Consider the following 63,628-nt stretch of genomic DNA (forward strand, 5'->3'; position numbering starts at 1 on the left):
CAAGACCCTAGTTCAGCAAATTATGGAGATGGACCCAAGTTCAGATCTGGATTTGGATTCTGGAGGAAAAACATTCTGGGCCTGTTCAGTGGTTGCCCGTGATCATGTGTGATTCTTATTTGGATGGTACATATTAGTGCTGTTTTTCTAAAAAAATAAATACATAAATGTTCATTATGGCTAATTTAGTGCTGGTGAAAGGTGCTGGACTAACAACCTTGGAAATGGAAGCTTACAGAGCAGGGCAACAGAAGAGCGATTTTGCCTCCTGCTATCCCCCGGCCAAGGTGCACGCAGACTATTACTTACATCGATGCCCAGTTTCAACCCATTAAGCTGAGATGAAAAGGGTCAGAAGTGGGCATTCCAAAATACGTGTTCTTACACCAGAGTGCTTCACATTGACAGGCTGCTTGAGTTATCTTTGGAGTGGAGGAGAGACACAGATGGGTGAAGGCTTTTCATGAGTGCTGAGGGTACATCTTCACTGATAGCGGCAAATTCGCCGCCGTCAGATCAAACTGTCTGGATCGATTGAGCGGTCGGTGTTGACCCGTTCAATCGATCTGAAAGTCGACGCGTTAAAACCACCCCCTCAAGTGGCGTAGCACTGAATCAAAGAGGAGTTACAAAGTCGACAGGAGTTACACAAACTACTCTGTGTAGCTTGCGTAACTCCTGTCGACTGCCGCCGAATTTGAAGGTAGGTGTCACAGCCAAAAATAACAGCTGTCACAGCTTAGAAAACCCCCACCTTCACTGAACTTCCAGGATGCCTTTTCTATCTCTGCTCAGCAGGCAACCACTTAGCCATGATGGTCAGCATTAAGCTTAACAGTTAACACCCTGTTACGCTGAACCGAGCGAGGAAAGTTCACCACGCTCATGGGGACAATTTGTTCACAGCACAGGAAGAGAGCTAAAGAGGACTGCATACACCACAGACATTACTTACTCCTATGACTATAAATAAACCAAGTGGCTCACTGCTGGGGAAACTGCCCTCCACCCAGCTGGTGGAGGGCTCCAGAATCTCCAGTGCAGGGAAAGGAAATTCCAGTCTGATATCAGAGAGGACCAGGCTCAGCATTGGCTGAGTGTGACTGTGCAGCAAGTGCATGTGCAGCAAGCAATCTGAGAACTGAGGCTGAGAGCTGGGCAGAGACACTCCCTGCTGCTGGCAGAAGGACACAGGACAGCAGCGGGCAGGCAGAAGAACAGCATGGAGGGGTTTCAAAGTGTCTCCTACTATTACACCCCTCTACTGGACTGGGCTGCCCCTAGGGGCTAGATTAAGGACTGTGGTTTTGATCTTCGTTGTTATTGTAACAATATAACTGTGTCCAGGGTACCTAGTTTCATGCCACCCTAGAAAGGAATCCTCTGCTACTTCCTCAGAGCATGTGTGTGTTTATGGGAACCCACCAAGGGCTGGCACTAGTATAGCCTAGTGCTTGGAGTGTCTACAGCACCTGCCTTTGCACTTGTAATATACAGAGAACTCTAGCAGATATCTCGAGGGACTGGCATACTGCATCTCTCACAGGGACACCCTGCAGTGGGATTGGTTTTATCCTTACTATTATCTTGCCCCCCATCCATTAGCCTTTTTACATTTGTTCACCTGTTGCAACTTGTCCTATTCCTATACTGGGAGTTCTTGGAAGCAGGAACTGTTTTTGTTTTACTTATTGTACAGCACCGAGCACACTGGGGCCCTGATCCTCAATTAGCACATGTAGGCCCTGTCACAATAATAAAAAATAATCGGCACAGCCAGAAGTCCTAATGTCATATTTTCCCCCTATGAAAGCTTCGATTCTTTGAAGGATGCAGCAAAATGTGTGGGAAGACCTTAAATCCACTGTTTCTGTGAATGTCCACATTTCACATCTTTCTGCAGGTATAGCCTTACCTCTCACAAAATACGCAGGGTCAGGCTTTGCCAGACCTTGAATGGCAGACCTCCCACTCTGCTTCAGGAAGTTGTGCTGGGGATTTAGTAGGTGGCACTCTTACCTCTGAACCAGCACTGACCCGATGCCTCAGGATGGTGGGGTATCTAACACTTACAGAAGAAAGAAAATTAGACGTGAATTTACCATGCAATTTGGTAGCCAAAAAAATGCCCTTGTGCTTTTGGACTGCAAACACAAAGGAATCATGTCACAGAGAAGCACAAAGTTCTAGTGTGACTGCATCTGAAATACTGCATGCCATTCCGTGCACCTCAGGACCAGAGAAGTCTGGATGAGCTGGAGGGAGCTCGAAAAAGAGCAGCAAAAATGATCCCTAGCATCATTTCTCTTTCTAGGATCTCAGGACCCCTAAATACCAGGGAATCTTGACTACAAGTGACCAAGGCCACTGTTTTATGTCTCCTCCAAAAAGATGGTTTCTCCAGAAAGAGACAGCTCCCTAAATACTAGTACTTCAGCTAGGCATCTTTTAAAAATAAATCTAAATTAAATGGAGAAATAAATCCCATAGACCATTGAAATTAGACATGGAATAAGCCAGTGGTTCCCAACCTGTGGCTCAGGGGCCAAAAGTGGCCCCCGGGGGCTTTCAAAGTGGCTGGCTGCAGAAAGAAGCCACTGCCTAAGGACCCAGGTGAAGTGTGTTGTTGCAGGGTTAAAGCCCGGTGCAGGCTCCTTGCTGCAGTCAAGAGGATGGGAAATTAGTGCTCCCTTCCCCCTGGCTGTAGTAGGGAGCACAGTAAAGCACTCTGCCTGGGTCCCTAGGTGCTGGGGTCCCTTCTGGAGCCAGAGGGAGCACTGATCTCCCATCCTGCTGGCTGCAGAAGGGAGACACTGCCTAGGGACTCAGCTGGAGTGCACAGGGCTACAGGATGCATGCTGTTTCCCTGCTGCCAGCAGGATGGGAGAGCCTCCTTATGAACTCCTTCTGTCTGGCTGCAGGAGGGGAGGGGGACTGCTGGTGGAGACGGGTGGCCCTTTAGGGTAGTAAAAATTATATCTGTGGCCCTTGAGCCAAAAAGGTTGGGAACCACTGAAATAAGCCATTGGTGGGCTATGGCTTGATCATGTATCTCCTGTAGTCAGTAGTAAAGCTCCCATTTACTTCATTGCGGCTGGATCAAGAACCTAATTTGTCTCCCTCACATTGCAGGATTGTTCCCTGGAGACATTTTCTAGTGGTTTGTTCAGTCTATTATCATTATTACTGTTATGAATTGGTGTTGCAGCATGCCCCAAAGATCCCAGTCAGCACTGGGACTCTATTGTGCCAGGCATTGTATAAACACACAGGTCAATACAGTCCCCATCCCAAAGGGTACGTGTACACTGCAATAAAAGACCCGCAGCACAACCACAGCTGGCCCGGCTCAGCTGACTCAGGTTCGGCGGGGCTCAGGCTGTGGAGTTATAAAATCGAAGTGTAGCCATTCAGGCTCAGGCTAGAGCCGGGCTCTGAAACTCTGGGACGGGGGAGATTGTCAGAGCCCTGGCTTCAGCCTGAGCCCGAACGTCTGCACTGTGATTTTTATTCCTATAGCCCAAGCAGCCCTTAGAGCCTGAATCAACTGAGCCAGGCTCTGAGACTTGGTGCTGTGGACTTTTTATCGCAGTGTAAACATACCCAAGAGAGCTTCCAATAAATGGGTTTCCGTCCCAAGCAATGGGGCTTCTACAATTTCCCTTGGCAAAACTATTGCACAGATTAATACACCCTACAGTCAGGAAATACCATGGGGGAAATACCCTCTCTCACTTCAAGATGATCAATTTGACGTATCAGACGTATAAGTATTATGAATCACACTACCATGCGCCTTTGCTTCAGTAGCATAAGATCTTAGTCTTGTTCTCAGTGGACAGCCATCAACCCATTAGAACTGAGCAGTTTCTTCTTGGCGGTCTTGGCAGAGTGGTGCCAGAATTGCATGGGACCCAGCAAGCAAATGCCCCTCTAATGACTAGAGGTAGTCCCTGCATTTATGGTTTCAGACACGCAGGATGGGGGAGGTATGGACATTTGAGGTTCACTTTGCTTTTATCTTAAGTCAATTCTGATGCTGGGAAGTGGCAGGTACAACCAGAGAGGGCTGAATCACCTGACCTAATGTAGCAACCTTCAGCACCCTATCGGTAGTACACTGTCCTAACTAAATGCATCTCTGAAATGAGCCCTAAATGTTTACAGAAACACAGGGATGGCTTGAACCACAGAATTCTAACTATCTGAATTTCTAATACTCCAAACTATCTGACAGTTCAGGTCTCGGGAAGGCGGTTTGGCCCATTATAGAGAGAAGAGACATTTCTGAGATTCACTTCTAGATCTAGGCTCAGCTTGCAAGTGCCACTTAGACATAGGGGCTTGGGTCAGGCTCATTTCACAGCTCTCACGTTATTTAAACCAGACTTATTTCATTTGTGTCCATTTCAGATAAGGGAATAATAGCTTCTCTGTCCCTGAGCAGACTAATGGGGCTGGAGCTCTGTGGTATCAAGGGCGGCTACAGATGACATTCGCTTCCCAAAAGATGCTTTGCCAGCTGCTTACTGTGCTGCAGAACGGGCCACCTCAGTGGAATGTCACCTTCACTAACAGCAGTGATGGATGAGGCTTCTATTCCGCCAGCTTCCAACCTGCCAGCTGGCTGGGGACTCATACTGAGCTAAACTGCTCACTGCTTTTCCGTAGCAATCCCTCTTCACACCTCTCTCACACTATTGTTCCACCACAACAGAGCTTGGCTCTCTGTAAATCCGATAAGAACAATCAGACTCAAATTCATATCTGCAATGAGCTGGCACTCTAATGGTAATTTGCCCAGATTCTGACTATGGGTGGGGGCAGGTTACAGAGTCAGAGATGAGGGCTTGATCCTTCGCTCCCTAACTACGGTTGGCTAGGAAGCCAGAATACTCAGTCCCTAGGGTGTAGAGGCGAGAGAGAACATTTTGGATACGTCTTCACTGACAGCGACAAATTCACCGCCGTCAGATCGATCTATCTGGTTTGATTGAGCAGTCATTGAAGACCCGCTCAGTCGATCCGGAAGTCGACACATTAAAACCACCCCCTCAAGTGGAGCAGCGCAGTGAAGACACCGCGTAGAAGAGGAGTTACAAAGTCGACGGGAGTTACGCAAGCTACTCTCCCGCCGAATTTGGAGGTAAGTGGAGACCAGGCCTATGCGTCACTCTGCAGTGACCCTTCTGGTTGATGCAAGAATTGCACAGATGAACTCTGAAGGCAGTCATTGTCATCAATCCTACACCACAGGCCTGCCATAATGTGGAATAATCAAATCCGGGGATAGTGGAAGAGTGTGAACTGTTATCTAAGTGCACTGAAAGGGACTCAGAAAAAAACTTCCCCAAGGGAACAAATAAAATAAAATGCTGTTATACACTTTGAGGGGAAATAGAGACTAATGTGATTGATTGTCATTTGTGAAGCACCCCAAGAGTCTTCTGGATGGGGAAGGAGGGACTTTTATTAATCATTAATAATTTTTCATGGAATCCCACTTTGCCTTTTTAAAAGAACAGATGTGAATTGTTACACTGCATGGGAATCAAGACTGCTGTGTGCTGTTCCCTCGTTAAAAGCATGCTATTGTCCAGCCAATCCTAAAGTGACCATCACTGGATGCTATTGGACCTTGCCAATTGGACCTTGCCAATTTTTGCCCAGTGTCAAAACATCGCTTTCCCAAGAAAGCCAACTGAGAAACTAGCACAGAGTTGCCTCCAAATACTTCCATCCACAGCCAGAATTCCACATCCTTCTCAACCAGATGTCAGGCAATTAAAAGTGTGTGCCAATGTATGGTACTGTGCATGAGTAAGTGAGTAGATCTGCGCTAATAATAATTTGCAATTAATATTACAACAGATCACTCTGCCTTGTTTAACTGCCAGTGTCGAATACGGATTACGTTAGGAGGTTGCACAGTACTGACAATTACTAAATAGGAATGATGTGCGAGTTATATAATCACAACATAGGGAAGCCAGGGTTGTTATAAGAAATGGGCTGCCACTGGTGAGCTTGTGGTTTGGGTTTGATTTTTGCAGCCTGCAATTTCTAGTTCTATTTTTACTATCTTTGGGGGCTCTGTTTCACTCCATTGAGCGGTTCATCAGCATTATTCCGAGCTGTCCCTGTGATACCATCTGGGGCGAGCCCTGTGGAGAACGGTTCTCTACCTCACGTAGGGCTGCAGCACGCGTAGGTCAGCAAATGACAAAAAAGACAGAATGGAAAGCGAGAAGAGGATTTCTGCCTTTCAGACTGAAAAAAAAAAATAAATAAAAAATAAAGAGCTGGATTAAGCATCTGGAAAATTACTGCAACCTCACAGCTTTTGCTGCTTGCTACCCAGGATGAGTCATCAGTCGGTTGCCTAGGCAATGGCTATTTTCCTCCTGCTGATCAATTTTAGTCTGTACAAAGGTTCCATGAAACTGAGAGCTGTGAAGACAATGCATCCAAGGGCTTCTCTGCACTGCAATGTAAGCACAGAGTTAGTAGAACTCGAGTAAGCACACCCTGGATTTGTTAACCCAGGGCTTGGGCATCTACATGAATTTGTAACCCCAGGTTAGGAATTGTTGAACCCTGGGTCCCAGCCTGGGGCTTCAGCATATCCACTGCATTATGCACGCCCAAGTCCAACCACCCATATCACAAACTTCCTAGCATCCTCCCAAAATGCGGCCATGCTAGCCCTTTGATCTTGCTGCAGTGTGGAAAAACTCGACTATCCACCAAACTTAACTGTCCAGAGGACAAAGAAAGTCAGCCCATGTCATTGTGGGATATTTTTGGTGGACTCTCAGAGTATGAGTCCACTGGGGCTGTGTCTACACTGCAAAGCAATAAGGGCTTGAATCCTGGGTCCTGGCTTGACTCAGGCTCAGCCCCTCCACCCCCTGGGTTGGCACAATTTGAGTGCAGATGGAAGGGGAGTTAGGCATGAGCCTGACATATCCTTGAAAAGTCACAGAAACTGCTATCAAACAACGCTTGCATTCCAAGTGTGCCAAGCCATGACTCTTTAAAAAACAAACACACGCTGCTTCTGGGGATTATACTCATTTTTAACCAGGTTGTACACCCACCCTGGGGCTTGCGCCACTGGAGGTGTAATGGAGATGCTTTGTAACACTAATCCATGACACCGTGGCTAGAAATGGAATTTAATGTCTCATCCTAGAAACTAGATGAAGTTTGTCAGTATTAATGCTGGATGCTTAGTGGTCCAGTGCATAAACCACTGGTGGACTAGAAGTCAGGAACAGCAATGTAAAAAGTCTGTGTAGGTTTTTGGCCATGGGAAGATTGTAAAACTGTAACTTGCTATGACTATCGCCCAGCTGTCGTCCTCAGGATATGTCAGCACAAAGGGTTGAAATTCTCTTCTCCTCCTGTGTTACCCTGAGGTAATCTGTTGCATATAATGTGAAGCAGAGGGAGCCGGAAAACAGCAAATTGAAGTTTTCTGAGAAGCTTGCCAACTCACTCTTATATGAAGTATTAGTGCAACAAAGTTACTCAGAACCAGTGAACTCATCATCCCAAAGCGTTTGGGGCTGGTCAAGTCCACTGTACAGTTTGATAAGGAAACCTGGATCAGCAGAGTACGAGAGCACAGAGTACATTATATGAAGCCAGGAAAGCAGCTCCCTCTCTGGGCCTTGATCAGGTTGCTTTGTGCCACGGATGGTGCGAAGCAGCCCTAAAGCTAAAGGACCTTGCCCCCCTCCCCCCGAGGAGTCACTCAGCACAGGGCAGGGGTTCTAAACCTGGGGATTGTGACCACCTGCCCTTCCCCCATGGCTACATGGGAGGGGGACCCAGGTAGATGCAGACAGGGAGAGTCCTGAGGTGGTCCTGGTGGATAAAAGAGGATTGTGGTGTGTGAAAGGTTGAGAACCTCATAGGGTGATCGTCAGGTGCTACCGGAGCTGCACTCCATGCTGATCCCTGGCATCATGGTTGTGGCCAGGTGAAAGAGGAGATGGCTGGGGAACACTTGCAGAACACAAAGCAAGATTTAATCTACATGGTGCATAAGACTCTGGGATGAAGATGTAAAACTCCATTGACTAAAATTAGAGATGGATTGTCAGGTTTTAGGGCCTTACACAGAGCTATTCTGCTGACTCAGCCAGACAGCCAGGATAACTGGGCCTCATTAGATCCGTCTCAGGAAAACAACATTTGAACAGCTTGTCTACATGGGGAAATTTACCAGCAAAAATATACTTGTATAATATAGTGCTACAGTCATACCTGTACAGTTCACAGTGCAGACACTCTTATTCTGGAATACGAGTGCCTTTTTCCAATATAGGTTATGTCACTTTGAAAGTGGTACAAGACGTACTGGGGAAAGGCACTTTTATTCCAGAGTAATACAAAGGGAGTTATACTGTTACAAATATAGTGCTATAATTATATCAGTATAGTTCTGCTGGTAAATTTCCCCATGTAGACAAGTCCTGAGAGAGAAAGGACATAAGTATCTGCTTAAAGGTAAGCATGTGGTTAAGCACTTTGTTGAATAGGCAGGGATTGCTGTTTACAAGAGGCTGGGAATGGCCGACGGGGTGGATCACTTGATGATTACCTGTTCTGTTCATTCCCTCTGAAGAACTTGGCATGGGCTACTGTCGGAAGACAGGATACTGGGCTAAATGGACCATTGGTCTGACCCAATATGGCAATTCTTTTTTTCTTATGATTTAAGTATATGCTAAATGCTTTGTTAAATCAGTACCATAATACATTAAAGTTTGTCATCCTATGTCCAGCTGAATTAATGGAAAAACTTCCATTGACTCTAATGGAATTTAGATCTGGCCCAAAGGCAGAGGTCCTGAAATTGGAGTTTGTGGCTTAGAGACCTGCTCCTATCCCTATCATGAACCATCTATCATGATACCAGCAGGTAGTTATAGCCTGGTCTGGAAATCTTTTAGTTTCGTGAGGCTTTTCCAACTAACTTAACACAAAACATCTACCCAAGCTCCTCTTTGCACCTTGAACACTTATTCATGTATTCCTTTCTTGAGTGTCTATTTGGTGCAAATATAACCATGATCAAATTTACAGATGCCACCAAAACTGAAGGAACATAAAACACACAGAGTGAAAGGACCCAAAGGCAAAGTGACCCTGGAGAGATCAGAGCAATAGGTGGTTTCTTATAACAAAAGATTATTTACTAATAATATAAAGTTCTTGTGTCCTGAGAGTAAATAAACAGCACAGGTACAACAAAATAGATGGAATGTACCACAGTTGCACACAGACCAATAAAGGGAAATTGTTTTCATCTTCTCTACAGTAACTTAATACAACTGCTACCACAGGGAAGATGTAGAATCAGAAGGTTCAGAGGAAAAATGTCCACAACAGGCTGTTTATCTTAAGTAGTGGTCTGCAGTCCAAGGAAGACTGAAAACCATTCCTTTAAGTCAGTCATGATACCCTAAAACACACCTGTGCAACTCCCTTGAGAGGAATCATGTGGGTGTACCCGAGAACTGGGACCCCAGAATCAAAGACACAGTATGATTAGAGAATATGCAAAAGGCAGGTTTGTGGTCTGAGTGCACGGCCCTGGGAGACAGAAAGTCCTGACTTCTAATCTCCTATTTCTTTGATTTTGGAAAAAAGCACCGCCACTTTTGGCTTCAATTTCCTTATCTGTGCACTGAGGTATTACTGATTTGACTATCTCACAGGGTGCTCCAACAATTAAAGGTTGCTTGTAATGCAACAGGAAAGAGAAACACAGGGTGAAACCCTGGCCCCGTTGATGTCAGTTGGAGTTTTGCCACTGACATCAATGGGGCCAGGATTTCACCCATGGTCTAAGTGCTCTGAGCGTAGGAATGGAAACCAGGGATTCCTGAGTTTCAGCTCTGACACTACCCACTTCTGTGGCCCTGGGCAAGTTACTTAACATTTCAGTACATCAGTAAGGTAAAAGTGGCAATGGCAACTCTTGCCTACTTATCTTACTGGGATCTTGTGAGGGTTAATTGGTTAAAAGGCTTATAAGGAACTCTGAAGATGGCAGATGTTGAGTATTGTTATCTTTGGCATTTTGAATGAAGACAGGACCTAAGAGGTTGTGATAAAGGAGATTCAGATTGTAGATGAAACATTGATATTCAGAAATCCTTTATAATGGGCATATTTAAGTGTTATGCATAGACCCCAGAAAAAATTTTCAGACAAAACTTTTCTTTGCTGAAAAATGCAGATTCAGGTCGACCGAAACATTTTGCAAGTGTGTGTTGAATTCACCAGATTGTTTTGGTTAAAAAAATAATTAAAGAAATAATCTAAAATGTTTTGTTTTAATATTTCAAGAAATTAAATGTTTAGATTTTTCAGTACAAAATGCCTTTTTATTTTGTTTTTATACAATTTTATACCATTTTCTTTTAAAAACAGATTTTTAAAAACTCTAAAATGAAATGAAACATTTTGTTTGACCCCAAACGATTTTTTTTTTTAGATTTTTTTTGTTCAGCAAACTGAAAAATTGGTGCTTTGCACAGATTCAGCTATGTGCTTACATTGCCTGTTTTTGAATATCTAGTATAGATAATCAGTGATTGGGCCAATTTTTAAGTGGAAGTTAATTGGAGCTATGGGTGCTCTGCACCTTTGAAAGTCAAGCCCGGAATTTTGTGACAGAGCCATCTTCTCCATCCTCTGCCCCACCTCAAACAGCCTAGACACTTACACATTTGTAAGCATCACTGTGTTATTTACTGAGCCCCCTCCACCAGGACGGCCACATGCAGCACCAGATGAATGGAAGTTACTTCCCCCTTAGCCCACTCCCCAGGGAAGGAGATGGAAAGATCTCATCTTGAGATCCTGTCACTCCTGCCAGCCTTTTCCCTTGCACTTCCTTTCTGTTGTTTAACTGTTCCCAGTTGATGGATTGATTGCTCTCATTAACTCATCAACCCCTTGCCTAATTAGACTATTGAGCATCCATCTCCCAATTAAGTCAACTTCTGGGGCGAGAGGGGCAAGAAAGCTAGTACCTTAGTGACCAGAATGCTGGGTTAGCTCTAGACTCCTAAGCACTCTGTCATGTTTCCAGAGTGTGGGGAATTTTAAATAAAGAGCAGGGTGCTGTATCTTCCACCACTTAAAACAGAGATAAGAAAAATGTATCTTCCTGTGGATGATAATGCCTCTAATTATGGGAAATAGCAGAGTTTAGGTTAAGTTGAAGACATGTATAATATTGAATACTCAAGGAAATGGCTGCATGCCCAGAGTACTGCATGAGTTACAACCAGAAAACATCAGATTTCTTCAAGAGAAAAGCTGCTGATGCCAAATGCACAATGAAGAATCAAGAATCCTGTCTAAATACAGAGCTGGGTCTGATTTCATACAGCGTCTGCCATGCTCAGAGCTTTTCAAAGCCTTTTACTAAGTTACTAAGCAAAAACTGACTATTTAAGGCTTGTTAAAAGAATGCTGCAGTCACATTGCAAAGTAAATATTTAAAGAGCCACGATCTAGAAGTTTAGGAGCAATACTTAGATTTTGCAAAAGCAAAATTGTTGTAGGAAGGGATATAAAACCAACATTCCTTGAGCCTTAAAAAGCCAGTTGTATCACTGGAAGAGAGTTTCTTTTATACAGGAACCCAATAATATTCTGCTGAATTTGCTCTGAGGAGAGGAAATCCCCTGAATGAGAGATGGACCTTTACATTTCCGGAACTGGTATACAAATAAAGCAGAAACATATTCTTAAATTTGAAACAAAACTCCAAGAGAAGCAAGTTTTTTCAATTCACACCTTCCCCTGCTTTTTTGGGAACCCAGCACAAGAGCATTGGGCTAGTGCATGAGAATCAGAGAATGAAACTGATGATAAACAGAGAGTGAAACTAACCAGACTAGATTCACTGGCCACACTGAGTGAAGAGCAAAAAAATAAAACAGCATAAATGGTGAAAAAAATATTTGAATAATAGAAATTGTTATTAGTGATTCATGGAAGAATGGTTTTCTGAGTTTTTTTTAAGTAACTGGATTTTTATCTTGAAAGAGCCCCTCTAAAGTACAGACAGGAATTATTTTAAAAAATAATGTCAAGGCTCAGGAACCATTTCAGAAGGCTCCAGTCACCCTCAAGCCACATAGTGAACTCAATACTCAGTCTATCTACTTGGGAAGGATGAAGAGCTAAATTGACACTAACAGGCTGTGAACCAATAGTTCAAGGAAGCAATGGTATTCCAAAGCTGATGCGCAGGTGACTAACCCATCCCCATTAACTAAGGGTGCAACTGTCCCTAGCCCTTATGTGGATGTACAGAATGGGGGAGAGGTGGAAGCAAACTTTCCTTGTATGTCCCGCTTCAATCAAGGGCCTGGCAAAAATCACAGTCATTCTGTCTGGGAGAGCATGGAGATTGCCCCCTCCTAGCACGGCAGGGATGTCAACCATCCCAAAAGAACCAGGGATCAGCAAGAAGGAGCACGGTCATGGCCCTGCCTCCTCTCCATGCCAGAAAGGCAAGCTGGCCAGCCAAGGAAAGGAGGGCACAGTACACCACCCTAAGGGATGGCACCGCTTTCCCTATATGGAGCTCCAGGAGGAATTGTGCCTCCTGAAGCACAGTCCTGCTATGAGGTCCCCCTGGGGCAGCGCAGTACCACACTGCCCCCTTCAGGGACCAGAATGGAATCTGCACAACCTAACAATTTGTAAGGTGCTTTGGGTCCCTCCAGGGTGAGAGATGCTATCTAAACATAAATCAGTCTCACTACTAGGTGTGGATTTTATTTATTTATTTATTTAATATCCTTCATAGCTTCCACGACAATTACAATCTCCTGTCCAGTTGAAGGACCACCGTAGCAAGGCAAAGCAGCAGCGTTTTAGTTGCTGAGGAGTGCTGTTCTGCATTTCCCTCCTTTTCTGTGCCTCTGTCCAGGACATTTATATACCCCTAGTGCTATTCTTAGTGACTGTTCAAGAACAAGTCTACCAAGGGGAATACAGTATGCCATCAATAAAAGCTGTCACTTTATAAAATAAATGTCTTGGGGTTGCATAAATTATGCATTTGACTGTCATATCAGGGCTGCTCAGCTAATGTTTTCTATTTTATTAACCCTTTGGCATAGAGATGAATCTGAACCTAATGCCTACATGCAACCCCACCCTCAAGGAATGTGGTGTATTCAAAATCCAAACATCAAGATCCAGACCTTAGTTTTACAAAGGACCCCATCTGGACAAGGGGCTGGTACAGAGGTGGGCCATACCTGACAGACTTCCAGTGGTTAACTCCAACTCCAAAATCCTGTCATAGCATCTCATGAAAGGAGATCCATAAGAGGCTTGTAACTACACTGGGCCAAAAAAAATTTCAGATAATAGTAAATTCACCAAAAAAATGCATTTTTGGGATACCAAAAGTATCCACAAATTTGCAACTTTGCTATGAAGTATCTGCATTCTGGGATCCAGCCCTATCAAAGGCCTATATGAGAAGCATCCTCACAGTACTGAGTTATCTTTTTGCCAAGCTGAACCCACACCTGAACTGTTGACCTCAGGGTGAAAGGTTCACAGTCCATCACTCACCCTGTCCCACCTCTTTTCTTTAAGAGAGTGGAATGTGAATTATAAGGCATTTCTCACTCACACAGCAGCATACTGCAGAGGCTGTCTTGCTGTGTCACTCTCCCTGCTTCAGCGTCATACAACTAGAAAAACAAACAAATGGATTTTTTCTTTCTTTCTCCTATTTTATTGTTAGGAATCAGAACAAGAACTATGGCAATGAGACATGGTAATGGACAAATAAAAAAAAAATCACAGTCTAAATAAAGGTTACATGAACATGTTACTCTTGAGCCACTGAAATCAAGCCAAAAGAGTGCCCTGTTAAACTCTTGGAAAAGAGACAAAATGCCACAGAGCCAAGCCATGGGTATGATGATGAATAGCAAAGCTAAGAAGCAGCCACCCAAAATAGCAAAGCTAGTAGGATGCACACAAACAACACAATTGAAGCAACAGCACACGTATCAGCTTTCGAATTCCACACACATCCTTGAAAACTGGCAGCTTTCCTCTTACGTCTTTCAGCTCTATCACCAGAATGATCCCTCTTCCTCTTCAAGCCTCAGGTGAGTCATTAAACAGCTATCTGACACCATCTGCTGGACCGGGAGGAAAAAAGTGCCAGCAACTGGCTGCCAAAGAGAACAGAAGTAAAATGTGAGGGGTTGTTTTGTATTTTTTTTCCTCTGAAGTAATGATTTATGGTTTGGGGATTTGGCACATATTCACTGTCGACAGCAATCGGTCCTTTGCATTTGATAGTGCAAATTGGATGGGGAGGCTACAGTCAATGTAATTATGCTTCAAAACCAGCGTTTCTCGGTGAGTCAACACACGCACTCTTTTTCCCTTTCCAAAAGAGAAGTAAACATTTAAAACCAGCCTTCCACAAAGTCAGGTTCAAATTCCAGCAGCAACGACACAGAAGGGAGTTGGGTATCTATAGAAAATACAGTACCTCAGAGCAGTGATGAGTCAGACACTGCGTAGGCAAGGGAAGCGGCCATTATACATTCCGCAATAGGTTGCACATTAAGACCCTGTGTTGTGTGTTTTGTGGTGGGGGTGTCAAAATGTGTGTGTGGTGGGGTTCTTTTCCCCAACACACACTCACGATTTTTCCAAAGAGTGCCAGGGGCTCTTTAACATCCACTGGATACCTGCCACCAGGTTAGCAGGTTTAATATTTTATTTAAATTTGAGGGGCTCACACTCCATAGCTGCTGGAGGCCAAGTTCATCGCACACACTAGGGGCTCCTGGCATCCCTCCATTTCACCCCACAAGCTCTGTGTCCCACCCTCCCATCCACCTCTATTTCAGGGACTCCCTACAGCCCCCAAATCCTGTATGCCAGGAGCTCAGTGTACCCCCTTTTCCTCCCATGCCAAGGGCTTTGTGTGTCCCACGTTCTCCACTCCCATCCCATGCCAGGGCATCCATGTGCCCCCATCTCCTCTTCTCTCACATATCCCTCTTTCCCCGCTCCTGATCCCCCACATTATTTCTTTTCTTTCTGTCTGGGAAATAGGTCATTAAGGGTATTAACATTTGAAACTCCATTAGGAAAATGGGCAGAGCTGAGCGGTGGGGTGTTGTTACGCTGGAAGATGTTAATGGCTGCCATCAACCAATTCTCTGATCAATAGAGAATTGTAGAACTGGTTGCAGCTGCTGGGTCTGCTTACCAGATGCCAGGAGCTCCGTGTGTGCTCTGTCTCCCCATTCTGGTTTGCCAATTTTCATCAGAATCAACAGGGTGCTGCAGCTGAAAATTTGGAATTGCGGCATTAAAAATGATTGCATTATAGCCTGGCCTCACTTTACTCAACCAGATATGGGGATGGGGGGGGGGGGGGAGGGATTATCCAGGCCCTACTGAAATCAGTGGGAAAGTCCATATTGACTTCAGCAGGGCCAGGATTTCACCCAAGGTAACTTGCAATGCAGCTCTTCCCACCCCCTTTCCATACAGTTTCTTTCCACCGCAGATTTTCTGGGATCACTCACCTTTTGCAGAGCAATCCCTCAGCATTAGCAGGTACAGGGCTGCTTCAGATAACGGGCCGCTAACAGCTTTAGAGGCAACCTGCATGCCCATCAACTGCTAGTGTGATGTTATCTGTTTCTTTGCCAGTACTGCATGGGGTGGAGCACAGGGCGATTTATGCTCTCTAAGAGCCTCTTGTTGCTAACATGATTGCTTTGGGTAATCAGGATGTCCCCCTTTGTAGTGGCTCTGTCTGCTACATACCACAGGTTGCATGCACTGCTGGTTTAACAGGAAGCCTCTTCTCATTATTACATTGATTAACTCCCTCTCTCCCCCTCCAAAAATACATGCACACATTCTGGACAAATCACTTCCCACTCCTTGGAACTGACCCCTCCAGGCTCAGCAGATATTGCATGGGAGTTTGGAGCAGATGAGAGGAGGCGATTTCCCTCTCCATGTTGGCTTTGCAGCTGGAGGATTTAATTTGCCAGGCCAGCCTTGATGAGTCCTGAAATCTCTTTGGATACCATACCCACAAGAATGGCCATAGTCGATCAGACCAATGGTCCATTAAGCCCCAGTATCCTGTCTCCAGACAGTGGCCAGTGCCAGGTGTTTCAGAGGGAATGAACAGAACAGGGCAATTATTGAGTGATCCATCCCCTATTATCAAGTCCCAGCTTCTGGCAGTCAGAGGTTTAGGGACACCCAGAGCATGGGGTGATATTCCTGACCATCTTAACTAATAGCCATTGCTGGACCTATCCTCCATGAACTTTTCTCATTCTTTTTTGATCCTATTTATATTTTTGACCTTCACAGCATCCCTTGGCAAGAAGTTCCACAGAGTGACTCCATTGTGTGAAAAAGTACTACCCAATTTGTTTTTAACCTGCTGTCTATTAATTTCATTTGGTGACTCCTGGTTCTTGTGCTTCCTTATGTATATATATATATATATATATATTTAATATTATATTATATATATATATATTATTATATATATATATATATTTAATATTATTTATATAATTATTTATACATATTATATATATACCTACCCAACTGTAGTTTCCACTTCATGTATCTGATGAAATGGGTTTCTGCCCACAAAAGCTTATGCCCAAATAAATTTGTTAGTCTTTAAGGTGCCACAGAACTCTCATTGGTTTGCTGAAAACAGACTAACACAGCTACCCCTCTGGAACTTCCTTATTTACTTTCTCCACACCATTCATGATTTTATAGACCTCTATCATATCCCCCCTCAGGTATCTCTTTTCTAAAATGAAAAGTCCCAGTCTGTTTAATCTCTCCTTTTATGTAAGCTGTTCCATACCCCCTAATCATTGTTGTTGCCCTCCCTATATTGTTTCCAATTCTAATATATCTTTTTAGAGATGTGGTGACAAGAATTGCACACAGTATACAAGGTGTGGGTGTACCATGGATTTATCTAGCATCATTATGATAGTTTCTACCTTATTACTTACGCTTTTCCTAATGGCTCCTAACATTGTTAGCTTTTTTGACTGCTGCTGCACATTTGAGCAGATGTTTCCTGAGAACTATCCATGGTGACTCCAAGATCTTTCTTGAGTGGTAACAACTAATTTAGATCCCATCATTTTGTATGTGTAGTTGGGATTAGGTTTTCCAATGTGCATTACTTTGCACTTATCGGCATTGAATTTCATCTGTCATTTTCTTGTCCAGCCACCCAGTTTTATGAGATCTCATTGTAACTCTTTGCAATCAGCTTTGGACTTAACTGTCTTGAGCAATTTTGTATCATTTGAAAACTTTGGTGTCTCAGTGTTTACCCCCTTTTTCAGCTCATTTATTAATATGTTGAACAGCACTCGTCCCAGTACAGGTTGTTGGGAAACTCTGCTATTTACCTCTCTCCACTGTGAAAATTGACCATTAATTCCTAACTTTTGTTTCCTATCATTTAACCAGTTACAGATCCATGAGAGGACCTTCCCTCTTATCCCCTGACTGCTTACTTTGCTTAAGAACGTTTGATGTGGGACCTTGTCAAAAGCTTTCTTTTCTATAGTACACTATATCAACTGGATCACCCTTGTCCACATATTTGTTGACTCCTCAAAGAATTCTAATAGCTTGGTGAAACATGATTTCCTCTTACAAAACCCACATTGACTCTTCCCCAACAAATCGTGTTAATTTATGTGGCTGATAATTCTATTTTTCAATATAGTTTTAACCAATTTGCCTGGTACTAAAATTGGACTTACTGGTTTGTGATTGCCAGAGCTTTTAAAAAAAAATCAGCATTACATTAGCTATCCTCTAGTCATCTGATACAGAGTCTGACGTAAGTGATGGGTTACATACCACGCTTAGTAGTTCTGCAATTTCATATCTGAGTTTCTTCAGAACTCTTGGGTGAATACCATCTAGTCTTGGTGACATTACTGTTTAATTTATCAATTTTATCCAAAACCTCCTCTGTTGAAACCTGAGTCTGGAACAGGTCCTCAGATTTGTCAACTAAAATGAATGGCTCAGGTGTGGGAATCTCCTTCACATCCTCTGCAGTGAAAACCTACACGAAGAATTTGTTTAACTTCTCCGCAATGTCCTTGTCTTCCTTGATTGCTCCTGTAACGCCTTGATCATCCAGTGGACCCACTGAGTGTTTGACACATTTCCTGCTTCTGATGAACTTTAAAAAAAAATTGCTGGTAATTTTTGTGTCTTTTGCTAGTGGCTCTTTAAATTCTTTTTTAGCCTGCCTTATTATACTTTTACACTTGACTTGCCAGAGTTTATGCTCCTTTCTACTTTTCTCGGTAGAATTTGACTTCCAATTTTTAAAGGACGCCTTTTTGCCTCTAGCTGCCCGTTATTCAATTGTTTATCCATAGTGGCAATTTTCTGGTCCTCTTACACTTTTGTTTTGTTTTTTTAATTTGGGACATTCTTTCAGTTTGTCACTCTATTAGAGAGTTTTTAAATAGTTTTCATGTAGCTTGCAGGCATTTCACTCATGCAACTGTTCCTTTTATTTCAGTTTAACTAGCTCGTCATTTTTGTGTAGTTCCTCTTTTTGAAGTTAAATGCTACTGTGGTGGAGTTTTTTTGGTATTTTCCTCCCCCCTCCCCCCAAGGATGTTAAATTTAATTGCATTGTGATCGCTATTACCAAGCATCTCAGCTATATTCACTTCTGGGCCCTGATCCTGTGCTTCACTTAGGACTAAATCAAGAATTGCCTCTCCCCTTGGGTTCCAGGACTAGCTGCTCCATGAAACAGTCATTAATGATATCTACAAATTTTATCTCAGCATCCTGTCCTGAGGTGACATGTACTCAAGTCAATATGGGTATAGGTGAAATCCCACATTATTATTGTGTTTTCTGTTTTGTAGCCTCTCTAACCTCCCATAGCATTTCACAATCACCGTCATCATCCTGGCCAGATGGTTGGTAGTATATTCCTACTGCTATCCTCTTATATTCAAGCATGGAATTTCTATCCATAGAAATTCTATGGTACTGTTTGATTCATTTAAGATTTTTACTATATTTTACTATGCTTTCTTTCACTTATAGTGCCACTCCACCACCAACCTGACTTACTCTGTCATTCCTATACATTTTGAATACTAGTATTACTGTGTCCCATTGATTATCATAGTTCCACCAAGTTTCTGTGATGCCTATTGCAATGATGGAGGCCAACTCCAGGTGTCTGTATCAACTGAGAGACCATCAGGCTTAATTAATGCTGGTGCAACATTATTAAAATTAAGTGGTTAAAATTGCAGTAAAATACGTAATGTTTGGACTTTCCTAAATGCTGGTGAACAGATGATTGTAACACTCTTATGCTAATCTCTGTATTTCTCATGTTAAGAGTGATAACTGTACATGTCTTACACAACTCTCAGATGGCTGGGACAGACTCCATAACAACAAGAGCCATTAATCATTGCTGAGTTTTGCCTATAAAAACAGCTACCCCCCTGCGGGAGACAGTGGCCAATGGATACCCATTAAAAAGCAACATGTCCAAAGGAAACTCCTCAATTCTAAATACAGTAGGTAGAAACCAGTATAAGAGACAATGGAGAAGGGGAAACTCCCACCCAGGGATGAGTCACACAGGAAGACTTCACCAAAAAATTACCACAGGGACTCCCCCCCATCACCTTTTGCATCTGTGAGCCTTGGGGTCAAAACAATCACACGGCAGGATGTTCAAGTAAAAGCTGCCTAGTGGAAGGAAAGGACTCTTTTTACCAGATTGGATTCAAAGAGGCAAGGACTCTGCCAGGTAAACGACCCCAGCTGTCACAACTGGGATAAGCCTCAGAAGCTGAGTGTATAAGACTTTGTTACTTTGAACAGAAGTTTTATAAGATAATAACCTAAGTTTGTCTTTAGTATTCTTAACATTGTGCAAATATCTCTTGTTTCATTTTCTTTTAATGAATAACACCTAAATAAGTTTATTACAGGATCAGACTGAGCTTTGAATAACTGGATAAAGGATGATCTAAGGAAGAACTGACCTATGGTATGTCTCTCATCCTTTTGGAACAGAGGAATTTAGATTTTCTTTGATATTACAGTGAAAGGGGCCTAATATCACAGGAGTCCACTAACTTGGTGTAAAGAGAGACTGGGGCTTCCAAGGGGATTGTTTAAAATCTATATTAAAGCTGGCCAAAGCCTAGGAAGTTAATAAGCAGCGCTGTTAGCTGATGTCTTTAAGGAGACTCTCTACACTAGAGAGTTTTGTCAACAAAACAGTGGAGGTGCACATGTTATTAGGAGGAATTTAGGGAAGCCAATTTGTTATTACTGAGAGATCTTTAGAATACAGGATTACCCCTAAAAATTACTGGTACGGTAGTTCGCTTTACTGGAATTTCCAGGGAGACAATCCTCCCTTGAAAGGACACGGATACGGCCCTCCGATCAAGATAGAACACATAAGCTATGATACTTTGAAAACAGATACCAAATTAATTTACAAGTGGGTGGTTACATTAGGAGAAAGAGAAATCAAACATGACATGTAACCACATAACAATATATATATTATCAGACTACAAGTATTAGAAGATATATGGTACCAAAAATAGTACTTGGACTACTAGAACATAGAACTAGAACTAGAACATATATGGTATAAGAAAGAACTCTACAATACCTAACACCATCAATGTAACAATAATATACTTAACATTTTATCACAAACATCTATATTTAAACATCTATCATCTAGCAAGCATGGGTCAGGTGCTTGCTGGATGGGTAGAGAGGGAGAATTTCACTCAAACCACAAGCATCCAATTTTATTGACATGCAAACTCAGGTGGTGTTTTACTTACACAACCTTTAAAACATCCCTCTGTTCGTCAGGGAAGGTCCTTCTGTTCTGTCCAAGAATTGCTAAGAGAGCTACCTCAGGCTCAGACACAGAGCGGGGACTCAGTTAGCCCGGTTGCCTGTAAGCCCTAGAGGCGTCTGTGCAGGGTTACCTCAGGCTCAGACACAGAGTGGGGACTCAGTTAGCCCAGTTGCCTGTAAGCCCAGAGGCACCTACGCAGCTCTCCGACACAAAGATCACCTCAGGCTCAGACACAGAGCGGGGACTCAGTTAGCCCGGTTGCCTGTAAGCCTAGGATCACCTGTGTGGTTTCCTAGTAGAAGGGTTACCCTGGCTTGGACATGAAGCGGGGACTCAGTTAGCCCGGTTGTCCAAAGCCTAAGGCGCACCTTTGCTTCAATGCTGCTCGCTGCGGTTCAGGTGTTTTCGGGGTGGGTCGTGGTTCTTTCCAGCTCTTTTCTTCCAAGTCATTTCAGCTCTTCTTCTTTAGATGGTCTCAGCTCTTCTTCTCCTCAGGAGACCTCAGTGTTCTACAGGATCTCAGCTCTCTACAGAGCTGGCCTGCTGACAGCTGGCTATTTATAGCTTGTCAGAACCGGGAGGGAAGGGGTGCCGTTAGGAGCGCGAACGTCAAAATGGATAGGGGAGGGGTGACATTAGGAGGGAGTTCATCCAAAGGTCACCCAAGCTTAGCCAATCAGCTTGAAGGCCAGCCAATATGCTAATTAGGTCACACCTGCCATGTTAATTAGGTTCTGATGTCAAAAGACTCTTAAGCCAATCAATACCTAATATGCTAATTAGACTCCCCTTCCATGCTAATTAGAAGGGGGGAGCAGTGGGGGTTACCTCAGGAGTGAGAACGTCAACAATGGATAGGGGAGGGGCTAGGAGTGAGGAGGGAGTTAGGAGTGAACAGAGAGCAGAGTTATTTTCTAATTGCCAACGCCAGATTCACTTACTAATTTTTATCCTAAAGATCCTTTTCCTAAAACTTATCGATATTTTAAACAGAATGTGCAGCCACTGAGACCACTCTTAATCTATCCAACTGATCACTGTTATTTTTGTTATAATTTTAAACCCCTTCTGAGGCTTTTCTGCAACTCTTTTTACCTGACTATTCCTCCTAGCAAATTCAAATAGTTTGAAACAAAAAACTCCAGCTACACACACACTACAAAGCGCCTTCCACCAACAAAACTCTCCTGCTTTGCTGACAAAATAAAACCACCTCGATGAGAGGTGTCAAGCTTTTTGCAGCAAAGTTATACTGACAAAGAATCAGTGTAGACATTGCACTTGGTTACGTCACCGTAAATGGCCCACAATGCCTATCCTGACCACTCTGGTCAGCGGTTCAAACTCCATTGCCCTACACCCAGGTACACAGGCATCTGCCCCTCCCCCTTTAAAGGCCTGGGAATTTTCCTGTTTGCTCGGCATGGAGAGCTCACATCACATCTTCCTATTCCAAGCTGACTATGGTTAATATTCCTGTTATTGAACGGTCTGCCCTGAAGTGGAAGGCAGGGTTTTGAAATACCAAGGGGCATGACAGCTATTATATCAATATCCTCATTTAATACCAGGCCCTCAAGTTGACCCAGCTTAATATTTAGACTTCTTGCTTTTGTACACAAGCACGTATAAAATTCGTCAATATTTAGTGGTCTGCCTTCATGTGATGTGACTGAATGGGACTCTTTTTTGTTTGACTGTTTCTCTTCAGGTCTGAACTTCCTATCTGTACTTTATCAACTTATATCATCTCCTCTTTACTAGAATATAGAGTTTCCCCTTTAATAAATCCACCCCTAAGGGATGTCTCTGTCCATATCATGTGCTCCTCTGCACCCATCAGTTTTCTCCCAGCCCTTAGTTTAAAACCTCCTGTACAACTTTGTTAATTTTACATGCCAGCAATCTGGTTCCATTTTGGTTTAGGTGGAGCCCATCCTTCCTGTAGAGGCTTCCCCTTTCCTGAAAGGTTCCCCGGTTCCTAATAAACTAAATCCCTCCTCCAAATACGATCATCTCATCCACACATTGAGACCTTGCAGTTCTGCCTGTCTGACTGGCCCTGTGCATGGAACTGGAAGTATTTCAGAGAATGCTACTATGGAGGTCCTGGAGGTCTCTTACCTAGCAGCCTAAATTTGACCTCCAGCACCTCTCTCCTACCTTTCCCTATGTCACTGGTACCTTCATTTACCATGACCACCAGCTCCTCCCCAGCACTGCACATAAGTCTATTTGAATGTCTCAAGAAGTCCTCAGTATTCACACCTGGAAGGCAATTCACCATGCAGTTCTCCCAGCCATCACAAACCCATTGTTATATATATTTCTAATAATCAAATCCCTCATTACTATTACCTGTCTCTTCCTAATAATTGGGGTCCTCATATCCTCAGTTCAAAAGGATACCATGACATCATCCAGAAGGACGGTTCCAAATATGGGATTGTTTCCCTCTGCTCCAGCTTGATGTTCTCCTTCCCCAAGATTTTCATCCTCCTGAACAGACTGGGGTTGGAAGTGCTCTATTGTGTCCCTGACGTCTTGTCTATATACCTCTCTGTCTCCCTTAGCTCCTCCATCGACTCTGGTCTCAAGAGCCTGTACGCAATCTCTGAGGGCCATGAATTGCTTGCACTGAATATACACATATGCCTCCTGCCCACAAGGCAGGTAATGGTCTATGCTGCATTCAGTGCAATGAACTGGATAGCTCCCACTCTGCTGCAGGACTTCTGCCTGCATTATTTTTACTCTTGCAGGTGGGTTTTTGTGCGTCTCTTTGTTCTTTGTGGGTTGTTTGGCGGAGGGATGTGGGGGAAGGGTTATTGGACTAAGTTTAGAATATGTTTGTTAGGTGTATCTGGCTCTCAAGCTCCCTCTCTAAACTCCCTTGCAAAATTCCCCTGGATGCTAGCTCCTCTGGTCACTTAGGAACTGGCTTTTTAAACCCCTGTTCTCCCTGAGTTAGCCCCACCCCCTTGTCAAAGGATCCTAAAAAGATTAGGAATCAAAAGATAGCAGGCTCCTTAGCGAGCTCTCAGCCTAGCTTAGCAGGTCTCTTGGCTTGGCACGCAGCACATATTGTGACATTGCCATGCAATGTAGCAACTTCTTTTTAAACTTCTTTTTTACTATTTTAAGACAAATGTTGAAAGCTGAAATGTTTCATCAAAATAAGTTGAGGAAACAACACTTCCTCCCATGTGCAGAGCCCTATGCTCCACAGAGTGAGGGTCAGTTAGGAGGCCAACCTGGCAAACTCACATCAGCAGTCCTTATACACACCAGTCACCCCACTGACATCAGTGGCATGACTGACATAAGTAACCTTATCTCATCTTGGACAGTGACACTAGACTATTCCCTTTCATGGTTGCTTCAGGTCAGTTTCATTCACTCATCCTCATATGTAATGTTCTTGTGTTTGTGTTCCCAACACTGCAGGGTGTAATAAATATGTTGGTGAGAGGCTGAACTTTATTTCCTGTACCCAGTGATGAGATCTGGGTCAGGGTTCCAAAATGAAGGCCCCACTTCAGCAAGGTACTTAAATACACATCTCACTTAAGCATATGCCTGTTTTCTACTCAACTGCTTATCCATTAGAAATGTGCTTAAGTACCTTGTTGAATCAGGGTCCTAACACCCCACTTATGTGACAGAGGTCAGCATCCACTAGCTCCGGTGGTTGCCATCACACAGGGGAAGGTTAATTTAAATAATCTTGTTTTCACTGAGACGGGGGAGTTTTTCATGTGACAAAAACATTATATACACAAAGTTACTAAACTTAAATGTTGGGCCTGAACTAATTTGACAGAGACCATTTAAAGCAATCTATTTTCCTAGACATAATGCAATGACAATAATGTTAATAATACATAGTACATTTATTACATTGCATTTACCACCTGCAAAACACTTTGCTAACACTAATTAAAGCCTCACAATATCTCTGAGGGGGAGATCAATACCCCTTTTATTCCCATTTTACCAGCGTAGTTCCTCCATCACCAGACTTGACCAAGATCACACAATAAGTCAATGGTAGAGCCAGACACACTGCTTTCCAGCAATCCCCATGTAAAGGACACAAGTTGGTAAAGTTGTCCACTTAAATCAACCCTTTTAACAGACAAGTCATTGAAGAAACCTACAGGCTCCCAGAACTACAGTTCTTGCTATGGGCAACCTTGAGAAAATCTGCTCCAGGTTGTTGAAATCTTGAATTTAAATAGATACAAACAAGGCATTTCACTGTACACTGACATGAGGTACCTAGAGCAATATGTCTCCTCTCTGGAGGATTGGCTGTTCAGCGCAGAACTGGTAGGTGTACAACAGCATATGTTACAGAAATGATTTCCTGTCCTGGTTTTTAGTTATACACAGAGAGACTTTCATAGTAGGGGGCAGAGTGGGAATGGGGGACAGTCAATCACATCAGACTTGGAACAAAGTCATTTTCCAGACTGCCAGCTACAGTTAAGTGAATGCTTAGAAGGACAGATTATACAGACACACACCACACACACACATTTTTAATCTTCAATGAGTTAAAGGGGAAGAACCTCAGCAGAGGATCTGTCCCAACATGACATCTGTCTCCAGATCCTAGGGGCCTGATTCTCCATTGCGCTGCACATTGTATGGTCACTTACAGCGGTGTACAATGACTGCAGAATGGATGTAAAATGCTACCATTCTGAAGTGGAAGCAATTTACACCCACTTGTCACCAGTCTAAATGACTGCACAAGGTCCAGGGCAACAGAAAATCCGGCCCAAAGAAATTCAAAGATGCAGTACACAGTAAACAAAACCATAATTGTTACACAGCTACGTACACAACACAAACAGAGCCAGGGTGGAAACATCTCTCACCCATGCACAAATATTTGCAAGAGGCTCCCAGAAAATGCCTGACAGTGCAATTTATTTAGTGGCTTTGAAACTGCTGCCATTCCTTTCAAAGTTGTTCCAGCATGAAAGTCCCTTTTAACATTTTTTTCAGTTGTTTATTCCACTGTCAATAGAGAGGAGACATGCCTCAATAACTCACTCAAAAAAACCATTTTAAAAAAATTTACTAATGATCTTCCTATTCAATGAATACATATATATATAGTCAGCGGGAAAGTCATTTACCTTTTAGAAATGAAGGAGTTCTATTAATTGATTTTATCCTTACCATTACATTAATACAATTTTAGACAATCTAATATATATACACACACACACTTAATTTGCCCATATATCACCACTATATGAAGTGAGTTAATGTCTTATTACATTGCTATTAATTTGCAGTGAGCTGCTTAGAGGACCCACTGGAGCTCAGCATCCCACTGCACTAGGCACTGTACCGACACACAGTGAGTATCATGTTGGACTAATGTTGGGAGACACAGGCAGAGACCTATCCACAGTCCCATTGCAGGTCAGTGGCAGAGCCAGAAAGAGAACCAAGTTCTTCTGAGTCCCAGTTTAGACCACAACGCCTCTCAACTGAGGTGAAAGAGAAAATTCAGCATCTTATAAATCATGGTGAAATTGATTTGGGAGACAGTCATCTTCCTGAGCAGGGGATGGATTCCATCAGCTAAAGGGACTTTTCCATTTCTATTATGATCCTACTACTCCAATTACATATTATATGAACACTGCCTTCAACCAGTACCTCATAATCAAGGACAATTTAAAGTCTGGTCATTCAAAAGGCCCAATTGACATATTCTGTACATATGTACAGACAGACAAGTTTGAAGTTATTCAGAAGAGCACCAGGATTGCATTGTATAGCGACTCACTTACCATAGAAATAAACATGATGTAAATTGATAGAGTAGATGGCTAGTTTATGCCATATTAAGCATTGGCCACAATATTCTTTTGTTTCAATGTGATTTCGATGAACCTCTCACCATTAGGAAGTGAAAATTCTATTCTTTGTCCTGGTCGTGTTTGTCCCTTTCTAAAAAGAAATCTTACAACAGGAAAAACACACAAACAAATGGTTGTTACAAGTCATAGCAATCAGTGAGCAACATTCAAAGGTATTTTTAAATGAGCAGCTAGTTTGTTAGAGCCAGAGCACCATCTAGAGCTTTAGATGATATGGTAAAAAGAGAATAGAAACACTTTTTTGAAGGGCTTCCCTCAATGTCTGATTCAAGGTGTTCTGGTACTCTGGCTGGCCCCAGGATGCCTTTTGATTTTCCATGCACACTCTGCATCCTGTCTGTTATGGACAAATCCAAAACATCACTGAACCACTTTTCCCCTATTACACTAGAAGTTGAGAGGTTGTTGAATACTATAAATTAAAAAATTTGGACCTTCTGAGGACAGACAGAAACCATCCTACATTGCAGAGTTCTTAGCGACTCTTTGTTTCCTTCTGTGTGTCCTCCATCAATAATTAGGAGATTCCACACTGGGAGAATAAAATAAAAAGCTCACTTGCAATAAATACAGTATCCCTGACTCTAAATAAATAATCATCTTCCCATGGGAGCATGTGCTTCAACTGTCTCACAAAAAAACAAAACAAAAAACTTCATCTTGGAAAATAAATGATCAAGATGACAAGATGAGAATTTAGGAACCTAATGTCTTATGATGTGGGTTTAATGAGCCATTTCTCTCACTAGTGGGGAAAGGGGTGGATGGCTCCTACAGGAAATTACCAATGGCTGAGTTAATACTTGCACATACTACAAACTGATGCGAACAAAGACTCAGAGTGAGTTACAGGCTGGAAGAAAGGGCAAAGTGCTGCTAGAAGTGATGCAGGCAATTCAATAGCTGGTGCTTTTCCATCTCAGTCAGCACTTAGGCAACACCCCTGGATGGTGCTGAGGGCACTGTTCAGCTAAACTTATAGATGATTTATTAGGTGCGCCCTTTCCTCTGTAGCCCTGGCTACAACAGAAGTGCAAACTGTTATGCTCACGGCATACACACAGAGAAGTTGGATAAAAACATAAAGTGCTCTTGCTAGAACTTGCAATGTAACACTACTTTACTTCTCAGCATTCAGAACCATAACACACAAGAACTAAAACCGGAATAAAGAGACAAGAAGGCTGCTCCCTAAACAGATAGGCATAACTCACCCCCACCTTACATTAGGCAGGTTGGCTGGCTGCAGATTGACTACTGATCACATGCTTCCCTACAGAGCTCCTTAGTCTAGTACAGGACCAGGAAACCCTCACCATTACTCCCCGGATAGTTTGCAATTTCAACACAGTTCTCAATATGCCATGCAGCTTTTGGTACCAAGTCATGACATGCTCATCTAAGCCAGTTACAAGAAGCATGGCTGAGCTGTGCCACACAGCAGGTTTTCCCCTCACAACAGAGCCATGTGTCAGTAATGGTTCCATATCCACTCTTTTCATGCCGCCTGCTTCTGTTTGATTAGTGCATTCTGGAAAATCTGGGTGGCCATTCCATTGCACTGTGGTGGGAGACAGAATGTCTACAGAACACACACACACACACACACACACACACACACACACAGAGTAAGAGTGGCATCAGCAACACTTGACAAGCTGACAAGATGTAAAACTGAGGTCCTGACCAATTGTGATTGTTCACACTCTTCTCTTGAGTTGCCTTTAAGAATAAGGGCCATATCAAAATCCTCTCTCCATTTGCACAACATTTCCCTGAGGAATAACACATCTCGCCTACTGGCACATTTAACCCGGCTGATACAGCTGGGGAAATTCATTCCATCCATTGGGTAGGAGATGGCTATCCTTACAAAAATAAACTGGCCAGCTCTCCCAAGTAAAAGAGGGATATCACCTGCTTGGGTCACATATTATCTTCCACCAAATGTTGGAAAGTGGAGCCTCAGTCAAAACACCTCAGAAAGACAGGGGGGCCAGATCTACAACTGATGCCTAGTCCCTCCAACGTCACTGAATTTACACCTGTTGAGGATGTGGCCCCTGGCTGCTGTCTTTGGGACCTACACTCATCTTGCTGGCTCTGATCAGAAAAAATAGAATAGAAATGTAGGGCTGGGGGTGATATCAAGAGGTCATCTAGTCTACCACACTGAGGTAGGACCAAGTAAACCTAGAATGGGGATGGGGAATCCAATAACAACTCATTTCATGAAAATTGGGGTAGGGGATGGCAAAATGTTAAGCTGCAGGATCAACGGCAGCAGCAGCTGCTCCAAAACAAAATCTGAACTGCTCAAGATTGGGGGTGTCGAGCAGCCAGTCTGCAGATCAGGTCCAGCCCTTCTTGATGGATTTATGTAGCAGAATCTGAGCTTCGGGTTTTTTTAAAAGTAAATATCTGGCCCTTGTGGTTGTAAAGACACAGTTGCCAAATGTGAACCATGAGCAGCCAATGCAGTGTCATCTTCCTGAGTCTGCAGACAGCCTGGAACAATGGCTCTTAGTCACAGTAACCGAGACCATTAGGACACCGCTGAAGACTCACAAGGGAGAGTGGGCATTCCATCTGTTTCCTGAAGGCCTTGAATTGGGATAGTAGACTGCTAGAACAGCCGTACAGGTAGCAATGTAGAGGATCAAGGGGCTGAGGCTTCTCCCATATGTTTTCAGTGCCCTTCAAGGTGAATTCCTCCTCTTGAACAGAAGGTACAAATCAGTTCTGCTTTAGAAGCATCTCATGCTCAGCTCAGCTTCCATCTCACTCTAGCCAATGCTCTAGGGTTTATACTGATATGGTTTCTCTTTAGTATGCAGAACTTCAGCTCTGTGGCACTGGATTCAAATATATTCCAGGTCAATAGTGACCGAGAGTTACCACCATCCAATACCCACTCAGTGGGAAGTGAAGAGAGACCCCTGGACAAGTGCTCTTATCTCAAACCACCACAACGGGTACTAGCCGACTCCTTCATTGACAATTTCTGTAGAGGCCAAAGACGGAATGGGCCAAAAACAAACCACCTGGCACTTCGCTGACACTCCAAGTCTTTAATGAGAGACATGTCTGTGTGGCTAGAGACTGTCCATCCCAAAGGCTATGAGTATGGGGACCTCTGCACTTCTGGCAGGTGGGAATATAAGGGGCAGGGTTTTGGAGCATACACAGAAGGATTTTGCCTCCACGTGGAGTTGGTTTCCTTTATCATAAAAGGTTATATAAAAAAAAAAGAGGTTAAGGGTCTTTTACAAGAGTGGGTGGGTGAGGTTCTGTGGCCTGCAATGTGCGGGCGGTCAGGATTAGATGATCATGATGGTCACTTCTGACCTTAAAGTCTATGAGTAAAGATTGTGGCACCTTTTGAAGGGCAGGAAAAAAATGACTTGTAGAGGGGGTCGATCCTTGTGTTGATTTCTCTTTTGCACAGAGAGTTGAATGTGCAAGAAACCAGTGTCTAGGCCATCAGCAATACCCAGTTGTGACTGTGCAACTGAAGTATAGCGCACAGAAAATCAAGCTAAACCCAAGAGGAAGTGAGCAATCTTCAGTGACAGTCAAAAGGATGCACTGGAAGAGAGCTAGAAACTGCACAATGATATCGCAAAGGGCAAACCTCGGCAGTGAGCTGGGACTGACGAGTGTACAGGTGAAAACGTACATGTGGCCATTATGTTTGTGCAGCACCTTCTATCCTGAAAGTTCCCCTAGTGCTTTACAAACTCCCCAGTTTGTAAACAGTTTGGGGCAATCTCGTACAGAGCCGAGCACCGCAGTGCCTTGTAAAGAGTGAAATGGTCATAGCAGTAATAAAGTTCAGGTGTGAAGGGTTCCCATCTGCAACTTCTTTCTCTCTTGTTGTGCACATATTTCTCCTCCATTTAGGCATTTTACCTTTCAGCCAAAACCAGGCAGGGGAAGCACTCTTATGAGTGAAAGTAAGGAAAAGGGCTTTTGTTTTTCATGTTATCTGGCTAACCAAGCCTTCAATTCTGACTCAAATGCCTTGTTCTACTAGCACACTGAGGAGCACTCCAAACTGCTTCACAAGCAGTTATTTAACTACCTCGCAGCAGTCAGAGGGCTACATTTTACAGTTGAGGAAACTGAGTCATAGAAGGGAAGTAGCTAGTTCAAGTTCACACAGGAAGTCTGGCAGAGCTGGGAGTACAATCCAGCCCTACTGATTCCCAATCTTGAATTTAGCTGCACAACAGACCTTTAAAATGTCCACGTGCCAAGCAGGACATCTCTCAAAGGAAAAGCTGCTCATGCTCATTCAGATATTTTGTGTTTAAAATGATTCTACTGCACAGGGGCAGCAGCGAATGCATAAACACATAACCTTTGAAGTCACACGACAGGTTTGTCCATGTGTAATAGTTAGTTTCACTTGATGTGTCTTGTGAAGTGGAACACCACTGGTTATGTCTGCAATCTGCCAGTGGCCATGAGTTCATGCAAAAGCTCTTAAAATTCACTGAAACAAATGCACTAATCACAATAAACAATCTGTGCTGGCAAAGACCATTTCAGTAACCTGTGGAGTTATGGGTAAATCCCTGAAAGGAACAGTGGCTGTCCCCTCCTACAGAGACTGGTTTAATTGGAGTCACCAGTTCATCTTAAGGAGAACAAATATTAAAGTCTTCCTCAAAGCTGAGAATGTAACTCGCCCGAGCGAAACTCAAAAGTAAAGGTACCTACGGCAAAACTTGGCCTGAGCCTAAAAGCCACATGGGCTCAAACTGTTTAGAATAATGTTTGGCTGAAGGCAGTACTGGAAGCTCAAATGGCAGCAATGCTAACAGTAACAGCTCCCTCTGTGTTGGGAAGAACAGGGTTTTTTTTAATGCCACCATCTGACATCTCTTGTAACGTGGTGCAATCCCAAACAGTTCAAATCATTTGTGTAAATGTCCACCCAGGGCTGCCTGGACAACATCAGTGACAGGGTTTAGTTTTCCTTCCATTTCTGGATTCGAAAGGCAGCCAAAGAGTTATTTGTCCTTTTCGCCCATCTCCCTCCTCCATGTAAGTGAAAGGAAAGAGGCCTGCATTTCTGGACCTTTGGTCCTCTGGCAGCTCCTTTCTGCGGCAAGTTGTCACTGCCCCGCCATGCAGTCATCTGGGCTCCTGGCTAAGGCAGAAGCAGCTGTTGCTTGTGCAAAACTCGATGCTACTTCAGCATAGAGGCCGATGGCTGTTCCTCCATAAGCAGACTGCCCGACACAGGAGGTGAATTTGTGGGCCCATGGAAGTCAGTGGCAAAACTCCCATTGATTTCAACAGGGCCGGGAAATTTAAGAAATACATAACCACCAATAGTCCCAGTAACTGGTGGCACAAGTCTGCTGCTCAGCTTGCACACTCTCAGATAGCAGAACCTCCATTCTAAACCTATTCCATATGCATTATAAACCTGTACCTATTTCAGTTCTGCAAAAAGGGACGAGGCGAGACTTTCACTGTCCTTCCCTTTACAGTTGTTGCTTTTCTTTCAGGTGAGAAGATGGTTTCAGTGTCAGGAAGAAATTCAGGCTGCAGGGACTTTGTGCTCCTATCCAAAGGGGGAGTAGAAGGAGAACTTCCTGTGGAGGTGGGTGCTGCTGTATTTAAATGCAGAGTGTAACCTTGTACTCCCTGCATAATGTACCTTGGTTACTCTGACTTACACTTACGCTGCCATAGCTTTCCCATTGTACCACTGTTCACCAATCCAATATCCTGAGCCACGTGGTGCAAATTTCTCTACAGCAACGTGCTTCATTCAGGGTCACCTGGCACTGACTCTAACTACCTCAAGCAAGGTGCCCCACAGAGACCCTCCCTCCCCTCCAGATGACCAGCTGATGGGCGTGGGTCCTGGAAAGGTGCTCTCACCCACCCCAGAGAAGGAGGAACAGTGGCTCTTAGGGCAGGGTGTCTTAGAGTAACTGTATTTTTTAACTACCAGTTCTTCTCTAATACCCTGGAACACAGCAATGCATTAGGCTTTTACACTACTGCAAAGGCTGACTCACGGTGCCTGTAAGCCTGGTACGTCTACACTGCAGTGTCCAAGGCTGTGATTCCAGCTCGAGTTGACCTGCCCGAGCTAGCTTTATACTGGTTAGCTCAGTTCCCCTAGCAGTGAAGCTGTGGCTGTGTGAGCTTCAGCATGAGCTAGCCTCATGCGTAGTTCCCAGGGCTCTGGGAGGGCTTCTACAGCCCACCCTGGAATTGTAAGACTGGAAAGGACCCTGAGAGGTCATCTAGTCTAGTCCCTGCACTCAAGGCAGGACTAAGTATTATCTAGACCATCCCTGACAGGTGTTTGTCTAACCTGCTCTTAAAAATCTGCAATGACAGAGATTCCACAACCTCCCCAGGCAATTTATTCCAGTGCTTAGCTACCCTGACAGTTAGGAAAATTTTCCTAATGTCCAACCTAAACTGCCCTTGCTGCAATTTAAGCCCATTGCTTCTTGTCCTATCCTCAGAGGTTAACAAGAATTGTTTTCCCTCCTCCTTGTAACAACCTTTTATAGACTTGAAAATTGTTATGTCCCTCCTCGGACTTCTCTTTTCCAGACTAAACAAACCCAATTTTTTCAATCTTCCATCACAGATCATGTTTTCTAGACCTTTAGTCATTTTTGTGGCTCTTCTCTGGATTGTCTCCCATTTGTCCACATATTTCCTGAAATGTGGTGCCCAGAACTGGACACAATACTCCAGCTGAGACCTAGTCAGCATGGAGTAGAGCAGAAGAATTACTTTTTGTGTCTTGCTTACAACACTCCTGCTAATGCATCTCAGAATGTTTGTGCTTTTTTTTTTTTTTTTTTTTTTTTGCAACAGTGTTGCACAGTTGACTCATATTTAGCTTGTGATCCACTATGACCCCCACATCCCTTTCCACAGTACTCTTTCCTAGGCAGTCATTTCCCATTTTGTATGTGTGCAATTGATTGTTCCTTCCTAAATTGAGTACTTTGCATTTGTCCTTATTGAATTTCATCCTATTTACTCCAGACCATTTCTCCAGTGTGTCCAGATCATTTTAAATTTTAATCCTATCCTCTAAAGAATTTGCAACCCATCCCAGCTTGGTATCTTCCACAAACTTTATAAATGTACTCCCTATGCCATATCTAAATCATTGATGAAGATATTGAACAGGACGGGACCCAGAACTGATCACTGCAGGACCCCACTCGAGATGCCCTTCCAACTTGACTGTGAACCACTGATAACTACTCTCTGGGGATGGCTTTCCAACCAGTGATGCACCCACCTTATAGTAGGTCCATCTAGGTTGTATTTCCCTAGTTTGAGAAGACTGTGTAATCATGACCTCAGATCATGTTCCCTGCTGCAGAATCACTGCTCTGGTACCCAAGTGTGATTAAAGATAGCTGCAGTACGGGTACATATGCTGCAATCACACCCCCTTTCTACATTGCAATTAAAACCCGCGGCTGGCCCTTCATAACCTAAGAGGTGGGGGAGAATAGCAAATCTGGTCACACTGTGGAGTCACTGGTTACCCTCTGCAATCGCCATAGCCACACACAGTAGCTTTTGTGCTGTGGCTGGGGAACTGAACAGCCAGCAGAGGGTAGCACAAGTTAGTTAATAAACCCTATTCCTAAAGGAGGCTGCTGCAGTGATCAGAAGGGAACTGAAACACTTGTTTAAATCACTGTCTACAAACTAGAAGAGGACAACACTGAGAAACCTAATTATCAAGCTTTGCAGAGGATTTGGAAAACAAAGATGAAAACTAACATTCATCAGCACTTCCAGTGCGGATAATTGCAAGGAACTAGAGTGGGGTGAAAGATTCAGTCACCTTTACCAAAGTCATTAGCTCCACTTTGACCAAGCTATCTAGTAATGAAAAGCCATCAGCTGATGGCTGGTATGTGTCTTTATATGAAATAACCTGATGGCTCAGTTCTGAAGGGAGAGAGGTCCACTTCAAATAAAAATAACAGCACTGCTGAGTGAGCTGGGGAGCGGCTGGACTGGAACAAAGCTGAAAATGTAACTGCAAGGAAATAACACATCCTAGCAATACTCAAGAGAATCTGGGGAGATGGTGGGGACAGCACAGAGGTGTTGGCACCAGAGTGTTTCCTCTTTAGGTTAGCCAGATGTATGCTAGCCAGCCTGACTGAAAACTCTTCCCCTCTGTTGTCCTGGTGCCTAAATGAGATTGATTTCAGTCCAGTCAACAAGCGAACCACCATCATATTTGACACCAGTTGGTTCCCTTGTGCAGAGACACTGGTGTGGAGTAGTCAGGGAAAGCCTGTTCTGCCATTGCCTCGTATGTAGCTATAATGGGGATTTAAGCCTGCAGTGCTGTTCATCCAGTACCTCTCATTATTCATTTTTCAAATTCAGTATCAAATATATTTTATTACTGTTTTTAAAGAGAATTTAAGGACTGTAGGGCTTTCCATTTATATGCAGTACAGGTGCCAGCTCTAAAGCAACAATCAGCTAACCACTCTTCTCTGTGTAGCTCAGGTTTGTTGATCTTCAGGATAGGCTGCAAGGCCTGGCTTCTTAGGTCTTGTCTACAAGGGGTAAATGCCCTGGATAGCCAGCCCCCGGCATCACTACAGCGGTACAAATGCAAGTCCCTCCTGTACCCAAGGAAAGTAGTAATTCAGAGTGGTGCACTTTACTGCTGTTTGAAAGCAGGGTAAACAGCACAGTGTGAGTTGTGGCTTTCCCTGTCTACACCAGTGACTGGTATTAGGGCGAATCAAGGCCTTAGGCAGGCTTGGGGAATGAAGAAGCTTGATGGAAGTTGGTGTTGGGGCAGGAAGTGGGGTGAGAGGATCTGATGGGGGCAGGAAGCTATTCGTAGTAGTAGTATTACACCAGCAGCTAGATGTCCCAGCAAGACCAGAGCCCCATTTTGCTAGGCACTGCACATACACAAAGTAAGGCAATCCCTGCCCTGAAGAAGTTACAATCTAAATAGACGAGACAGACAAAACGAGGGCGGGGCCAGAGTCACAGAGAAGGGAAGGGACTTTCCCAAGGTTATACAGCAGGCCTGTGGCAGAGTTGGGGATAGAAACTTCCTGTCTTGTCTGGGGTTCGGTTCAGTTAGGGTTTGCTGCTCATTGAATTGTTCTTAAACCTGTCAGAGATCCTTACAGTAAGAGAGGTGGGGGGTTTTTATGTTGGTAAAACAGTGAAACTAAACCAAACTATTGCATTTGTGGTTTATTTTTACTCTGGCTGTACCGTGAAGCAAAGTGGAAACACAAGATTAATGTTCTCTTTCGTAACTGTTTGCTTAAAAGTAACAAATATATGACACGTAAAGCCTTTCATCTAAAAAGAACTCACATCACTTTACAAACTCCATATAGGAACCAATTCCCCCAGCGCTGAAATGCAGCCACCTTTTTGGCAGCCTTGCTGGGTTTTCTTATAGCACACACAGACTACACAACAGCTGTAGGAGAAGGGAAGAATACCACCGGATGCAGGTGAAACTAGAGGGGAGGATCTTAGGGAAACAGACGGCAATTTTCTCCAAATTGGAATTTAGCTTCAAGAATTTTAAGAACTTCATATAACAAATATTTAAGAATGCTAGGGCATTTCCAGTCAGCATTTCCACTTAGAAACACTGCTCAGGAACAGCAGGAGGATGTCATGGTTTCTGGTTGTTAGCAGGGACCTCACAACAACAATCTAACCATGACTGGCCTTAGTTACAATAAGTATTCCTTTGCAATCACATTAAAATACCCAGCTACCGTTTTTGTTCCACTGGGTCCTGAACCTCTGCCCCCTTTGTTGTGATGTAGAAGCAAAGCTGACTCTAAAGACACGGATCAGTCATCGCCCTGCTGTAGCGCTGAACGGTTCAACAAGAAGCCAGCTCCCCTCTAACTCTTCCCCCTCCTTTACACTAGGCCTCTTCACTCAGTCTTTCATTGTTCGTTTGGAAATGGAGAGGTTTGTTATGGAATCTGGTACATCACTGAAATAGGCGCCTTGGAAGTTGTGTGCATGTCCCCTTCCCGCTCTGAGCTGTGATCCTAGGAGGTGTTCTTGTCCTTTCAGTCTTGCTTAGATCCCGCTGAGCATTCCTAGAGAGCTTCCTGCCCATTAAAATGAATGCAAGGATGTCCAGGCCGAATCAGTTAGTCTGGCAAGGGTAGGTTCTCCTGAGGTTTCCACATTGCTGGCGACTGCTCCCTGCAGAGGAACCAAGGCAGATGAAGGTGTGGCAGGCAACGGGATGTTACCTCGCAGGAATGTGCCTGGAGGGCTGCCATTCATGTCACTCCCCGGATTTGCAACATTAATGGCGCTGTTGCTGACTGTCCACAGACATGGATAGTGGCTGGAACGAAGCAGTGTAAAACATAATAAAACTTAAATATGTATTTCAAAGTAGATTAGCCCCCATATGGCAGAATCAAGTACTCAGTATTGGTGACTGTCTGTGATAGCATACCAGACTAAACAGGCCCTTGGTCTCAGCTGACAAGCCAACAACAACTAGAGCTGGTCTGGGGGGAAAAGGAGAGGAAATGTGAAACTTATTTTGAAATCTGAAAATGTTTATATTTCTAAATTTTGAAGCAATTTCCACGAGCTCTGCACCTGATCAACAAAGAAGAGGGAAATTTTTTTTTTTAAATGTTCTCCAGTGACTTTCTGAATTTTAAAATTAACATTTTCATCCACGTGTCTAAATTAAAAAAGTTTCTACTTCTCCGTTAATAATACTGGATCCTTTTATAACATCTAATGAGCTAGATTTCGCACTGCACTGGGGAGGTAAGTATTATTTATTATCCTCATTTTACACAGCAGGATAATGAGACACAGAGAGATTAAGGCCAACATATTTAAGTGTCCACTAATTTTGGATGCCTGAGTTTCTATGTGCTGATGGGAAACCCTGATTTTCAGAGGTGCTGAGTGCATGCAGCTCCCATTGATTTCAGCTGGAGTTGAAGATGCTCAGCACTTCTGAAAATTAAGCTAGGATTCTCAGGTTGGGCACCCAGAAAATTAGGAGCCCAAAATTAATGAATACTTACAAAAATGCAGGTGTGATTTTTTTTTTCTGAGTGTCAATCACCAAATCAGTACCAAAGCCAGGACTAGAACTTGAGCCCTATTGCCCAGTCCCCTTTATGTAGCCACTGGATTATGTGCCTTCCTAGTGCTGGAAGGAGAACCCAGAAGTCCTGACTCCCGATCCTACGCTAATTATTGGCTCACACTCGCTCCTCTCCTTCCCTTGACTGAATATTCTCTTTTAAAGGATTAAAAAAAAAGTTTCTAAAATGTACTTTGAATTAGTGATCTTAAATGGCTTTTTCCCTGCATATGTGCAGTTCAGATTCTGTACAGCGCCCCCTACACTGTAAATGCAATATCAATAATAACATACACTATAAATGGGGCTACAACTACAAAAGGTAGGCCAGTGGTCCCCAAACTTTGCATTCCCGCCCCTCTTCCTGGTCCGTGCTCCCCCCAGGAGCTGAAAGTGGGAGCCGGGGCTAAAGCCGTGGTCGGGGGCCATGAGGCAGGGCCTGAGTTGCGGCAGGGGTCGGGGTGGGTGTAGGAGCTGCAGCTGCATGACCTAGGGCCGCAAATGGGGTTGAGAATTGGGGTCAGAGGCCAGGAACAGGCCCTCAGGACTTGGGGCCTTGGGCCCCAGGGGCCGATAGCCAGGGCCCATGGCTGGAAGCTGGGGCCAGGAACAAGGCCGGGGCCTGGGCCACGGCCGGGAGCCAGGGCTGGGCACAAGCGGGGCATAGGCTCCAGGCCTGGGCCATGGCCTGGAGTGGGGTCCAGGGCCACAGCCAGTCGCCAAGGCTGGGGCTGTAGCCCAGGGGTGGAGATGGGGACAAAGCAGGGCAGAGCGGCTCTTCCTTTCTGCCCCTGTGTGGGCCAGCGCAGGCCCCACCATGCCCCCTGAAGGTTCCTCCATGCCTTCCAGGGGGCATGCCCCACAGTTTGGGGACCTCTAAGTTAGGCTGAAATCAGTGCAAAAAATATTACTTTCATACACTGTTTAAAGACCTACCACGTGAGTCACTTAAAAGACTGGAAAATAGACTGAAGGGAACAATTGTGCACTAGATAAAGGCTGGGGATAATACTAATTAGCATTTATTTAGTACTTTACATTTTCAAAGAACTGCACAAAGATTAACTACTTAAGCCTCACAAAACCCTGCTAGTAAATATTATTGTCCTCATTTTACAGACTGGGAAACTGAGGTGAAGTGATTTGGGTAAGGCCATGCAATGAGTCTGTGGCAGAGCTAGGCTTAGTCAGGGAAGTCCTGACTTCTAATTCCTTGCTCGTGCTTCCAAGCCATGCTGCCTCATCATAGTGAAGGAGAAACTGCTGGGCTTGTCTCTTCTCTAATGTCTATGATTCTACTGTAACCTTACCTAGGACCAGTGGTGGCAGCTCCCTTGGCGTGAGGTACTGAAAGCAAATTGGCGTGTGGAGTGGATGGTAAAGAAGTCCAGCTGTCGTGTCCTGGAAACACCTGCAGATTGTTGCTTGAGCTCTCTATCAAATTCACTTTGGAGGAAACACACAAGTTTGACTATATCCAGTTATTGCAAGGCAATAGAAGAACGTAGAAAACAGGCAGGACTGAGAGAGCAATCTGATTGGTTAATAAAGGCTCCTACCCATGGGCTTGAGACAACAAGCACACAGGGAAGAACAAACTAGCTTTACTGCTTTGTTCATCATTTTTTCACTCAAAGTGAATCACCCCAGTCCAGATGGCAGAGGAATCGTCCTGGCTGAACGATTTCAAACAGAATGCTAGTGCTTCCAGGGTGTGCAGCTCCACAGCCCCAGGGCTTCCAAACTTCCCCTGTGGAGCCAGGAAACTCTAGGTTCCCTGCCCCTGAGACAATATGCCAGGTGGGTCTCCTCCAGAGCCATAGACCGCCCGAGAGACGAGCTCCAGCCAGTGCACCAGAGCTGGTAGGTTCCCAGCCGCAGAGCTGTGGGCTGTGGAACACTAGCTGGTTTCCAATGGAAACTTCTCTGTGTTTTGGCAAAAGTTTTGGCCAATCTGAAATAGATTTGGCAAAACATTTTGGTCTAGCAAATTGGCATTTTCCAACCATCCTAAGTTTCATCAGAAAATTTCCAACAAGCTCTACTTGCAACTAATATTAAAATTTAAAAAGTCAAAATCTGCACACACAAAAAAGTAATGAAAAATGAACATTTTGACTGTCCCAAAACAAACAAATTTCAAAAATTCTGGATCTTTTGGTTTTCATTCTGACTCAGAATGAAACCAAATTTTGAAATGTCGGCATTTCCCATGCAGCAGAAATTCTGAGTTTTGACCAGCTCTAAATGGAATATAAAATCTTTCATCTCTACACTGTCAGTTCAAACCCAGCCCTATCTGATAATGAGTGAAATTACTACCAGCTGCTGATTGTTCAATGACCTATGTGAAACAAATTGATGCTTTCAGTCCAGTTCCTAGTGGACATGTGTCCACATGAGAGAAACTGCCACCCTGACTGATATTAATTGGCAGTCATAGCAGGAAGATGAAGGACTGAATGGGCCACAGTAGAGAACCTCAGAGAAATTTCAGGAAGGGTGGGCTCTAAAGACACATTGCCAATACAAAAAACCTGTCTCAAATCAGCTCTTAACATTCATTTAAGGGCTGCTTTTGATTCAGGAGGTAGACTGTTTCATTTCTTAGACTGAAAGGAAGGTCTGAAATGGTTTTGGGATTTTTGGTATAATTAACAAGAATTTAAACATGATTGCTATCTTTCTCCCACTCTCCTCTGTCTTCACCCACTTAGCTGTTGTGGCATATCTAGCTAAATAACTTCTATACTTTTGTTTTCTGTGTACTGCACCTTTAAATTTCTGAACACTCTGTATGGTGTGTAGAGCTCAGCAGCTATTTTGTTCTCAGAGTTCAGTGCAGACTATGACAGAGGAGATACACACTTTTGCTCTCACCACTGACTTCTGTTTTTTCTTGCTTTGCTGTTTCTTTTAATGTAAGGAAAAGTTGTGCAGGTTGATGGTACCTGCTCCTTGTGTGTGGAGAGACATTACAGCCTTACCTGTTGGGGAGTGATTTCTCTGCATGTACGAAGCAGGATATGGTGCAGCCCGATGCCCTCGAAGGGATGTGTAATGCTCACAGCCAGGGTGGGAATGTGGGGTGGGCAGCGACAAAGCTCCTGCATACTGATAATTAGAGCTTTCTGCTGCGCACACTGCATCTGGATTGGAAATCAACCAGCCACCTACTTTGAGAAGAAAGAGCAAGTAAAATTAATAAAATCTGACTAAGGAAAGTAATCAGGTTTCCCAAAAATATACCCAGCCAGATCACAGGAATTCCAGACATCCAGACACTAGGAAATATGCTTTTTGCCTACTGTTTGTTTTGTATCAAAAAATGAGTTGCAAGCCACAAAAAAGACATTTAGACACCAGCTAATAATGTCTCTAATGCTTACATAACATCTTCATCCCAAATGACTCCCCAGCACTTTACAGATTTTAGAAAGGAAATAGTTCACTCCCCAAAGAAATGCAACCATCGCGGGGTGGAACATGTCAGCTTCTTATCAGCAAAGAGCAACACTACACAACAGCTTAGGGCAGGATGTGACAAGTACTAAAATATGCAAAAGAAGGTGTGGGCAGATTTAGGAAAATAAAATTAGTTACTTACAGGTGTAATTTGGCCTGCACACAGAGGTAATGCCCTCAGTCTTATGAAATGTGCCACAGGATTTTTAATGAGCACAAACAATCAGGTCCTCAGACTGCCATCTTATTCAAAAGATGACAGCAAGGTGCCACCCCCTAGCAAGGTCTGCCAAGGTTAAAGAGCAAAGTATCTTGTCTATTAACCTGGCACTTTCATGTAGTGATTGTCCACTCAGATTTTAGATGCGTGTAAAAACACTTGCTGATTCAGAGAATTTTTCATACTCTAGTTCAATCAGCCCAAGCAGAAGCATGTACCATATGTGAGCTGTGCATTATGTGTTATCAGCAAAATCTAGACAGGCTACAAATCAAATTTACTCTCCAAGATCAGCATACATATCAGGAGTTTGGGTTGAATTTGTCTTATTTTTAAATGACACCATTCATATCATTATAATTAACAGACAATTTAGTTTTAATCAGACAAATCAATATTTATATTGAATAGAGATGTCTTCTAGCATCCCTTCCCAACCCCTCACCCCAACTTTCACTTCCTTCGAAGGCCACACAGAGGAGGGCTGTATGTGCCTCCTTCTGGAATCCACCCAAATTGCACCTTGGTTCTCTAAAGACTGATGTAACACGCCGCCTTTACTCACATCCCCACTGTTGAGCTCTCAAGCCACTCCATATGCTGCACAAACATGTGCTCCATGTTCTCTAACACCCACCACATGCTGCACATATAGATGCCTTGGTTACTAGCTACCCAGATGTGTATGGTAAGGGAGGCAGAGAACCCAGGGCCTTCTGGCACACAAACAGAAGTACCTACTATTGGAAAGAACGAGGCTCATCTTCAACCAGATTAAAGTAGAAGAGTTTTATTCTGTAGGCCTCCAGACACTGGAGGGCAGTGGAGCACAAACACCCAGTATTAGTGCTGAGCAGCTAGCTATGACTTTCTGGTGAACTATTCAGTGAAGTAAATATCCTGTTTTTGTTCACTACGGATGGGACCTCATAATGCATTCTGCTCATGAGCACTTGTACAAGCTGAATTTAATTCATGAACAAAACAAGCAAAATGGCCAGTCCAAAATTCATTTCAAGCTGCAGGGCTCAAGATAACCTCTAAATATTGGCGATTATAAGGAAAATTTCCTTGTAAATAGATTATCCTGTAACTGCCACCTACTACAGGGTTTCTTGAACCTTCCTCTGATGCATTTTTGGCACTAGCCATATGGCAAATGCTATGTCCATGATACATATATTACATAACATTTCCAGCTCCCATGAGTAAAATGATGTTGGGAAACCTTACGGTGAGAATATGTCACATGTTGACCTTCTGAAACAGTTTCGGGAGTGTCCTTGGGATGGTTTCTGAAAGAGGAAATAACGGGTGGTTACGTTGTGCTGTTTTCAAAAGAAGGTGAAAGGGAGAGGGACATAGAAATTGAAAAAATGAAAATTGTTCAATATTAGGTTTAATTAAAAAAAAACAAAAAACAAAAACAAAAAAACCCACCACCCTGAAAAGACAAAAAGAAAAATGAAGACAAAAAAGAAATTCCACCATCTTCAACTGTTTGCTATTGAGAGATAGAAAGCTCTGTTCTATGCAAGATGTGCAGCCAAGGAGGCAGGAGCCCTTGCCTCATTCCATGTGTAACCATGTCCCTGGCTCTGTCATCTTTGGAGATTGAACCCTAGCATTCTGGATCTAAATACATGAGCCTTTTTTGCTTGAGCAAAAGGATCAAGGCCATTGGCTTCGAGAGTCATAAACCTCTATACATGGTCCAGCCACTGGAGGGGGACAAAAAGCTATATTGTGCTAGCATGAGTGGAACATGCAAACCATTAAAAGATAACAATTAAATACACTATTATTTTCTCTAACGTCTTAAATACAGTGATCTCCCGTGGAGTCGATTTTAATGCAACGGGTCACACTTTACCATAAAAGTATGTTAATTATAATATAGATACATTGCAATTTCATTATGGTTATGTTGATACCTGTGGTTACCACTTAGTCATATAACTGGATAGTTATATGAATGAAACTATATGAGAATAATAAAAGTGTAAATACAATGGAGCTAAGATGCCTGGAATCTAATACTATATATATGAAGAGCGACACTGAAGGGTTAATGATAAGTACAACAGTCCAGTTGTTAAGTTTCCATTTATATGAATTAGTGGTAATTATATACTGAAAAGCAAAACCAAAGAATAATTGCAAGGTAACTATGTTGTAATTACAGTAGGCTGATTATAAAATGTGGCCAATAAATGGTATTTCAGCATTTCATATCAGCAGTGTACTCACCCATGTGGGACCAGAATGTGATGACAAATAGTGTGGTATAAATCTGGCATTAACACCACTGGCCTCAATGGAGTTACTCTGGATTTATAGCACTGGATAGGTTGTCAGGATTTGCCCCTTATCTTTCTCCTAGTAATGTTACAATTTTAACTGTAACAGCAGCAAAAGACATAAAGCTGAGCAAAAGCTGAACTCACCTTTCCTTCGCATCCAGGAAGGCTTTGGCAAAGGGATTATACTTGATTTTGAGAGCTGTTATCTTGGGTTTACAAAAAACAAGGTATGTTAGTGAAGGTAATTTTAATAGAGACTTGACACAGCATTGTCCAGAGCAAACTGAATGGATTGAGTTCCACCTCAGTTAGTGAAACAAAAGACAGGCATTTACCATGTGGCTTTATGTCAGCCAGTTGCATTGTGTAGGAGCGTTGCTTTCCTCTAAAGCATCATACATTGGTCATTGCCAAAGGCTGGAAACCAGACCTGATGGACCAATGGTCTGATCCATATGGCAAATTATGTGTAACTGTGAATACTTCTCCCAAAGTTGTTGAATTGCATACAAAAATGAATAATATCTACTGTGACATTAACTAGGAAAAAAGGGGCAAGGGCCACCAATCCTCATGCTTCAGGGCACAGCCTGCATATAGTTTGCGGTCAGGAAGAAATTTCCCCATGGTAAAGTACAATAGTCTGGGTGAATTATAAGAGGAATGGATGGGTTATACTTTCCACTGAAATATCCAGCACTGGCCTGTGTTCGAGACAGATACTGGACTAGACAGACAGTTAGTCTGTTCCAGCATGGTAAGGGGATGGGTCACGGGTATAGACAGACCAATCCAGTATGGCAGCAGGCAGAATACCAGACTAGACTGACCATTCATCTGTCCTGGTTTTGCAGTCAGATTCTGGACTAGATGGACCATGGGTGTGTTTTGTTCCAGCAAAGAGAAAAAGTATCCAGCTAGATCAGTGGTTCCCAACCTTTCTGAGTGAAAGTTCCACTAGTTAACACTAGGTAAAACATATGCCCCCCCAACCCTCATGGCCCCACATCCTAACCAGCCTTAAACACATATAACCCCTATAAACACATATAATGATAAAAAGAATAACAACACTAAATTACATAAATAATAAATTAAATTACTCTTACCTGAGTAGAAAGCTAAGCCTTCCCTGGCACAGCCACCACCTCACGCCCCGTGTGGCCCCGCCTCTTCTCGTCCCTCATGGACTGAGGGTAATGGAGGTGGTGGGTGCTGGCGGGCTGGCCGGGGACGCACCAGACCCCCACCTGTGCCGGGCTGCTCCACTCCGGCTGGACGCCTGGCCAGCTTGAGGCTGAGGGGAGCTGCTCCTCCACTCCAGTCGGCACAGAGATCGAGGCTGCTGCGCCTGGCCGGTGCGGAGCTCAGGGGGACTAAATGACCTCAATATTACTGAAGCCTCATGGACCCACTGTAATCTTTGCCGCCTCCCAAGGGGGTCATGCACCCCAGGTTGGGAACCTTTGGACTAGATGGTCTGCTCTGGACTGACAGGGAGACAGGATACTGGGTTATTTTGACCGTTGGTGTGTGCTGATCTGGCAGGTTTTAGGCTTTTAAAATTTCTCATCAGCGATGACCAAATTATGTGATATTATCACCCACCTACCTCTTCATTTTGATAAGCAGTGACAGCTATGAACTGAGTCTCAGGAAAGGAGCAGTTCATCACCATCCTGTGTGGGCCTCCCACGCGAACAATGTGAACCTGAGGCTCATATTTATGCAGGGAATTCAGCATTATCTGCAGAAAACAAGAAGGAAGACAGACGGACTGTCACAGCTACATCAGTAACACCCAGCCTGAAACAGCTGAAGAGCTACATTTGTCATCAAACAAAGCCCCAGAGGAATCATGAATGATGACCTGACGTTGCCTTGTGGTATTTGCATCGTGTCATTGACACTCGTTGTCAGTCACATATTGAGGGGACATCATGTACAAATATTGCTGTGCAACCCCAATGTCAGCAGAGCACGCCAGGGTCATCCTCTCTGTGATTCCACGCTACACTCTATCTGCTCCCCCATTCCATTTCTCCTTTCCTCCCTCCTTCCTAGCTGTGTGGATGGACAGGGACAGACGCCATCTGAATTACATTTGACGCTTCTGATGTAATAGTAAATATTTATATTATGATAGTACCCAAAGAAGATCCAAGTCAGAATTGGGGCCCCATTGTGCTGGGAACCATACAAACAGGTAAGAGACAATCCCCACCCTGAGGTGCTTACAGTCTAAAAGCACTGGGACCATGATCTTTTTCTGTGTTTGGCACAATGCTAAGTGCACTAGGGATGTTCAGTGAATAATACAATTATTTACTATTATTATAAAACACCTTCCTTCAGGTATCACATTTTGATTAAGAACGCAGAAGGGGAAGCAGAGCCCCAGACAAGGGACATGACTTGTCTAAACACCCAGACTTATTTTTCCATACATTTTTCCAATCCTTTAAAAATATTTCCCCTTCTGGTGGTTAAGAAGGAAGGATGATCTTATAGTCAAGATACAGGAGCAGAACTTGGCAGATGCTGGATTCTGTTCTTAGCTCTGCTACTGACCCTGTATATGACCTTGGGCAAGGCATGTCACCTATCAATGCCTGTTTCCCCATCCATACAATGGGGATAAACAATTTCCTACCTCACAAGGATGCTCTGAAGCTAAATGTTAGGGCTTGTGAGGTGCCTAGATAAGCATAACAGAAATGACTGCAAACGAATTAGAAATACTACAATAAGTAGAGACTACTCAGGGCTAAGTTTAAAAATAAAGTATTTATAGGTTTGGCAGAATTTGATTTTTTATATATTTATAATTTTGACAGATAATATTGATGTTTATTGTTAAGCATTTTTTCTATTTTCATATAGATATAGGTTCACAGTTGCACAAAATTACAGGCAGGTCAGACAATTATTATTTAATGACAGTAGATGTTGAGATTTGAAAACAAAGTTTTATAATGGTTAATACACAAACTGTCAACATTGCATCAGACTATACAAATTCAGTATCCTTAAATCAAACTCTAATATGTTCTCAAGCAGCATTATTTTGATTATCATCCATGGAAATATTTTTTGTCGGCTTGTGTGTGTGTGTGTGAGATGAAATTGACATTTACCGATAAAAATCAAATCCTTCCAAGACTAAATATTTATTTGAAAGGAATTGGCTTCAGTCCGACAAGGATCATCCAATATAGGAGCCTTGTACAAACAAATAAGCAAACAAATGATTTTGTGCAATATTTTATTTTCAGATGCATCTTAAAAAAAAAATAAAATAAAAGAGGTCCAAACCAATTCTTCTGTTTGTATTTTTAAGGGGCTCAAAGTGAATGTCACTTATTTCTGGTACATGTAGTTTCCTACCAAAGGCCAAAGCTGACTCAATAGATTATTGATAATTATCATGAAGCAGAAGCAGACATAGTAATTATTTCATTTAGGAGCAGCCTTTTATTCTGATATCTGACTCTTGCCAACATTCCACTTACACCAAACAACATGGAGGAAAACAACAAAAACCTAATACCCACAACCATTTTTTCCCTTTCTCTAAAGTTCTATGTAGAAAACCCAGCACACAAGACAAACTATGAAAGCCCCTGATGATTAAGTAAACCACAGCACTCTGTCTCTCTTAACATCAAGAAGTCCATTAAAATCTGAAAGTGCCAATTAAGACCTGTTTATTCCTATTTACGTTTGGGCTCCAGAGAATAATTGGCATCTGTGGGTGAAGAGACCTATAAGGGCCCCTCTAATTGCATAAATGCACCCTTGATATTTCTTGATTGGTAGGTGCTTACGATGGAGGACAAGAGATGTATGGGAAACATTGTGCTGTACCTGCCCACTTCCATTGAGCTTGTTGGTAAGTTTCACTTTGCTGAAGGAAACAGAGGCTTTCATCCAGTGTGCCCCGAAGTTGGGAGAATCTGGGTGGATGTAGACGCAGCTGTGGCTTGGTGGCTCTGGTTTCCCAGCTGGTACCCATTCACCATTCACGTACTTCCAGCGGTGGCTGTCGGTTGGGGCAAAGTCCAACAGGAAGGAGTACATGGCATTGGGATCCAAACCTGATACACTGATCTTTAAGACTGGAAACATCCGTCTGTAATGGAAACAGAGGGCAGGAGCGGGAAAAGCGTCATTCATCCTGATCTAAAAGATTCTTGTTCGTATGTGTCTGCAAAGATGCTCTCCGAGTTGCTCAAAGAACAAATTACCTTAATTTTGGCTGAAACAGAGATGATGTTAAAGGGTTACCATACTTTGTTTTCATTTCCTATTGATCAGTTAGAACCGGCCAGAAAATCCTTTCATGTTTCACCTGAATTATGAAATTTCACCCAAAAATGACCCCTGATTGATAGGACCAAGATTGAAAATATTATCCTGAACTAGTCACCCTCTTATATGTAAACTATTAGGACTATCAACCATTGAAGAGGTGGATGGAAATTCCTACTCCATAGCAATACAGATCTAGAAAACAGTGAAAATTCAGATCTTACGTTTGTAACACCTTATTTTGTAGAAAATTATTAGAAATAATTTATAATTATTAAAATGAGGTTTTTCACGTTTTCATTTTCATGTTTCTCTGCCTTAGAAGCCGGCACAAACAGACATCCTGGCTTGAAAGACAAGATCAAAGATAGAGAACCATTATGAGTTTTAAAACTGTCTAACAGCTTTGAAAATAACAAACACTTTTTATAATGACTCAAGCGTGGGATTTTTTTTAATTCTCACTCAGACTAGCTGAAATCGCTCTCATGAGCCTTTTACCTTCATATGACATGACTGGGATAGCTGAGCATCGCGGAGTCTTTAATGTATGTAGAGTATTTGTGCTACACTTGCCCCTCACTAAGGGGCTATATTGGGAATGCCCGTGATATACAGCTGGAGAGCATGGCAACAGTTAAAGTTGCTGAAGTATTTCCATTCAAAAAAGTCTTTTTCAGTTGCATTAATACATCAGAAACGGAAAAGTTCAACTGCAAAGGTGAAAGTGTGAGGGGTGGCCAAACTTACTGACCCTCAGAGCCACATACAATAACCTTGAGAAGTTTGAGAGCCACAAGACGCACAAACAACCTTTCCACAGGCATTTTTTTAAATATTAACATACTACTTACTGTTTCACAGCTAATTACTGCTAGAGCTGGAGGCCTTGTGGGTCTCCATCCTGCTCGTAAGTGTTCTGTCCTGCGGTGAGGAGGGGGTTTTGGGGCTTCACCCCACAGGAAGCACCTGCCAGGGCTTGGGGCTTCTGCCCTTCGGTGGGAAGCGGGGTCTCAGGGCTTCTGCCCCGTGGGAGGCGCCTGTCATGGCTCGAGGCAGAAGCTTGGGCCCTGAGACCTCCCTCCTCACCACAGGGCAGAAGCCCTGAGACACCCCCGCAGGCTCGCAGGCGGAGAATGGGGGGGAGGAATGTGGGGGGCTCCGCAAGCCGCATTTGAGCTGTCAAAGAGCTGCCTGCAACTCGCAGTCCACAGTTTGGTCACCCCTGGTTGATCGTCTGATCTGCACTTGTGGGTGGCCTTTATGGCTTTTTGAGCAGATAAAATGGTCCAATTGTTAGAGTGAGTCTGAGACTTGGGAGACCTAGATTCAATTCCTGCTTCACCACAATCTTCCTGGGTGATGCTTAGATTGTGTCTACACATATGCTACTGCTGTAGTGCTTCTGTGTAGCCATTCATTACAACAACAGGAGGGGTTCTCCCATTGCTGTAGTTAATCCACCTCCATAACAGGCGGTAGCTGGGCGGACGGAAGAATTCTTTTGTCGACCTAGCGTTGTCTTCACCGGTGGTTAGGTCGGCATAGCTACATCTTTCAGAGGAGGAGGTTATTCATACCCTGGGAGATGTAGCTATGCCGATGTAAGTTTTCAGCATAGACCAGCTCTTAGTCTCTCTTTGCCTCAATTCCCCATCTATAAAATGTGGATACTAGCACTTCCCTACCGCACAAGGGTGATATGAAGATAAACAGCTCAGAGATTGAGAGACACTCAGATACTACAGTGGTGGGAGGGGGGCTATGCTTCAGATAAAACTTTTGAAATCTAAAGTTAAGTTATGGTTAGGATATTGAAACAGCAATAACCTAAATACCAACAGAATAAAACCAATGGTGATTCTCACTGCATCAGCATCACAGCCCATCTGAGTGCTCTGTACTATTGTGGACTAGGATTAAATGGAGTATCAGTTTAATAAATTAGTATGTCCAGCACTTATTGTGACAATCAGGGTGCAGGCACCCAAGCAGAGAGCAGGAAGACTAAACCCCCAAAATAAGCAGTTAAATCAACTGATCGTATACAACTATAAAAACATATTGAGTACGGTCTTTTATGAAAGCTTGCAATGTACTGAACTTGACGGTCATCATGAGATATGTATGCTCACCATGGTTACTAACGTATGTATGGGTATATATAGACAATTGTAAATTGTAACTGTGATGCAACTTTAGCATCCTCTCACAACAGGGCTGGGAAGCAATCAGGCTGGGAGGATCTACCTCCCAAGCCAGTTGTGTACATAAATCCCGCTTCAAGCGTCCATCCATTGCCCAGCCCAGAAAAGGACAATGCTGGACCATTAAAGCTAATGGAAAGACTTTGAGACAACTAGGAATTTCCCAGGTCTGAATAACCATAAATCTCTGTAGTCTGAGAGGCGGGAAAAATGGGGTGGGGGAAGCCATTCAGAAAGGAAGCTTGAAACTGAAGTTTTCATCCAGAAACTGAGGGACAGTCACTTGGGGGATGCTGTCCATGAAACGTTGGAGCCTCCTCATGGCTGGGTGTACACTGCTCAGGGGCACTAGGTAACTTGTGTTAGACAAGGGATTTGATCTAAAATGGAAATGGAAAGCCTGAGGCTGCATCTTTATCTTTGTTTTCTGTGTAGTTTGTATGTGTTTGCTTCCCTTCCTAGTTCAGCTTGGAATCTGTGGCTTTTTTACTAAATAAAGTTTTTGTTTAGTTTTGCCCCCAAACAGGTCTGTGCTGTGCAAACTGCATGGAACGTGTGTGCCAAAGTAAGCTGCTGTCTGAGGGCTGGTTTCCTGCCTCCTGGGGTGATGAGCCAGAGGGGAAAGTCCAAGTGTCTGGCAGTTAATAACCCATGAAGAATGGATTTGGATTTGGAGAGACTCAGGACTGGGACAGGTGTTGTCACCCTACAGGGAGTAACTAGGCCGGTGGAAGACAAGGTGAGACCGTGTGCTTGTGGGCAGGTGACTGGTGTCAGGGGTCTGAACCACAGCATCACAGCATAAAGACAGCCCAGGGTACAGGGCAGACAGTGACAGAAGCCCTTACTGGTCTAGGTGACACCACACTTATACATTTCTAACTTCTGTGTTTCTCTGTATACTGCTATGCCAGTTCAATTATTATAACAGAGCATCACATTGTATTGGATACATATCTCAGCTATAGAATCAAAGTTTCTAATTCTGACTTGATATTCCCCAGGGGCACTTGGAGTCACTATGATTCAAGCGCATTTGGGGAAACATCCGTGACGACTGGAGACTGATCTACTAGAAACTGTAAAAATGTACATGTTATAATTGTACTGCCAAGTCCCAAACCTTAAGGCCATGCAGCCTTACATTTTCAGGTCCTATTCATAGCTCTGCCTTTGATTTGGTATGTGACCTTGGCCAAGTCACTGCACAACACTGTGCCTCAGTTTCCCCAGATGATAATACTTCCAGATTTGATAGTGTATTCTCAGGATTAATTCATGCATGTTCATAAAGCTTTAGGGCAGGATGTTCAAAATTGCTCAGCGTTCCTCCCTTTGAAGTCAATGGGAGTTTACTTCAATGGCAGCAGAGTGAAGCCAGTGCCATGCACTTTTGACACTCCCACTCAAAAAGCCCGACACCTGGACCTCTTTTTGTTATTTATGATTTCCCAGTCTGAAAAAGGCCATGAGTCATAGGAAAAAGTCTCCACCAGGTCCCACTTTGTCTCCTTGGATTCTTCCTGACAGTGTATACTGCAGGGCATTGTACATGTTTCCCTGGCTTGCACTCTGGTTTTAATTCAAATATACTTTTAGAAATTCACAGAGAGGTCTTTTTATAAAAGCCTACATGATTTTATAGTCACAGCCCCAAACACGTGAATAACATAACTGTGCGTGTCTGCGCTGAGGACCAAAAACCACAGCATATTGTACTTTATCTTATTTATAAGGCAACCTAAGTTTTCTATTACAGAAATGACTCGGCCCTGCTCCCACCGATGTTAGTGGCAACCCTCATTGATTTCAGTGGGAGCAAAATCAGGCTGATAATGAATGCAGAGTTTAGAACAAAGGAAAAATATTGAGCACTTAATCAGTGGAAAGCTATCCATAGCCAACCCAAAAGCAACCATGAGTGCTAGATAATAAACCCTCCCTTCTCCATGGCAAAAATCATTATCCACACATATGCACGTGTACGCTTTACCTCCCGTAAAATATTATTCGATGTATTGATATGCAGTTTAGTCTGCAATGATTGTTTTCAAGCTGGTCTACAAAAGGAAATTGCATCGGTTTAACTGAGAATGTGATTTTGAACCAATTAGTTAAATGCAAAGCCCTCTAATGTGAATTTAAACAGTCTTGCCTGGGTTTGGCTTAAGTTGATTAGGAAACAGTTTAAGCCAAACTGAAATAAGCCATTCTTACAGCAAAACAAATGCCCACATAGAAGTTAGCTCTGCTTTAACTACATTCATTTAAAAACCAATTTAATTTAAACAAGCACAACTTCTAAGTGTAGACAAGGCCATAGAAGAAACAGACATCTGACTCTCCATGCAGTTCACTATTGGGAATTATTATAATACTAGTGTGGTATCAGTCTAATATCTGATAAGTCATGAATATCAGCTGTTTTTGCACAGGGATAGGCTTCTTGAGCTAATAGATATTTTTTAATCTCTAACTGCTATGATCCATGACAGGTGCACGTAGCTAGTAATACAGTTCAGCTGACATCCCCTATTTTGCATCAGAAAATTGCTATCTTAATCTCTTTCTGCAAGACTGAGACACACTACCCATTCTGTTTGGATCTTTCTCCCTCTTTGTTTCATTCCTTCCTTAATACACACATCTTCTACAAAATCTCCCAGCGACAATCCAGCAAAGGAAGAAGTGTGCGGTCTTGAAAACAGAAATCTCTGCACTGCTTTGTGACCGGACCTTCATCTACTCACCCGTGTGTGTTACAGATCTAATACATTGTCTGCCCAGTTTAGAGTGAGTGCCCCTTGGGGGAACAGTCCTCACTCCCAGCTCAGCAGAGCACTGGAATTTTCCACTGAGTAAGGCTCTAGGTTTAGCACCGTCTCCTCCTTTGCATTTTGTAGAGTGCCACACACATCAGTTGTGCTCAGCAGAAAATAAGAATCATGAACAATGCAGAGGACAACATTTTGTCTTCCTAAAATCTTGTGAATAAATCATTTACCAAAGTTCCAGACAGGTTTCCAAGTTCTCTGCCAAAGACTATTGGGCCGCAGCATTACTGTACTTCTGAATCTGTATCACACCTATATGCTGCCAAAGGGCATGTCTTGCACCCATTTCTAATACACATTGTTTGTACAGGCATGCATATCCTCATGGCCACAGAGACAGGTAAGACAGTGGTTGGGTGAGCTGGGTGGGAGTTGGGAGACTCGGGTTCTAGTCTGAAATCTACTACAATAGAATTGTGTGATCTCAGGCAGGTCACTTCACGTCTCTGTGACTCACTTTCCTCATCTGTAAAATGGGAACAACAACATTGATCTGCCTTTATAAAACACTTTCAGCTCTACAGATGAAAAGCTGCTGTCTAAGCACTGAGTATTGTTATAAGCAGTGTTCACATGGAATAATTTGCAGATCTTAGGGGGAAAGCCCTTGCAATGGGGTTGGCAGGTGGGACTAACCTTCCCCTGGGAAATCTTCTTTGCCATTTTGTTCAGTCCCAAGGCAATAAATACCTTCTTCCAGTGTATTTTACGATCAGGGCTAAAAGCGTGCAGGGATGGTTTGTCAGTATCCAGAAAGGAACATGAACTCCCTCTCCCCCCTTAGTTTATAGGCTATCTCTGAGACTGCCTTTCCTTCCCTGCACAGGATACATGGATGCACACACAGCACTAACAACATTATACCATAGCTACAATTTTCTTTAGACGACATAAACAGCAGTTGCTCATATTCCCCATAGACTGTAGGATACGTTAATTACACGGGGGAAAGTACTCACCTTCCGTTCTTGGTCACAATCATCTCGTTAGTGACTTCCCTGAACCTCTGCCACAGTGCAGCCTCCTCCAAGACAACCTGGAGTTGTTTCTCAGTTGGGTCCCCTTTGTCTCTCCCAGCTTGGAGTTCGCTCTCCACAACATTGAGCAGCCTGGAGACAGTGCAGTCACTGGGCTTCTTACATCCCAAATCAGTCATAGTGTACTGTCAGAAACTTCTCAGGTGGCTTAAAAAAACCAATCCTAAACATACCTAAACCCAAGCCAATTAATTAGCCACACTAACATATCTGCTGTTCCTGCTCTTTGGCCATCTACTTGTTCTTCCTCCCCGGTAAGTCCCAATGGGACAATGACACCAGTGTGTTAAGGTTGACACACATGCACATACAAAAAGAGGACTATCTCCTAATTACTCATCAAGTCAGGTGGGAGGAAACCTGATTACGCAATTGGCTGCCTCGGAAGAAGAGTTCTCCATCCAAATTAATGGGCTTTTATCTTTTTTCAGTCTGAAGTGGGTCTAATTGTTCTGCTTGAGAACGAGGTTGCCATTAATGAAAATTGTTTCATTTCCAGACTGAAACAATGCATGGAAATTGTGCTTGTGCTGATGCAAACTCCAGCCAGAGGGGGAAGAGTCAGCTAGCAACATTTAAGATTGGTATGGAGAGATGCTAGTCTTGCAAGCTGGCCATTATAAATCTAAATGTGCCCACCGTGCTCCCCTTTGTTGTTAAAATAAAATAAAAATCATAATAATAAAAGCCCCCTGTGCACTTAAATTTTGCCTGTGTGGTCTTGAGCCAGAAGAACAATTTAGTGAGTGTTCAAAACTTCAAGAGTCTAGGACCAGACTCAGTTCAGATATATGGGATTTTTGAAAAGGTACGATTCTTTTTTTGAAAGGTATATTGTTTAATTCAGTAGCCCTTGATGCCCTTTTATGCCTATGATTTTTTCTGAGACGTCGGAAGGGCTTATTTTTGGAGTTATTCATTTCCTTGTTAGAAATGTGTTCAGCCACTGCACTGATAAAAATCTGGTGCATTTATAAAGAGTGTTATGGGTCTGGCAGACTTCCTAAAGTCTGTAGGATTTAATAAGGTCCATCAGACCCATGGCATGTTTTACAGAGCCCACGAGAGCTTGCAGAGCAGAAGTCTGATTGGTGTAGAGTTTGTAAGCACAAAGGGCCAGAGTTTGCACTCCTTATTTGTGTCGAATAGCACCACAGTCAGTCTGCAAGTAGTCCTTTTGACTCTAATGGGAGCTATGCATCGAGTAAAGCTATTGGAATCTAGCCCCCCAGGGGCGGAGTGCCTGTCTTGCAAAGATTTCATGCTGTGCCCGACTGGAGAGACTTGTTTACACTAGAACAAATCAGGACTCGCAATTCCCAGCAGGGGTAGCACCAGAGGAAGCTGTAATTTAGACAAGGCTCAAGTGTTTTTACCATTGTGTCACCTAGCTCTGCTATTTTCAAACCTTAGTTCTTTAAAGTATTTTGCTGCCTATAGATTCTTGTCAGACTTTATGCACCGCATTCTGATTAGTGCTCATCTGATGAAGAAGTGAGTTAGGTTACCCTGGCAGTTCCAAGAAGTCAGCTTCCTTTGCAGTATCAAGGCCCATTCCTGCAGTTACTACTACCCAGTGTACCCTGATTTTCAGCGTGCTGGTTTCCTGCAATGCCTATTGAAATCAGTGGGATCTTTGGGTGCTCAGCCCCCGCTGAAAATCAAGCCAGGAGGCTTTTGGTGAAGTGGGTGATGGTGTAGGTGGAGCATTTATAAATCAATAGTTTTGGCTGGCTGGTTCTGCTGCATGGAGAGGAGAAGATGGTGAAGCTGTTTTTTCTGTGTGCCACGCCCAATGTCCAGTGTTGTTACAAGCACCTAGAGGATGGGACAAGTGGCTTTTGTTCATATATGGACATGGGAAAAATACAATAAATAAATTAAAACTTCTTGTAATCTTTTGAAAATTCAACACTGATACAAAGTTGTTGTGAAAAAATATCAGCTTTTCAATTGTCTAAAATAAATGTATACAGATATCCTGCCATTTTATATATATATATTTATATATATATATATATATAAATAACTTTTTTATTTTGCACCAAGGAGATTCAACGCAAAAATTATTTAGATGCAAATTTAATGTTAGGAATTTAGTTGCTTGGAAGTCAGGAAATCAAAGAGAGGGGACCTGCCACAGGGCTTGATTTTCAGAGACACTGACTGCCCATCCGTCCTGCTGATTTCAGCTGGCGTGGTAGCGGCACGGCACCTCTGAAAATCAGATCCCAATTCCCAGCATCACACTGTCTGCATCTCAAGGCAAATCAAGTTACATACAAAAGCGACAGCAGACCGCAGTGGTGGGAAAGGGAGGGAAGCAGGACAGTGGGGGGGGGGAGGGGGATACTGTCGGTAAATCCATAGCAGTCTGTTATTTGCTGGTCACAGGCAGGTGATGGACTTGATTAATACTTCACAGGCTTATTAGTGACACTGGAACATCCATATTTAGGCCACCCAGACAGGTGGCCCAATTTTCCGCAGGGTTCAGCGTTCAGTGCTCCCATTGAAAATGACAGATGTCATGGGTGCTGAACACTTCGATAGCAAGCAGTTTAAATGGACCCTAAAGACGGAGGTGGGTGCCAGACTTTTAGCACCCACATTTGAAAATGTCACCAAAGTGTAAATGCACTTCAGCTGCTCAACTTTCCAGATGTGCACACAAGTAGAATCTCAATCTTAGGGTTGCATTAATATAGTTTTGAGGTTACTGAATCATCAGCGTTTTCCAAAATGCAGGGCATGTCCCGCCCCAACTAGTTGGAGGGGTTGAAGGGAGACAGACAGACAGACCTCTCAATTATCCTCCAAAGCCCCAGCTTTTACTTCATTGTTTAAAAATTAGTCTCCAGCTGTTATGATTTAAAAAAAAAATAAGAAAAACCCATCAAACTAGGGAGTAAGTGTAACTGAGTTAGCAAGGTCTGCCTGAGTTTGCAGACAGCCTGAAAAATAGCTCTAAGGTGAGAACTCCCTCTATTGATCTCAGGGATCAAACTCAGGCTTGTCTACCCTACAGGTTATGTCAGTATAACTTATGTTACTCAGGAGTGTGAATAAGTCACCCCTCAAGTGACATAAGTTACACCAACCTAAGCACTGGTGTGGATAGCCTATGTCAGCAAGAGAACTTCTCCGTCTGACATAGCTACCACCTCTCACAGAGGTGGTTTTGTTACAGCAACAGGAGAGTTCACTCACATCAGCATAGAGCATCTTCACCAGACATGCTACAGCGACATGGCTGCATCGCTGTAGCACTTCTAACGTAGACTAGCCTTCAGATGCCAACTATGATACTTTAAATGTCAACTTTGTTAATTTTTTCATGGCCCATGAAATAATTAAAATTAATAATTTGGTTAAATACATTAAGAAAGAAGATGAAGTACCATGGTTGGAAGATCTACACCAAGGTGTGGGGCACGTCCCCCTAAAAGGGCCCAAAAGGACGGGCAAGGGTGGGGGCATTGAAGATGTATTAAGATGGATGGCCTTTAACAACACACGATAGGGTTTCTGTGTGGGGTGGTGGTTGATTTCATTTTAGTGAAGCTCAATTTTTAGACGTTTGGCAAATGCTGCATTGAAGGGAAAAAAAAGAACTTCTTTTCAGCTCAGAAGTTCTGAATCTGTTCCTCCTGCTACTTTCTCATGCTCCCACCACGTAACTGTTCCCACAGCAACAGAGAGATGCAGCAGCAACCCATCACTGGGACTCCAGCATCCTGCAGGGAAGCAATAGTAATGCCTAGAAATAAGGACAACATTGGCCATTCTGTTTTAGAGCCCCTCGTTACCAATCATTATCCCATGAAAACATAGCTTCGGGGGCCAAAACGTATCAGGCCATCGCTCAGCCTGATGGAGAATTTAAATGTTTATCAGGAAAGTTGGAACTAAATGTATGTGAGCTATTGAAATGGCTAAAATGCTCTCGTGCTTTGTTAAAACAGTCGATCAGCTGGGTTTTAGTTGGCAAGCTCCCATGGCTTATTTTTAAAACGACTAGATAGGATGTCCTGCTGAGCACGAGCACTAATAGTCGTGATCTGCACTGATCACTGTTCTAGGTTTCGAGAAAAAACCAACCAACCTGAAGACACACCAAGGCTGCATGCCAAAAATATAGCAGACTGAGAGCACTCACGCCAGAGAGCTTCTGTTTAAAATCCATATCTCAGGCCTCATCTTGCTCCGGCTTCTTCGTGATTTATGAGAGCTGCACATCCCAACTCCCACTTTATAAAGCCTTTAAGAGAAGACACGAACATCTACATGACCTGGCTGCCCAGACGGAATGAGTTGTAGGCCAGAAAGCAGCTAAATGGACTAATGGGCAGGGTTGTTCAGGGAAATGTAAACTTTCCATTTCCACTTTTCTTCTTTTAAGGTGGAACCTTCATTTTGGATTTCCAGGTTCCAGGGAGTCAGAGGCAGAACGTAGGGGTTCCTTGCTCCCTGATCTGTTCCCAAACCTCTGCTGAATCTTATTTCCATTTGTCATATAAAATAAAATAAATAGCCTTCCTCAAGCCTGCTATTTGCTTCAACGTGGAGCTGCCTTGGTAAGGGAAGACAGAATGCTGGTTAGTTGTGTTCATCAATCATTAAAAATTCAAATTGATCAACTCCATCTTCCCCACGTAGCCATAGAGAGAGGGTGGCTGCAGCAGTAATGTTCATACCCTTTCTGCATTTACTTCCTGTAGATACTTCAGTGCACAAATGTACTACCAGGGATATTTGGTGAAACAATGGATATACACAAAACACTAATATTTAGCTCATCAATGTGAGTCCGTGAGTTGAAAACCCAGTTCTAGGAATTAGACTCATCCAACCAGGGAGTAGAAACAGGACCGGGTGATTTGCATCCAATCAAAACTAACCAATGCAGCTCAAATGTCAAATTATTGGACTCTCCTAGCGAGCAGCTAACGTCAAACCCAAATTTTATAAATTATTTAGTGACCAATTTTAAATGAATAGATCCAAGGAAGTCAGCAAAGGGGAAAACGAGGGTAAATCCATTAAAAAAAAAAAAAAAAAAAAAAAAAAAAACCCAGTCACTAGGATTTTTTTTTGCTGAGCACCAGCAATGAATACACTCACCTCGGCATTGCTTGGATTATTTCTTGTTTGACTGTGGGATTAAACTCCAACTCAAAACCTTTTTGGCCAACAGCTGCGGAGACACAGAAGGAAAAAATAATTAACGAGGCTCCCTCTCCACCTGACATTCGATAGCTGTTTTTTTGTCTTCGGGCCCACGCCTGCAAATAAAAGGCAACCCTGCTCAATAAAATGAAATCCACAAGAACTGGACTCACTCTTTCCATCGCCTCAGAATCCATTGAACCACCTGAATAAGTAACCCCTTCGGAACATCCAGTCCCAGCAGCCGCAGGAAACTGAACACCACACTTGCCATGACACTATCAGGAAATCAACACCCACTAAGTGTGGAGTTATAATTAAAAAAGAACAAAAAGACAGCTGCTTTCAGCAGTGTTTTTAATCATGGCTCTAGCACCCTGGGAGATTATTGGGCAATGAGAGATTTAGGAAAGATTAGCCTTTTCATTACTGTTTGTGGAAGAGGTAGGGGTCAGTTCCCATGCAACGCCAGACAGACATGTCTATATATATAGACAACTTGTGCTGTTGGTACCTGATTATCTGGAATTTCAGTGGAGATCATCATAGGCAACAGGAAAATGGAAGGCTCATTTCTATTGTGGGAGTGAAAAAATTAATTGAAAATGGATCTGATCAGAGTAGACTGATCTGATTAAAAAATATTTTGTATTTATTGTACTTCCCCCAATCTTCTTTAGCTTAGTCCAGGATCTCCAAGCTCTTCATGAATCAATCATGAATTAGTTTCCACAACCCTGCTTGTGCGGTGGGCTGGTATTATTGCCTCATTGTTACAGCGAGGAAGTGGAGGAACAGAGAGGTTAAAAATTTGCCTGGAGATTTTTTTTTAACCCTTACATTTCAGAGACTGCTGAGAAGTGGAAGTAAAAATTGGAATCTTTTACACTGGGAAAGAGTTAGGATTTTGGGCTGGATAAAGTTAAGACCCTAAACTGAAGTGGCCTGATTTTGCACAAGGACTGAGATTCCCCCCCTCCTTATTCAAAGCAAATAGGAGCTGCAGGAGTGCATCATCTTTGAAAAAAATCAGACCGAGTTCATTTTTACCTCTTTCCCCCTAGCCCATAGATGGCCCTACTTCCTCTGCGCAGACTCAGGGGCTTTGGAAAATGCCATCCTCATAAGAGTCTGATCCTGTTCAGGCAGGAAGTGGAGAACTAACAGGTGCTGAGTGTGTTTAGTAGCAGTGGAAGGTTATCCATCTCATGCTGCCTCCCATAGGCAGCCTGGAAAGACCAGGTAGGAATATTGTATTAGAGGCAGTCTGGAGAGAAAGGGGGATGTGATGCAGGAATCGCCTGGTGATGTTCTCTAGACTGTATTATTCAGGAAGTCAGTCAAGATGATCATACTGAACCCTTCTATACTTAAACTAGGGACATGAAAGACTATAAACTCCTTCGGCCTACATCTTCACATCATACATTGAGACAGTGCTTGAAGACAGAGTTGGTTGAGAGCTTGCGGTCTGATTTTCCAAACAAAAATTCACTTTCTGGAAAAACCAAAATTTTCTGCAGAAAAACGTCAATGTTGCTGGAAATTTTTCATTAGAAAACTGTTCCCAGCTCTGTGTCTTAGCGGACTGCCAAGGGGGACACAGAGGGGCTGAGGTTTGCAGGCTCCCTGGCTCCAGGGCAGTCTGCCAGGGCTTCCATTTAGAAAATATTGAAACAAAAGTGGCAGAGTTCTTGTGCTGCAGGGATTTCCAATTTTTGTTCATTTTGAAACAGTTTTATTTATTTAAGGCAATTTCAGAATTTCCCTACAAAATGGGAATTCCAGTTGCCAATTTTCTCAAGGGCTGCCCCGAGTATGCGGAATGAATTCCTCCAGAAATTAAGGACCATCACAAATCTCACCACCTTCTGCTGCAAGTGCAATGTGCATTTCTTTGATGTGGCCGTCTAACATAGCAACGAATGTATATTTATTACAGGTATATATCATTAAAAATGCTAAATGTTGATAAATTGTGTAGGCAATTGCTTGAGCACACTTTGGTTTGTTAAGAAATATACTCAAGAGACCAAATAACCAATGCCAGCTTTATTAAAATGTCACAGGATAAAAGTTCTATAGCAGGGGTGGCCAAACTTACTGACCATGCGAGGCTCCCTCCCCGCTGGGCAGAATCCTCTAACCCCACCACCCTGCTGCAGGGCAGAAGCTCTGAGCTCCCCATCCGTCTAGTAGCCAGAGAATGGAGGGGGAGAGGGGATGCACACGGGGCTCCATGAGCTGCACTTGAACAAAATTGCCGCATGCAGCTCACAAGCCAGTTTGGCCACCCCTGTTCTATACCATACCAGTCTCCAAGATCAGTTCCATGCAGCAAGGTTACATTCATCTTACGGAGGTGTGCTCCCTGAAGTTACATCCCTGAACAAGTGAGGTATAAAAAGATGGCTTAATCAGTAAAAGGTACTATATCCATCATCTGAAACAATTTAATCAATCGCCTTTTTACCTTGTTTGTTTCTGGTGCCATGGCGTACCCTTTTATCTTTTGTTCTGAACCCATGCATTCTAGGTATTAAGAGGCATGAAGACACCTTCTAGAGGTTTGTGTGGTTAACGCCGTTACTGTTGCCATGAGGAAATAATTGTATGTACTGATACTGACAGTTTTCTTATCAATCCCAGGCTTACTTCAAGGTATTTTGGGATACTTAGCATAAGTGTACAGGATAATAACAAAAAGGTACAGGCCAATTTGGGCTCTAACACTGCTATACTAATGCTTAATAATATGCATATGAAAATGCTTGTAATATATGTTGCAGATAGTATTATCAGCATAATATACAAGTATGCTAGCCAGCATATATTAGTCAACATACACAAAACACTACTGCACACAATTCTCCCCCTAGGGAGAGAGGAGTGAAAATACATGACAGATATTAGCCATGTTGCTTAATGGACTACTGAAAGGCAATGAGTGCAGTATGAGAACCAGTATAGAATAGAGCACAGCACATAGTGGGTGCTACCAGACACGTAACTGATCCTTGTATTCTAAATATATTGTATATAATACTTTAGGAGTGTGAGTAACTACACGCAGCCCAAAAAATGAGGGCATACCAACCTTTTCAAAAACTGCCTCTGATTTTTGATCCAGGGTCTTGACCAAGATCAGAGAAAGACAGTGCCAGAGATAGGATTACACCAGGCGTTCCTGGCTCCCAATTCGGTGTTCACATTATACCTCCTCACCTGATCTTCACCTATTTCACACCAAAAAAAAGCCAGCTAAATTTAAAATAAAAGACGCCCTTTTATACTATTCTATTTTCCATGGACTACTTAACTTCTCTTGTGGTTTCATCTGAAAACTGCATCATTTTAAATTAAAATTAAAAGCAATTATTGAGAAGCAACAGATCATTTACTGCAGTGTCAACTTTATTGAAAAAAATGATGTTCACATGTCTTAGGATGTAGCTTCATTACAGAAAATTTTTGTAATAAGTTAAAAAGCGTTTGTTTACTGAACAATTACAAAGGCAGACAAAGCAACTAGGATATACATATAAAAGGTCCAGAAGCAGCTTATAATATGAAAGCATTATTGTAGTGGAGAATTTCACAAAATGCTTTTTTTGTTTGTTTTTCCTTTTACAAAAAGCCCCCGGTTGAAGATTTTTTTTTTTTTTTTTAAAAAACTCACCACATTACATTTCAAAGCTAGGCACAAGATTTTAAAAATGGAATGCCTCATATTTAGCAGCTGTGCTTCCCTTTACAATTTGGTTAAGATTTACTATGGTTGTAACATGTATGCATTTGCAGTTAAGACAAAAGCACTGTTTTTTGCTGAGTGGCTTTTAGAACCTATAACAAGAATACTACAGATACTAACAGAGGTGATCCTCAAAAGGAGGTATTAGCATGATGAAAACAAGGCAACTGAACTGACTGCAAACTATTTTTAGAAATTAAACAGGTTAAAATACCATAATGCAATCACAGACAAGAAAGTATCATCTCCTGGCTATCCCAAGGCTGGCCAAATATGCCTCC

At 43.1% G+C, this 63,628-nt stretch overlaps 1 protein-coding gene and 1 long non-coding RNA gene across 3 annotated transcripts; one reads left to right on the forward strand and one right to left on the reverse strand.

The window, feature by feature from the left end:
• Nucleotides 1-32,415: 32,415 nt before the first annotated feature.
• LOC137151741 (uncharacterized) lies at nt 32,416-39,653 on the forward strand. Its single transcript, XR_010919347.1, has 2 exons — nt 32,416-32,515; nt 39,365-39,653. It is a non-coding gene; the product is annotated as an uncharacterized lncRNA (long non-coding RNA).
• Nucleotides 36,149-60,353, reverse strand: TBX19 (T-box transcription factor 19). 2 transcript variants are annotated; one of them, XM_067546121.1, is made up of 9 exons: nt 60,111-60,353; nt 59,552-59,624; nt 47,906-48,170; nt 45,651-45,785; nt 44,183-44,244; nt 42,969-43,030; nt 41,038-41,226; nt 39,361-39,496; nt 36,149-37,282 (listed from the first exon to the last, which is right to left on the reverse strand). In XM_067546121.1, exons 2-9 carry the CDS (start codon nt 59,557-59,559, stop codon nt 37,045-37,047), a joined length of 1,095 nt encoding a protein of 364 aa, XP_067402222.1. In that variant the 5' UTR covers nt 59,560-59,624; nt 60,111-60,353; the 3' UTR covers nt 36,149-37,044. The 2 variants fall into 2 exon arrangements, with proteins under 2 accessions (XP_067402222.1, XP_067402223.1); XM_067546122.1 differs by lacking the exons at nt 59,552-59,624; nt 60,111-60,353 and adding an exon at nt 54,350-54,965.
• Between the last annotated feature and the right edge of the window lie 3,275 nt (nt 60,354-63,628).

Source organism: Emydura macquarii, unplaced genomic scaffold, assembly GCF_026122565.2.
Source record: "Emydura macquarii macquarii isolate MOO-44397 ecotype Brisbane River unplaced genomic scaffold, CSIRO-AGI_Emac_v2 contig_1119, whole genome shotgun sequence".
NCBI lineage: Eukaryota > Metazoa > Chordata > Testudines > Chelidae > Emydura > Emydura macquarii.

What these genes read in the sequence shown, in the direction of transcription:
- TBX19 (XM_067546122.1), bottom strand. Translation starts at nt 54,546, where the DNA reads ATGACTGATTTGGGATGTAAGAAGCCCAGTGACTGCACTGTCTCCAGG. An exon ending in AGCTCAATGGAAGTGGGCAG is followed by an intron (nt 45,786 to 47,905) that starts GTACAGCACAAT and finishes TGTTTTCTGCAG; the next exon opens with ATAATGCTGAATTCCCTGCA. An exon ending in GCTGCCACCACTGGTCCTAG is followed by an intron (nt 37,283 to 39,360) that starts GTAAGGTTACAG and finishes GCTTCGTTCCAG; the next exon opens with CCACTATCCATGTCTGTGGA.